Source organism: Pseudopodoces humilis, chromosome 6, assembly GCF_049639895.1.
Source record: "Pseudopodoces humilis isolate 2021_Gansu_Grassland_sample_001 chromosome 6, ASM4963989v1, whole genome shotgun sequence".
Classification (NCBI taxonomy): Eukaryota; Metazoa; Chordata; class Aves; order Passeriformes; family Paridae; genus Pseudopodoces; species Pseudopodoces humilis.
The window spans coordinates 27047836-27119924 of NC_142205.1; the positions used below are offsets into that span (position 1 = coordinate 27047836).

The 72089-nt window shown below is 41.9% G+C and overlaps 1 protein-coding gene across 1 annotated transcript; it reads right to left on the reverse strand.

Annotated features, from left to right (window-relative positions):
* Positions 1-2445: 2445 nt before the first annotated feature.
* On the reverse strand, positions 2446-60030 carry KDR (kinase insert domain receptor). Its single transcript, XM_088056978.1, has 32 exons — positions 60016-60030; positions 58657-58809; positions 32532-32979; positions 31263-31353; positions 30574-30770; positions 29297-29421; positions 28827-28995; positions 27593-27732; positions 27228-27396; positions 25714-25825; positions 25454-25617; positions 24491-24647; positions 23271-23391; positions 22580-22688; positions 21474-21818; positions 20431-20577; positions 20159-20290; positions 18384-18490; positions 17825-17960; positions 17458-17562; positions 16709-16822; positions 15404-15492; positions 13515-13671; positions 11991-12091; positions 10518-10640; positions 10268-10379; positions 9780-9879; positions 9557-9662; positions 8338-8489; positions 5000-5096; positions 4829-4917; positions 2446-3974 (listed from the first exon to the last, which is right to left on the reverse strand). Exons 1-32 carry the CDS (start codon positions 60028-60030, stop codon positions 3770-3772), a joined length of 4587 nt encoding a protein of 1528 aa, XP_087913104.1. The 3' UTR covers positions 2446-3769.
* Between the last annotated feature and the right edge of the window lie 12059 nt (positions 60031-72089).

The window sequence follows — 72089 nt, forward strand, 5'->3', positions numbered from 1 at the left end:
TCTGTACCTAAAGTCTCTAGTCATGGTCTTTCCGGATGACCACATCAGAAAACATGGAGTATCATCCTAACAATTTTATTTTCACTTGAAATGCACTTGTTTGCAATCAGAGATTAATAAGAAAAGCTGAGGCAAGGACTGGATTTGCCAAGACATTTCTGTGCAAATGATTTTACAGTATCTCTTGCAGGGAGTAGAACCTACCTACCATGCTTGAACACCTCTGCATTCTTCAGGTGGGCTGTGTTTACATTGATAAGAGCTGACATGAGCCATCTCCAAGCCCTGAAAGTGCCTGTTTCTGGCATGACTGTGCTTGATTCCCCACATCCTAACCCACCAGCAATTACGGCTCACTCTGGCAGTTCCTCTGAACGAGTCAATCCCATCACTGCTTCTCCTCTGCTCACAGTGCTCACCCAGCTGCTCACAGTGATATGTTTGGATACATAATTTTATAAGTGTCCCTTCTATTTATTGTAGCTCACTGGGCTCAGCTCCAGGCTGAATTTCATGGACAAGGATGCTGATCCGAATGTTGACACTTTGCTGCATGGCTGCAGGATAGAGATAAAGCTGGGACTGGTTTGCAAGGCATTTGCAAATCTGCATTATATGTCTGTTGTTTCATTGAAAATACCCTTTTTGGAATTTAAAGCATCTCAAAGACAGATGTGGCATGACTAGGGTTTAGCTGAATGCACTGTATTCAGAATACAACAAAAAGTCCAGGTGTTCTAAAGGATGTAATGGCCATGGTTTAAGAAAGTAATTGTGTAACTGGATGCCAAATACATAAACACATTTCTAGAACCCTTGCTTGCTTCTGACAGTGAATATATGGTTTGGGTTGATTTTTATTTTTCTTTTTAGAAACTAATTTCCTTTCCTAAAGCAGGTGTGTGTTAGTTGCCATATTTTCCAGGCATATTTAAAGCTATTTGGAGCCAGAAGAGCGTTTAACTGGCTGACAAGGATTGTAAGTGTGAACTTAGTAACTGACATGGCTATATCTTGAAATTTCATTAGTCTGCTTTGTGGTGGGAGGCTGTTTTAGAGGTTCTGTGAACACACAGGGAAGCATCTGACTGCATGTATGTGGCACATATCATGTGTTACACCAAGCTGGAGAGGGAAAAAACTGCAAAATGAGATGCCTAAATTGATCATCCCAAACCTTGAGGAATGCAGGTCTAGGGCAGATGGATATCAGTGGCACATCTCCATCTTCACCTCAGTGCTCAGTGTCAGGACTCTCCAACATATGGCCCATCAACTGACACTGTTGTGTCAGTGTCAGTATTTTATGTCCATTGTGTAATAAATATAACATAGAAGAGCCCTTTCATTAAAGATAATAAAAATGTTGCAGAGGGGGATGTTAAAGGATGTAGCATTGTTTGTTGAGCATTCTCTGCTGGCTAGACTCTTGACTGGGAAGCAAGGCAAATGTCAAATAGATACACGAAAATACAAGTCCTTCCTAGAAGCCCTTACACATGATCTAGGAAGCCTCTCTCTTTTTTCCTATCTGACCTCCCCGCTCCTGATTTTCCTGGCTGTAAAATGCTTTAGATTTAGGGGAAGCAATGGAGAAACATTTACAACCTGACATCCCATAGCCTTGTATTTGGGTAATGCATGTAGTGTGTAGAAGGCAGTAGTCCCATGTTCAACCTGAGAAGAATTTAGCAGTGACATCTCTCACTGCCCAGACAAATGTTCTCACTATGTTACTATACTAGCCTGTCTCATTTCAAACTGCAATAAAGAGAAGCTGAATTAAAGTTTGTAGTTTGCAGCTTAACTTCCCTTGCAGTGTATTTTAGCATAAGCTGTTATGCCCCTAGCAGTGGACAGCCTTTCCCTGAGAACAAAGGCCTACACAGTGCAGAAGAGAAAGTCAAAAATTGGACAACAGAGTGAAAAGGTAGGAGCTTTAAGCACAGATTTAAAATAAAGGAAGACTTCACTGCACAAGAGCAGGGAAAACATTTAGTCTGTGGGAAGTGAGCTAGGAGAAACAAAAGTGGGAGAAGAGAATAAGGCTTTAAGCAAAAATGCCACTCCCCAGGCAAAAGCCACAATACAATTAGATCAACCATCCCCCAATTAACATAATAAACTCTTTCAGAGGAGATTCAGCTTGTACAAGCAGTCTCTTCCTCTGGCCATTTCTCTAAAAGTATTTATTGCCAACTGCTAAAAATCACTGAAGTTTCTTCACTACACATGCTACAACACGTTTGTAGACTTGAAACAAGTAGTACTTTAAAATCTTCCCTGTCAATAGAAAAGTTATAACAAAAGAAAACAAACCTACTTGTAGCCCCCAGCTCCAAATTCCCAGTCCCTTTTAATAAAGTGAAAAATTCTAGCTATTAAAAAATTTTGTGACTCTTGCAATGTTGCAGAACACTGATACAAAATGTGAATAGTACAATATCTGTTATATAATATATATTTATATTTTAATATATTACATTTATTTCTACATAAAGAGGCTATAAATACTGTATATGCCTTATATTCATGGTTCCCAGCATTTGACATTATAGTAAGTACAAACAAAAAAAATACTTATAAAAATACAAAAAGAACTCAGTAGAAATAGCTTTACATTTTAAAATCTTGTAGTCCTCATTGTCTATCACTAGAGTTCCGGGACTACAAGAGCACAGGTAAGAAGTTGTCCAACAATTAGGCACAATTTCATCACTCAGAGAAGATCAGAGCTGCCACGAAACCAGTCACAGATTCCCAAGGCTACATAAACTGAGATCTCTGCCACTGCCAACAGACCTTGAGTTTTCAAAGAGTCAGATCTAAATCTGAGGGAGGGGGAATGAGATGAGAAGGTAGGGTGCCCTTAGGATGCCCCAGCAGAACCACAGTACTTCCTGCGCCTTGGGTAAATGACACTGCCTTTTCTACCTGTCGGAGGCTGCCCAAGTGGTGATCTGGGGGGAAAGGAGTATTTTCCGCAGCAGTTTCAGGCAGCTCAGAGGCAGGTAGGCATCTGGCATGAGTGAGGCATGACTGAGGATAAAAGGGGAGCAGAGCCATCCTCAGAGGTCAGGCATGGCCCTGCTATTTGAGTCCCATCACTTGGCTCAATGCTCTGCCTTCTCCCTACTAACCAACTTCACTGAGAAAATGCAGCTCACCGGCCTTGTACAGCAGCCTTTTTCCTCTTCCAAGGACAGAGACCATCACCCCCACCTATATTTAGCCCAGCCTATGTTTAGTCTTAGGCCATTAGAGTGCCAGAGCCTTGAGCTGAAGGTTCCTTTTTTTGTTTGTGAAGGTACAAGCAAGGAATAACTCTGAGAAACAAGAAGCCAGTGCTGTGCTGTTTCCTTCCTGGAGTCCAGCCACAAGGGGAAAAACAAACAAAAAAAAAACCAAACCACAAAAGCAGGGATGTGCCATTATTTCGTACAAGTAGAAACAGTTAAGTCGAATGCTATGATGCTGCCTGCATCAGGCAGATGCTCGACATCACCAGGCTCAGCCTCTGCCATGGGGTTGGCATAGCCCACACACCACAGCCAGGGCTTTGCACCCTCAGCCACCAGCGTCTCTTGAGGAAAGGAGCCCAGCCTGGCACGGCGCAGTTTTGCTGCCAGATGCTTCCGCATCATCTTCAGGAAAAATAATGTCTTTCCTTAGTCCCATGGATGCCATCTTTCAATACATCAGACCTGAATACCACCAGCCCAGGCAATGAAGGCACATCCCAGGGGGAGCTGGAGCTGCCGGCTCCACCCTAGAGCAGCACGGGGCTCTCGTAGGGGAGCCCATGAGCGCGGCAGAGCGGGGGCGAAGCCTCCTGGGCACACAAGAGTTCAGTTTCCTCGCTGGAGTAGACGGTGGTGTCCATGTCATCCGAGTGGTATCCCGACTGGTACCCACTCGTCTGGTTGGAGGCTTCGGACATGACGGATTCGTTACTCTTGCTGGGCACCAGTGTGCTGCAAAAAACATTCAGAAACAGGGCTGAGAGGGCTGTGAGGACTGTCTTCTGGAGGGCAGGTGGGTGACTCTTTCCATCACAGCAACAACCAAACCAAAAAGGTTACTTAAACCTGGCTTCAAGCCCTTTTAAACATACATTTGATTGTAAGGAGAGACCTTTTCATATGCCCTAACTTCACTAATGCATGAAAAAGATGTTTCATTTTATGATGACACAAGGAGTTAGATTGTGACCGCAGATGAAATGGAGAGAAAGCTTTTAGAGGCTTTACTTCAGCTGTGGTGCAATTGTAACTGCAGTATGCCTTCATCTGCACTGAAGCTGTCCTGGAAAAAGATAATTCCTGAGAAGCTCTCAGAGAGCGTATGTGAGGTTTCAGCTCCATGAATGCCGCTGTGTTTTCTGTGAACTGCACAATGAAACCCCTGTACAATGCTCTGAAAATACACCCAGGTACATCCTGAAAACTTGAGTGTCAGCTATAAAAAAAAAAGAAAACAAAAAGAAAAAGCAAGTGAAAAACCGAGAACTGCTCATCGGTCCAGACAGGTCCTCATGTGCTCAATTGTGTGCACCAGCTCAGTACCTTTGAGAGGTGGTTGATGCTATTGCAGCTGATAAATACAAGTCCTTTCTGGGCACTGACTGAGGCTTCCAAAAGCTGCATTGCCTCCTATCTTCTAACAACAAATGCATATGACCAGGCACACCAGGCATAATTTTGCTCTCTGTTTTTGAAAATGCTTTAAGAAAAGATTTTGTCTTCCAAACAATTTTACAAACCAATCAGTCTTCTGACATATTGCAATAAAAGGTCATATTCAATCCTATGTGGAGCCTGTGCCTTACCTAAAGGGTATTTTCACTTGTTTTTCACTTTCTTCCAATGCCTTCAGCTCTTCAGATGCAAGAACCATCCCACTATCTGTCTGGTTTTCCTGCAAAGGTGTTGGAAAAAGATTAAAAACACACAAAAAAAGTATCAACAGAAGGAAAGTATGTATAAACAGACAAACTCACCTCCTGAACAACTTTTACAGTGGTAACCAATGGGACATCTTCAAATGTTTTCACACTCGCAGGGCGGCTTTTTCTCTTGCTACCTTGTCGGTACTGACTGCAAAGAAAACAAAACAAAAAAATTTTGTGTCCACTATCCACAACTTGGCTGCAAACAGCACAATGATATCAGAATCCTTTTATCTCTCTTCAGAGAAGTTAAATAGTTTTTTTCAAAACATATTATGCAAACTCCAAAATATCTATTTATTGAAAGGGATGAGCAGCCTAGAAAGTGGCATATTTCTGACCTTTTGCTCCTGACAATATTGATCTCAGAGCAAATTCTAAGAAATGGCTTTGAGAAAACAGCTTCTTTCCTCAGTTACACTGGAGGGCTTCACTTCCTGCAAGCTTTGCTTAGAACTATAATAAACAGAGAAGCCTGGAGCACAGACGTGTGTTTCTTCCTTTGGACTGCACTTCTGAGACCCCTGGCTGGACCTAGGACAACAACAGCAGACTCAGCACACTGCTGCCCTTAAGCCATGGGGATCAGGACAGGGAGTGCTAAATCTCTCTTGAAGGCTCTTCTCCAAAAGAAGCCCTCTGGTTCAGGATGACATCCATAAAAAATATTTGAGAAAAAAATAAAATTGACTTTCATGGAGATACTAAAACAGCAAACAAAGCGGCATCCTCAGCTTTCTGCCTAAGTGAATACGGAATGAAATGGATGGTGTCCCCGTCAAACAGGGCAAATTTATGCTCTTAACAGCTAATGAAGGAAAAGCCATGGAGTTAGTAGAGTAACCTGCATCCACTTGAAGTGCAAAGCTGGAGACTATTAAGAGCATCACTCACCTCTTTTCCCAGCTTTGAGTCTAACTATGCTGAATCCTGCTTATCTCTAATAGACATTTATTTAAACTGGTGGGGATTTTACAAGTTCCTTAAGAAGCCTGCTCAGGTGCTCAATCACACTTTAGAAAGTTTTTCAAATATTAAACCCAAGTATTTGCTCAAATAAAATTTGTCTTAATGCTGGGGACACAGACTAATTATTTAACACCCTCTTTGGAGCAAATTTTCATATACTGAAAACTGTTACCATGTTCCCTCTCCATTTTCTCTTCCTAAACTTAACAAAACCAGTTCTTTCAAGCTTTATGCACTGGCCATGTCTTCTGCTCCTCTGCAGTGGTATCTAATTTATTTTCCATCCAACACTTCCAGGACCAAAACCATCAAATGGACAATCTAGTCCATGCACCCTCCTGGACAACCTGATCTTGTAAAACTCGAAGTTCATTTCACAACTTGCCTTCTAAGTTTGGGAGCTCCCTGTGTGCCTGTATTAAATGTCTACACAGGCATAGAACTGCATGGCCAGGACTACAGTTTTCCAGGGTGGTGAGGGCTGAGAAGCCCAGCTTCTTTACCTCAACGACCTCCCAAGTATGGGAGACCTGTCTCTGCTCAGCCCAGACAAGAGCCAGCCTACAAGGTTTGTTGCAGACGCATTAAAATGCAACTCCTCTGCTGTCATCCAGGTCAATTATTCTCCTTAAAAATGAAACTTAGATTATTTTGACTCAATTTGTTCTTGACAAATCCATGCTGGCCATTTGCAGTTAATTTGTCTTCCTGTAGGCATGTAACATTGTTTATCTGAATGTTTATTCCAGGACTGTTCCTAAAATGAAAATTAAACTGATTGCAGAATTACATTTTTTGTTCTTTCTAAGAGCAGGCTTTATCTTTACACTTCACACTAACTCTTTCATACCTCACCTGACTGTTTTTAATGACAGTCTTTCAAAGTTCAGAAATTGTGTATCTATTTCCTAAGGCAAATGTAGCAGATGTTAGGAGATCCTGCTGATTTTAATTTAATCAGCAATCTAACTAATCTTTATTATTCTCCATGTTTTCCCCGTTTGTTATCCTCCTCCAGCTTTGATTTAGTGATTATATTTCTTCATAGTCAGTACTTTTGTGAAGATTGAAAAAGACATTTCTAAACAGATTAATCTTTCCTATACTATCTGTATAGCAAGACCCACGCCTACAAAATAATTTTCTGCTACCAGAACTTTAGAATAAAGCCCCTAAGCATGACTTAACCTCCTCACTTTGCCTCTCTTAGCATCATTTCCACAAGTGCTTTCACAATCCTGTCACAAGGTAAGATGGGAGAAAAGAGATTCAAAGTCTCCTTAAATGTCAACAGAGGGCTTTTACTTCTGTTCATAACAGGAAATTGGAACCATGAAAAGCCATCTATGAAGTATTAAAAGTAGAAAATAAGTGTTAAATCATGCTATTTTGTCTTTTAAATGTGTATAGTTTGAACTACCCCGCTACTAAAACGTGGGGTTGAGAGCTGAGCTACACAATCTTAAGTTCAACTGAAGTGTGAAATTCACTGCGCCTATGTAGTCCTTTCTAGGACCACATAAAAATCCTGCTCTACCCCAGATCTCCATCTGTTGTGGTTGTGATACAAGCAGTGGTACAAGCAGTGAGCAGTGAGGCAGAGGGCTCTGTTTCATGGAAGCCACATGAAACCTGCCAATAGAGTCCGTGTCCACCCTGATGGTCACATCCATCTCTTTCTACCCTCCTTTGTCTGAGACTGCATTGAACAATCCAGGGGTCCCAGCATCTCAGTGGCTGCACTGGATGCCTTACATGCCTTTCTCCCTTACATCCCATGCCAGAGGTCCCCAAAGGGTCCAACATAAGCCCCTGAAGTGCATTAGTACAGACTCCTTACTGGAAGGTCACCTCTGCCACGATACCCAACAGCATCTACCATTGTGGATGCCCTAGGAGCCCACCAGAAGCAAGCAGTGGACAAAAAATGGTGACAACACTATTTACTTCACCTTCCTCTCGGCTATCAATTCATGAGCTATTTTCCAGTGTTTCACTTTAGGAGGAGAAATTCCAGAGAAGTTATTAAAAATAGATCTATCATCATTAATATTTTTGGCAGCTGCAACACAAGAACACGGCAAACACAACTGAACTGGACCAGTAAAACCTTCTATGCATTCTGGTCCTTAAAAACACATAACAGTCATTTTCATGGGTTTTGCTTTTTTTGTTTGTTTTTGAATGAGAATACCAAGTCTTGAAAGGGTAGCAACATTAAAAATTAATTTAAAAATCACTAGCTGGGAAGGTAAGAAACTAGCTTTTGCCTCCAAAAGATTTATAAATTTCTTCTTATCCCTATGGAGAAGGTTAAATATGGACCAGGCAGCTAAAGTCTCTTCCTTTCATTTTCCCTTCCCCCAGCATGAACAAAACCTTCCCAGAGGCCCCAGTAGGATGTCCACCATATAAAATACCTAATTCCTGCTGTGTTGTCATAATGGAATTTAGGATCACAGACTTCCTCTTCCTCCCTACAGGAAGCAGGTGAAGTTGGGAGAGAGAGACCCGAATCCTCTTCCATATTCAGCGATACTGACAAAGGAAGGACAACGTAGTCTTTACCATCCTGTAGAATGCAGTGAAAAAACACAGAAATTAAATAGGCTACAGAGACACACAGACATAAACAGATACATGCACATCCATGGAGAATGCATCAGCCCAACAGTGTGGGTGCTTTATTAAACTATGGAGAGTATACCACCTTTGCAGGAGCAGCTACATTAAAAGAAGGAAGATAAATAAAAACCACTTCCAAGTAGTTCTCAATTTTTTTAAAAATAGATTTTTATATGATATGCTGTAACATAATGTGCAAAAAGGACTTTTTATTGATGTCTTCGAAAAAATAGATTTTAATAACATTTGAATCCCAATGCCACAAAGAAAATGAACCTGAGAGTTCAGAAGGGCAGTGTAATTCCCATCATCACTGAGAAGTTAGAAAGGGAGAGTCTGTCTAATAGGGAGCACACAGCCAAATCCATCCTCCTTCATTCAGTGGGCTCACATCTATGGTCCTGGCCTTGTCCACTTCCGTAGTAACTGAAGAGAAAGCCACAAGATGGAAAGCTTGGAAGGGAGGCCCATGTCCCTACCTGGTCACTCTCCTACTGCAATGCCTGCACACAGGTCATGCCTTAATACATTAATTTGTGTGGAGCTGCTCACAGGCAATAAAGTTCTTGTATCCTTGTTTTCCAGGATAGCCACTAAAAGCATTGCAGCCCACACCCTCACATACACTAAGATAGCCATCTTTGGCACAGTAAGATCAACAGCAGCTACCTGCTGGAATGCATCTGCAGTGTGCAGAAAATCAGCAGGAGAGCAGGGAACTGAGCCCATGCCAACAGCTCTCCAGCAAAGACAGCAGGAGTGTCATGGGAAGCTTTGCTGGCAGGGCAGAGTGGCTTTTGGTTATCACAACACAGCCTCTGGGATCTTTACACCACAAGTCACTCTCTGCTGGTCAGAGACCCAACTGCTGGTCAGTAATGGGAGCAGTAGAAGAAGCCCAGGCTCCCTGACAGCTCCAGCAGACAGTACCCAACTATGGAATGCTGTGATAGCTGGCAGGACAGGACAGGTTCAGCCAGTGATTTTAGCAACCAGAGAATACAGTTCATGTACCTGACGGACGTTGGCTTGCAGTAAATTCCCCAGGTGCTCCACCAGCTCTGAAAAAGTTGGTCTCTGCTTAGGATCTCCATGCCAGCAATCCAACATTGTTTGGTACCTGGAATGACAGAACCGATTAAAATACCAGCATAAAGAAAACAGAAAAAAATAGCTTGTTTCTGCACCTTCTAGTAGTGTGGGGTAAATGTGGGCAATTGGAAGAACAGTTTCTCACATTTCTGGTGTTGTATAGTCTGGTGCTCTCATTCTCGTTCCTTCTTTCAGCCTCCTGCAAAATTCCTCATCAATTTTCACTCCAGGGTACGGTGATGCGCCTAAAATGAAAGCAGCAGTAATTTTAATGCATTAGACTCTTAAATTTTGGGATTAATTTTCAAGTAAATAACTTGCTATGGTTTGTGTTAATAAGACAATTTGGTATATTTGGATGTGTAAACAATTTATATTTATGATGGAAACAGCAACTGACTGAGTAAATGAGGCACATCATCACTTACTGAAATTGTATGAAGAAGCATTTCAAGCCTATGTTCCTACATTTGCATTTTAAAGAAAATTTGAGTATTTTACTTCTATGGAGAAAATATACAGGAACTGTTCAAGAAATAAAAAGAAAATGCTACAGAGGATCCAAGAGCACTATGGCTGTTTTCTTCACACTCTTTTGTTTAGAGATGGCTCAGTAAAATTAAAGTGACTCACCTAATGAAAATATTTCCCACAGCAGAACTCCAAAGGACCATACATCACTCTGAATGGTATATACTCTATCAAAAATGGTTTCTGGTGCCATCCATTTGAGGGGCAGTCTGGCCTAAAAGCATTTTCATAAACAAAATGGTATCACAGTTTAGCAAAACATAGAGCTTCCAAAAATCTCTTTAAGGAAAAAAGGAAAAACAAGTCCCTATTTCATATTAGTTCTCTATTAAACAAATAATCTAAAACTTACATCTCCTTTTCTGACGTAATCTGGGTCTTTGTAGATGTCTCGAGCCAAGCCAAAATCACAGATTTTGACCACGTTATTGTCTGACAAGAGGATATTACGAGCAGCCAGGTCTCTGTGGATGCACTGCAAAGAGAAGTAAACAACTTCATACACTGCCTGTCATCACAGCTCTGTCCACAGGGCTGATCTCTTTCACATATGTGCGCTCCTGCCCTCAAAGGCCAGATAATTCTTAAAACCTTTTAAGAAAAAGAAACCTCAGCATCAACAGTTGCTGATTTTGAGTGCTTTTTTGATGGTCACAACTGATTTGGCTCAGGGAGACTTGTGTTCCCAAGTCCAAACATACATCTGTTTATCCACTGTGCAGAGAGGGCCTTTGAAGTTAGCTAATTAATTATCCTAAGAAGCTGACACAAAACAGGTTCAGATCTGATTACCTTTAGATTTACTTCGGTTCACCCAAATCTGTGTACTCCACTACTTCTCTGAAAAACACCACACTAAAATGCTGACTTGATTCCAACACAAACTAATCTTTACTACAGAGAAAGAAGTCCATGTCTGTACCTATGCAGAGCATCAGCTTACTTAACAGCCCAAACACTTCAAAACCCAAGCCTCAATAGCCTGAAGTAAAAAATCAGCCTCTGAAAGTGGCTAGAGATTTGCTTCTACTATGGACTGAAATTGCAGATTCTGTAAACAGGTATTATTACATTTGCAAGTCAATCGGGATGTATATGAAAGGCAGACAAAAGTAGGTTTGCAGAGAAAGACTCTGAAGTCTGCTCTTGAACACCTAGCCTGCACTCTAAAGCAGTGTCTTATTTCCTGCTTCTACTTTCTTTTCCCATTTCTAAGTATTTTTTGTTTCTATACAGCTGCAGGCAATTCCTCACTCTTGCTGGAATTGTCATCTTTTGAAACATGTGCTCTACATATTTAGACTCAAACCACAGAAAAATATTTCTAGAAGGCCACAATGCAGGTGAGGTGCTGTTGACTACCAGGGTGTCCTCAGCAAGAGATTCCCCAAGGAGTCATCCATGAAATTTCATAGCTGAGTATTGTCTCTCCTCACACCATCCTTCCAATCCCTATGCACAAAGGTACAAGTAACCTCCTCAGAGCAAAATCCTTTACTCCCGTTTAGGCTCCTGTTACCAGGGATTTGTCCCTACTGCCTTTAATAGTCCTCATAAGTCAGCTCCCCTCCTCCAACCACTTAACCATTCTTGTATGAACTGGTGGCCCATAAAGCTTACACAGATCACTAACATTTGTGTCAATAAATGCATGGGCTGTTTCACTCTGTAGTATTAATGATTTGGGTATGTCTTAGAACAAAGAGAAAATGTTGCAGATGACTGCCAGTCCAAAGATGAACATGCTGTTTCCTTCTACAGACCTACAGCATTACTTCCTGCAGTCAAACAAATAACATGCCACTCTTCCTGAGAAGTTCCTTACTTTGCGTGAAGCCAAGAACTCCATTCCCCTCGCCACCTGGAAGCTATAACAGATGAGGTCCTCCATGGTCAAAGGGTTCTTGCAAAGGTCTTCATGACCAGCTGCAAAGAATCAGATGACAGTCAAACATGCCCTTTGTCACTGACTTCACCAATAACTGCTTTTTAGGCAAAAGTCCATCCGAACCTTATGCCGTACTGGACTGGAAGAGCAAATCAAGCACTTTTTTTAGCCATATAATTATCACTAAGAACCCACTTTACAGCAAACTAGTCTTTTGCAAAATAAACTTTGAGGAGATGGGTTATACCCTTGGCCTCCTTGCTTATTTCCAGAGGAAAGATTTGTGAAACAATCCCAAAAGAAAAACAACTGAAACTCAGCTCACAAGTTCCTAGGAGAGTAAAGCTTTCTAAATCAGATTAATTTAGAAACTAAGGACAGGGAGTCCCCACCTAGCCTTTCTGAGGAAAGGATATGCATTAGGGAGAAAGATTTTTTTTTTGCCAAAAAGCCCTGCTAGTTTAATGTAGAAGAACCCTAATATCATCATCTAGTGACCTACATATATATATATATATATCCGAAGATACCTAAGCATTTTGTTCCTGCTGAAATAAACAACTCTGTGACTTTGTTCACCTTTTGATTTTAAGTAGACATCCACCAAGAACTACAACACTGGTGGCTAAAACCTTCACCCCTAAGGGCTGCTTGAGGTCTACATAATTCTTGTAACATCCCAGTTCAGAGGGTCAATGTCTGCACCAGGGAGTACTGGAAATGGACAAAGTACATGCGTGACATTACCTATTAGATTGCATTGAAACTGCAAGATCATTCTCCCTGTTCACATACTGATGCTTTCTTTGCACTAAATTATTTTTGGTAGCAGTAGAGGTACAGGCCGTAGAGCTATGGCTTTCCTCCCAACTAGTCTGATCCCACCCCCAGGTGAAATCAGCAGCCTCTGAAATGGCAGCACTGAGCATTTTGTACCGCATGTTCCAAAGAAGAACATGGCAAATGCATCAGTGAAACCACTGCAGAGGATATGTGCATCCTGGGGAGGCTTTCAATGAGTGATAATTCAGGCTGCTCCTGACAGACCACCTGGGCAGAAGGAAGGCAAAGCAAGCTTTCTGCTAATAAGCAGTGAATCAAACAGCATTTCACAGTATTTAAGTTCTGGGTAAACATTAAGGAAATTCAGCTAGCATGCTGGTGCATCCCTCTCTGCACTGCCTTCGGAGTTTGCAGTTTTCCCTGAAAATATTGGGGCATTAAATAGACATACCTCTGAAAAGCTTCACACTAAAAACAGACCCTTTTCATACAGGACATTATCTGGGATCAGGCTGAGGAGTTTGGAATCTAAATAATTCATAGCTCAGGAACTTTGATCATCCAGAGAATATCCCGCACACAAGTTTGAGGAAGCTTTGGAAATCACACAGTCCCCAGAGTCCCTCATCAGCCCCACCAATGACACATGCCCCAACACCAGAAGAAGATGTATCCTACCATCCTCCTCTTCCACATCACTCAGGGACCGCTCCTCCACAAAGCCAGAGCTTGCTGAGCTCTGGCTGCTCGTGATGCTGTCCAACCGTCGCTTCAGGTCAGAAGAGACATCGCCAACATAGTTCTCCTTCCCCTGCCGAAATCTGGCACATTTGGTCTAGAAATATGAGGGGAAGGTGAGAAAAAAAGCTGAAAAGCTGAAAGCCTACCAGAAGCTTCTGCTGGAGAGGCAGTGATGCTCCCTATGGTCTATGCCAAGGTCACCAGGGAAGGCAGGGAGAGCAACCCAGAAAAGGTGTGATCAGCTGCTCTGCTCCAAGCCAGCTCTGGTTGGGGCACCGGGACGGTGCACGGACAGTACCAGCAAAACCCAACTCATGGCCATGCAGGTTCACCAGCTGGAGCACCCTCTGCCACTCTACAGCACAAGTTTCTCCTGCTTTCACAACCTCCCAGCCAAATGCCACCAGTATCTCCACATGCAGTTAGGGGACTAACTGCACACTGAGGAGCTGGTGTCTTCAGCCCCTGGTGTCCTCCACTTGTGAAACACACATGGGTGGATGCTGCCAAACCCTCTCATACACTCCAGCCTCTCTGTACTGCTATGCCTTTACCTCCTGCTGCTGCAAAGGCCCTTCTGCTAAACGTCTACCTTGGCCAAAACCCTAATAGCCATCAAAATCTGATTTACTTCCTTCTTCCCCTAAGCCACTCCATGCCTCTAGGAAGGAATCCAGCCCCAAAGGTGTCTTCCAAAACATTTCCATTTTCTCCTGCTTTGGTTTGGTGATTTTCTCCCTGGCAGGGCTGTTTCGTGACACTGCCAAATCCTATTCCCGCTGCTTGTGCAAGCAAGGGTCAGCACTCTCATGAAACCCTGTCTCCTTCTTCAAGGCCTCTCAGATATTTGTTTATCTTTTTACCTCACAAGAAGATGCAGAGAGTTCCCTTTGCCAATATAAAATAGTAAACAATGTCTCCAAGGATAAAGAAAAATAACCCCCTGGAGAACCAACAAGCACTGGTGAGAAGCTTTGATGTAAACACAGCAGCTGCAGGAAGACAAGTCTACCAACATGGGAGAGTACAGCCCAGGGGCCTCTTGGCTGTGGGTGGAAAAGGCTAGGGTCCCCAGGGTAACTCTGAGAGCTGGGTACACACAGCCAAGTTCTTCATACAGCAATCTGACCCTCAGAGGGCATGGATCCTCCAGATGGATGCTCTCCAGAAATAAGATTCCTGTCAGAGGTGCCCAGAAATGAGTTTGAAAATGCCAGTCTCCATCCTCCCACTTCTGTCAAATCAGGGTGCAGAAGGGGTGCTGTGATGGAGCTCCTTCTTGTGAAGAACTTGGGAGGTGAAATGCTGAATGTAAACTCATGAGCTACATCAATTATACAAAACTATTAACAGCAGAAGAAATGTATAACCTCGTTCAGCAATGAGCCAAAGGGACAGTAGAACAGATAATCATGTGACAGCAGATACCTAGGGATATCTGATAGATATATAAACTAAGCAAGGAATGCAGTTATTTAAGGTGGTCTGGAGCTTAACTAAGAAAGGAAAAAATTCAGGCTGATAATCAGAAAAAACTTCCTGAAAGATACAGCCAAGTGTAGAATAGTCTGCCAAAGGAAATAGTGGAAGCCCAGTTCCTTTGCACATTTTAAGCTAACAATAACAAAACAGCTACATTGCAGGGGCCAGGGGAAAGACTAAATGACCTCTGATGTCTTTGCCATCTCTCATTCCCATGAGAAGCACCAAGAAGCACCAAGACATGTCCCCAAGGATTGCTGCTTCAGTCTGCACTAGAAAAAGAAACACTGTGTGTGGAAAAAACCCACCAAATCAAAATTTTACTGTTAACCTTGACTCCTTACCTTGTACGGGACAAATTCACTCCTCTTGCTCCGTAGGTAAGCAGACAGATTTCCGAACTTGCAATATTCCACAATCACCATGAGTGGGCCTGTACAACACATAAAGCAATTCATTAGACCACTTATATCCCACCTTATCTCACAGCATAAATTCTGGCTAGAAATACCTACAGTTCTAAGAGCATTCCAATAGCTAAAGGTTTTTTTAAAAAATCAGTAATTAAAAAAAAAAATCTAATCAAAGTACTGAAATTATTCATTTTTCTGCTGTTTAAAGGGAAAAAACAAAGCATATCAAAATCACGGGCTTAATTTTGTATGTCAAAAAGCATAGTGGTGTGCTTGTATTTAACATGCCGCTAGCAGCCCAAGCTAATCGACATTGTGAGGATGCAACATAAATATTTGAATGAACTTCATTGCAATTAACCTCCACAATAAAATACGTATGTGATTATCCATGCATTTTTGTACAGGTGGTTAAACTACTGAAAATTTAAAACAGGAAACTTGGTTTCAGACATATATGCCTAAATGTACAATCTAAATATGGTATTTCATGTCCAAATTTACTTCATATAAGCATATGCTATGATGACAAATTTTCATCCTAGGTTCCACATACTGGCCATCTCTATTTTATTATGGAATAAACAAGGAAATAAATATTTATGGATTAAGTTTCCTTCAACTACTGACTTCTGTCATGGAACTTTACAAATTAAATTTTCTTCCCACAGTAAGCCAACAAGTCAGCTTCCCTGAAAAATTATTACTTAGTTACTTTACACTGAATTTCTTCCAAATTAGTTTGTAGTACTGGATTTGCTAAATGAAACATCTGTCCCTGATTATAAAGTGAAATAGGTTCATCCACCCAGAACTAGACTCCAAGATGCAATCTCCCCTCCTACACACACATACACACACAGGCACCAACAGCCCATCCAAAGACAGAGAAGTCACAACTTGCTGTCACCCTGTAGCTGGTGACAAGAGTAACTTGTTAAATCTGGTATTAGACTCATCTCTGAAGTCTGTTACACATGGGCTGTCCACTATAAAGGTGGATCTCAAGTACAGAAAAGCAGTGATAGAACAACTACGGGATAGAGCTGCATGGCCCTTTTTTATTCTGCCTTTATTCCACCTCTGGACCTGCTCACTCTTATCAGATTTTTTGTTGTTGTTAGAAAGCACTACTCTTTCAAATCCTTATTTTTTAATTTCAATTGTCTATGCAGCAAAAATTGAAGAAATAAGGTTGTCATTTAGCACCTTCTCCCCCAGTAAGAAGTTACTCACCTCCTGGCTTTGTGCAGGCTCCAAGTAAATTGACAACATTGAGATGATGGCCAATATGAATGAGTATCTTCAGCTCTGACATGAGTGCTCTGTGCTCACTGTGGGTTGCCCCTTCTGCAGAGGTAAAGCAACACAGGTCAGGAGCATCACAGACAAAAAGGTTTTGCCCTCCTCCCCATTCTCTTCTGGTATTTATCCAGCCCATCAGGTGTGGAGCTGTGTTGGCTGGTAGGCTGTGTCAGCTGTGCCTGTACAGCCTGCTGTGGAATACAGCCTCCAGCTGCTGGCAGCCCCATTTTGCTGTCCCATTATGTCTTCTTTAGGAACAATGTGTCTGGGAACCACACATTTCAACTTTCCTGTGGCAAATGTGAGGCAGTATAATATGATTTAAAGTGAGGAGAAAGCTATTCCAAACTACAACTCAGTTTGGAGCGTGCCTAAGCCATTGTCTTGAGACTTGCAGAAAGCTTCCAACGAGGATGCATAAGGCAAAAATGGACACGTGCAAATTGATTGCAGGAGCAACTTTACATTCTGAACATAAGCAGAATTATAAGCAGTGGCTAAGAAACCACAGTTGCATTGCTCCAGTTGTCAGTGAAGGAAAGGCATGTACTTTCTCTAATCATTGCTTCATGATAACAGCCGTTAAGCTAAACTTTCACAAGGATGGGTACAATGGTTATAGTGTTGACAAATATCCCTATACTGTATATTCAAGTTGAAGTTCTAGTCATTATTTTTACCTTTAAGCATTTTGACTGCCACTGTTTTGCAGGTAGCAGTTTTGTCAATCCCAAATGCATCTGCTTCTATGACCTGGCCAAAAGCTCCACGTCCAAGAGGTTTACCTTGAAGTGAGAACACAAACATACTCGTTTGGCGCAGCAGGCAAAAGTTGTAGAACAAAAACGATACTCCAAAATTAGTTCATAAAGCAGAAATTAAGAGAGGACTTAAAATGTAGATAGGATGCATCATATTCTATGGGAACACAGAGTGCACCCAGGGATCAAGCAGCAGAGAAGTACTGTGGTGAGCCAGGACCCAAAACACCCTCCAGCACAGTGCTGGCTGCACTATCACTAAATGGCTCATGCAATGGAAACTCACCTAGCTTTAGCCGGTCTCTGGGAAACTCCCACTTGCTGGCATCATATGGGAGCCGCTCACAGTGCTCGTCTATGGGGACTTCATCAGGATCCATGATGATTGACAAGTAGCCAGTCTTCATGTCCCCTCCGTTGGCCTGGAAAATGGTATTAGTTGCAGTTGCACAGTTTTTTGCTGGCAGTGTGCAGGCAAAATGCCATTTTCTCACTTTAGAGTATTTTATTAGTTCCCAGAAATGCCAGGCTACCATTTCACTAGACCATGTCATCATGAGTGTGACCATTGTTAATTAATCACACTTTTCTTTTCTGTCTCTCTTTTTTTTTTTTTTTTTAATAAACAGAACCAGATGAAACATTTTTCTCTTGCAAGGGCCTGTTCAATTAAAAACAAATTTCTGCACCCTTGGTTCCAGGCAAGAATGTTATGGCATGGAGAGAAAAAATGTGTCTGTTGATTTAAGAACAATGGAAAGAAGCAACACAAAAGGCCTCAAGTCAGCTCTCATTTGTCATGCAAGACCAGTGCTGATAGGACAGTATGAGAATTTTTTCATTACCCGCTTAACGGTCCGGAGGATGATTACAAGAAGCAACCAGAAGAACATGGCAATCACTGCAGTGCCAACGAGGATAATGAGCTCCAGATTTGTTTTCTCTTCAGCGCCTGGGAAGAAATAAATGAGTATTTGAATGATAGTTGGAAGCATATTTGTTTTGTTCATTCATTAAAGTAAAGAATGGAGGTCCTTGTTCTGAAGGTTCGTTTTAAAAGTGCAACATGGAGCAAGGAAACGAAAGCAAAACAAAACAAAAAGCTTGGGGGTTTATGTTGGAATATTACAGTTCCATGCTGTTTTACACACCATCCCATTTCTCAGCATCAACTTTGTTCCAAAGACAGTGTCTGGACCTTTGGCAAATATGAAAAAGTAAAATTCACATTTTGGAAAGAAATAATTGTTTTAGAATACCAAAAACTAATTACTCCTTCTTTAGAAACCAAAAAAACATCCCCATCATATAGAAAATAAAGAGCTGTGAGAATGACCTAGAGAACAATCTCTCTCTTGTCTCTTGACATCATTCAGCTGGGGCATAAAAAATGTGGTTCTACAGGAACATGATAATAAGGTCTATTTACAATGTTCCTTTTCCCATAAAATAGTGGCCAGAAGATACCATTTGAACACCTTTTAGTGCACAGATACAGCTCTCTTTTTCAGCCCCTGTGTGCCACATCATGTTCCTATATTTCATGCCTTGCACCACAGAGATTTTCCTACACAGCAGCACACTCCATTGCATGACCCCCATGAGCTGCACTATAAATTTACTGGAGTGAAACAGTATGTCCCACACAGATTTCAAACTTCTACAGATGTGCCCCAGTCATATTTACCACAACAGCTGAAATCTACATCAATGCCATCTGCAGATAATTTCCACCCCAGGTAAACATTTTGCCCGACATCTTAATATCCTAAAGAGACCTATAAGAATACCATGATATTTCTTTAATTACCTTGATGGTATGGATCAGACAACCACCCTGACTTTAAAGACAGAGGTTTGTGAAGGGCTCAGTGACTAAAGTATGAAAATATTAAGAACAAGAAGCTTTTAGTTTGAGGCTTCTTGTTGCAGGTCTTAGTGGAAAGTCCATCATGGTCCCAGCTACCCACACTGCCGACTAACCTCTTGCTACCATTTATTGTTTGTCATTGCAACTCGTATTTTGGTGGGCCACAAAAGGACTGGAACAAGTGAGAGATGGGTCTCACAAATGCTGCTTTCAGAGTGTGGTCTGTGGTGGACCAAGGCTGGAGTCCTCTAATTCAAAATCACCACAGGTTTCAGTGAAATGGAACAACAATCACAACAGTCTGCAAAAAAGCTTTCATTATGCTTTCCTTAGATGCTCTGAAAGCAATGACACAATTCAAAAAAAGGTACAACATACTATGCTAAAAAACACAGTATGACAATTATGTTACCTAGACAACAGGGATGCCCCAGGATATCTGCATTTTTACGTAGCTCTGTTGTATGGGTTTGCACATGATATAGATTGGCAGAGTTTTCTTTGCAACCACAAGATAGATCCAGGTTTTGTTGAGAAGCTCTAAGCAACATAGTGGAGAAGAAAGCATCAACCTCAACAGCTGGGGTATGACAGCTGTGACAGCATCCAATTTGAGCTTGATATGAATGGTCAGGACTTTTCACAAATTTCACAGTGTACTTTCAGATCTCCCATCAGGATAGCAAGTAGATTTTCCTTCTAGTTACTCTAAAGATTTTATGCACAATCTGGAAAGAAGCAAACACCAACCTTCCACTGAAAAAAAAGCCACTGCTTTACTGCATCCAAGGACATTGCATGCAAGGCAGGTGTATAGCCCTCCATCTTCTTTCCTCACTCGACGGATGGTAAGTGTTTTGTTCCCATCTTTCAAAACAATACCTGGAAAAATATTATGATTCTTAATTTTGCTATTTCTATGTCTCTTTCTGTTAAGAATTCAAAATGAAAATTTTCATGGTGAAAATCAGCAGTCAGTCCCATGATAGAAAGCTTTTTAATAATAAAGGAGCAATCCTCACCTGAATCTTCCACAAGGGTCTCATTATTTTTAAACCACATGATGCTTGGACGAGGAATGCCATTCACTGCACATGACACTTCTATAGTTTCACCAATGTTTGTTGTTTGATTTTCTAGGTTTCCAACAAGCGTGGGTGCCATGGGCTCTGTTGGTTTGAATTACAGAAATACAGTAAAATTACTGATTATTAAGAAAAAGATCATTTTTTTTCAGTAGTAGCAGTGCATGTCCCAGTAACAAAGTCTCAAATCCTTTAATTACACCAAGAGCCAAAGTGTTCATGTTAGTTAAGATCATAGTTCAACTTCCATGTGACATGAAAAATTTATAATAGCCAAGAAAATTTCAACGGTATTGATATAACTTGCTTTAGCTGATTTAATTTGTAACTGCTCAGGCTGCTGAGGGAAGAGGGAGTAGTTGAGAAATTGCTTCCCTCACATTTCTGTGTCCAGGGACCTTATGAGAGGTTTGACATTAAACATCCATTCAGGACAGGCTGTGAACATGCGGAAGTATTTTCCTGAATCTGCCTAATCAACCTAGACATCTAGATCCCAAAGCAAAGTCATCACTATTTGTGTGAAAAGCTGAGTGATTATCAGCTTGCATTACTTGTTCCTGAATACTAGTATCACTCATGGCAGTTTTAAATTACAGGCACTACTCCAAACTCAAGAGTCAGTCACACAAAACAACAGCATGAATACACACGTGCATATACAGCTACAGAGAAAAACATGTTCTGAAAAGTAAAGTTGAGAAGTTACTGAGCTAAATGCATTACTTCAGCAGAAGCCAAACACATCTCCTTGCACAGTACAGTGGCTCAGTCAGTGTTTCCTCACTGGTATAAATGAAACAGTCTCTGCTGCCTGAACAAGCCCCAGAAGCGTGTGTTACAACTGGTATAAATCCATTTAACAAACTGAGGGCACCATTAACCAAACACATGCAAAGCCTAACATATCAAAAGTTGCCACTACTGCAATTGTTTTCATACACAACCACTCATTTTGCTTCAGAGTAAGAGATCCATACCTTGAACAGTAAGGTGCTTCACCAGGCAGTGCTGTGTTTTAGCCTTTTTGTCCTGAGCAATACAAACATAGTCCCCTGCATCTAGGAGGGAGATGTTACGAAGGATGAGCTCTAAGGTGACATTTTCACCATTGGTATTTGAAACTGTCTCATTCAGTTTCTGGAGAGCATTGAGATTCTTGCAAACAGGCATGGGCAGTCCTCCAAAGGGAGTCTGCGAAACGTGAGCGCTGAGCTTGTACCATGACAGCTTCTCAAAGGTGAATTTGTCTGCTGTGCATCGCAAGGACATATTATCCTTCTCTGTCACTTGATTCTGAGGCTGGACATTAATTTCAAGTCCCCCTGTAAGTTAAAAAAGTAAAATAAATTCCTATTTGATTGTGCATTTTGTGGCTAACATTAACTCAAAAAAACTGTTTTGGAAATACAGATTTTGTCATCCTATCTGGTTGAAAATAATAAAAAGAAACAATGAAAATGATCAGTCAAATCAAACAATCAACTAATCAATTATCAAAGGAGCACAATCTCATTGAAAGCAATACATGGATCAAATGGATCAAATGAAGGACTGTGTAAGAAATACAGTTACTCTTCCTGTAGAAACTTACAGCAACCTAAAGATGATTCTCAGCACTATCTTATAGTTCATTTTTAGATATGGATTAAAATAAATTTTTTGGCATGTGAATATGGAGACTGATTGTTAAGGAGACAGAAGCTCTTTGACAGTGGTTTGGAAAATTTTAGCCTTAGCTCTCACAGTAAGTCTTTACTCATTTTGTGACACTACTATAATTTCTCTTTTGCTCTTTTAAGTGACTGCAAAAACTCAAGAAGAGTCACTCTTGGGACGACAGCTCCCATCTTGCATCACTTTCACTGGCCCACCATTCTGATGCTAGTAGAACTAATCGCTTGGCTGAAATTAGTGGCAACTTTAAAGGCTGCCAAAAGAAAATCTTAAGTAAACCTAAAATCCTAAAGAATTAAAGAATTGCACAAAGGACAGAAATCAGGTAACATCACTGAAGTGCCTTTCATTAGCAAACAGACAAAATAACATTAATTTAACATGTCTGTCCTTGGCAGGGTGCACTTACTTGTCACATGGAAGGAGATCACTCTCTCACTTGACCCAGCCCTGTTCATAGCCATACATCTGTACAAAGCAGACACATTTGCTGCTTGAATCACGAGGGTGCTCACAGTCTACAAAAAAACAATTTCATACCATATCAGTGCTAAAGAAATGCCCAGCTCCCTCAATAGCTCAGCAAAGGGCTCTGCAGATATCTGTACAACCACAAATCCCTCCAAAGCACAAATCCATGGCACAGCAGAAGCACAGTCCCCTTCTGAAATTTACATTTTTGTCCTTAAGTGTGTAAATATCAGGTAAAAGGAAACAGGAAGAAGCAGAAGACGGACTTTGGTATAGGTGTTAAAAAATGCTGCACTCACAATTTTTTCTTCTTTTCAGTCTCTCCAACTTCTATTACAATTAATTGGCAAGACTAACTCACCTAACTTTAAACCACTAAAAGTTAGTTATTGAAATCTAAGTCAGTTATACTCCACAACAGAGATTCACTTTGGATGAGTGCTCAAAGGACCTGAAAGTGTGTATCTCTACCTCTTGTTTTCAGCAGGAGCTTGCCCACCTAGCAGAGAGTACATTCCCAAGTTTAACAATATGAAAAAGAGTCTCATCTCTAGTGATATATTTCCAGACATGTGGACTGCTGAACAGAGTTAATTATCCCCAGCCAAGAGAAAAGAAAATGTGCTCACCTTTGTCTTCCCAGCAATAGTAACGACCCGGTGCTTAATTTCAACCTGATTCCCACCCTTTCTCTCTGAGATCACTTTCCATTTCTTGCACGCATATGGATTGGCTCCTGAGCGAACTTTCCTGAAGTGTAAGTAGAGACATATGCATTAGATAAGAGGAATATTTGCCCTTCAAGAGAGGTATTTTGAGTTTTCTTTATAATATGCAGATATTTATAAGTCAGATGCATCACTGGCCACAGCTTGCATCTGTGGGGAAAGCGTATGCTTCTGGAAATATTTCCATTAAATTTCACCCTATAACCTCCTGAGACCTTCATGCTCTTTAAAGTAAAGGACCCCCAAGCCTAAAGGTGAATTTCCTAATTAATCTGCCTGTGTCAGCTCATTTGGGATGGTTGGAGGAAAGCAGCTATTCTGGGAACAAACCTCCATTCATAAATGGATGATTCAAGTCGATTTAGTTCAAAGGAAGACAGAGAGACATAAAAATCACTGAACTCCCTACAAGAATTTCTTGAGGACAGTAGCCATTGTGTAGGAAGCAACCAGGCACCAAAGGAAGAAACTAGTGGAATCATTTTAAAAACAACAACAGGAAAGAAGAATGCTTTTTTTTTTTTTTTTACCCTGGTCTTTTTTTTTTTAAAGGAAATCTGGGCTTATGGCAGATCCAGATAAGGGAAGCTGCGTGAATCTCAGTCAGGCACTCTCTCTATCATTCCCCAACATCAATCAGTGCACTTCCTCTGAGATACACTTTCACACAGATAAAGAGCACCATCACACTCAGCACTTGAGCACAAGAAAAAAAACCACCACAAGGACACATAATTAGCATAAGCAGCAAATTTCCTCTGTTTGGGAAGGAGTTTTGGGCCTGCAGCCCACAGGGGGATCTGAGGGAAGGGCATGCAAACAGCTGCATTTGAGACCCCCTGCAAGTCAAGATGCCCTTCAAGAGAGCACGACAGCAACATGCCAGCACTGCTGGATCCTCTCCGCGGGTGGCCCTCGTCTCTGCCAACAACAATGACCTTGGCAGAGCCTGCCTGCAGCAATCTGTAAATTAAGTACAACAATCCTTTTCTTCATTGGCCATTGGGTTTGCACTCAGTAACGAGCCTGGATGAGGGAGACACCAAACAAACCCCAACCCAACACAAATATCACTCGAGACCTACATAAGCTGCAGAAGATAACAAGGGTTTGGCACTCACTGGGGGCTGAATGTGCACTCCTCCTCCAGCTGCCAGTGCCAGAGCACGGTGGTGGGTGGTGGGACCGCGTAGATGGTGCAGGTGAGCGCTTGTGTCGAGCCATACTTGTAGGAGTCCACAGGGGCCATCAGTGCGTTCTCACCAATCTGGGGGGGCACTGCAGGGAGAGCAGCAGGTCACAGCTCCCGCTGAAGGGTCCCCAGTGCGCATGCATTAGACCCACAGTGACCAAGTCACACCATGCCCCAGTGAGAGTGCAACACAGAGCATCTCCAAGGACAGGTGGGGAAGCAGTGAACCTGCCCAACACTTGGAGGATCAGGATACTTGGGATCTCCTACAAAACCCTCCTTCAATACTCCATGGTTTAAAATGCAGTTCCTGGACTCTCACCACCATTTCCAGCCATTAAATGCAAATTATTCCCCAGGCCTGATCCCTCTGCACGTAGCCTTGCTGCCCTTTCCAAGACCTGCTGTCTTCAAAGCATAGGCTGTTTCCTGGGGAGCAGAAAGGAGGAGGTAGGGGAGGAGGAGGAGGGTTGTAGAGGACAGGGCAGAAGAGGAGGGATAGCCTGTGTGGGGCAGGAAGGATGGGTGAGGCGGGACAGGGCCAGGATGGAGCGGGTGGAGGAGGACTCCAGCAGCACAGCCAGCAAGAAGGGCAGGAAAAGAGCAGGACACAGAGGCAAAGAATAATATACAGAAAAAAACCAAACCAAAATATAAAACCCCACCCGACACAAAGTATCATCACAACACTGACACCCAGAGTCTGCAGCCTCTTGACTGACACATCCTAGAGCCAGAAAAGAGGAGTCACCTCTGCCTTCCCAGGGCTGAGGTTCAAGAGCTGTTCTTCTTCAGTACTTAAATCTTCATAGGTATGGGATGAATTAAGCCTAAGGATGGTAATATGCCACATCCACACGTGAAAGAAAGGCACCTCTGTAATCCCACTTACCATTTACCAGCAGGGTATATGTATGTCTTTTCTGCATCTTGTTAATGGGGTTTGTAAGGACAACCGTGTAATTCCCTGCATCCTTTTCAGTTGCTTCAGTGATCACTAATGCATAGCCAAGTTTAACTGTATGATTTGCATTGATGGCTTTTCCATTTTTATACCTGAAAAAAAAAATACAGAGCGCTTTGAATATTTAAATTATTTGCTTTAATTAAGAATAGTTCATTTTTTCAAACACATTATATCCCAGTTCATACCATTTAGCCTCTGGTGGAGGATATCCTTTAAACTTGACAGGAATTTTGACTGTGTCACCTAGCCTTGTCTCAACGACATTCTCCATTTTCTCCAGGTGAATAAAAGGACTTTCTGGGGAAAAAAAAAAAGGAAGTAAACTAAATGGTCTTTTCTCAAGGACCAAAGCTTTTCATTTGGGTTAGCACCTAACAAAGTGACAAATAGAAGATAGTGACAGGACTATGGGTCATTGGTAAAGCACAGCTGGCTCCAAATTGGGCTCTGGAGAGATGCCACCATGAAAATCTAGTCCTTTCCTTCACACAGAGGAACAGACCAGTTCCCTCACCAAGGAGCTCTGGAAAGCAGAGACAAGACAGCTCTCAGGATAATGTGCCAACTGTCAGACCTGTATATACATATATATATACATATCATGAAACTCTCTCAATATACTCATTCCAGGAAATTAGACTATTCAAAACTACAGTGTGATAAAGTTAAATACCCTCAGACTATTCTCAAATATATATTTGAACCACTGCATTTACAGACTACTTTGAAATTATTTACGTTATTTGTTATAAGTTATAAACTTGCATTCAGACATAAGACAGTGATTAGCCTTTTGACTAAATTAGCCTTTTGACTAAGATTTAGGATAGTTTAGACTTAGTATCTGATATACTCAGTATAGCACATGATCTCATTTTGGCTCCTGAGGAGCAGAACAGAAAGAACCCAGGAGAAAATTCAGTATATCTTGAATCACTATGCCCACAATAAGTTTGAAAGTTTTGTCTTTCATTTTAAAAGTACCATTAATATTCTGGCCCCTGAAATCAAACCTCAGGAAAACCAGTCTCCTTTAAAATATAAACCTCTTTGTCTGACTCAGCGATTAAAAATGGGCCATTCTCATGCTGGTAATTTTTTTCTATAAGTTAGTGGAGCTGGGGCTGTGCCCAAGAGGGGCTTGAGAAAAGGCTGTAGGATGTGGCCTTGTACTTATCTATTCACTTAGCCAAAGCTGTTTCCCTTGCATCATTTCCTTATGACCAAAACTCCATTTGATTCATCTATTCATAATGCAAAAGCTGAAGGTTTTATTTTCTTAGCTTCATTCATGCTGACCCAGACTCTTGTGTCACAGAGGCACCAAGACCTAGCCTAAGTTCACCAAGAGTGAGAACAAGCAGCCCTTGTACACAGCCACCTACACAAACTGAGTTTTACAGGACCTTAAGGAGGTCAATGCAGAAGAGGGTCAGAGCCTTACATTAGTTTATTTTACTGCCCACTTTCCAGTGGGATTCTACAGCTTTCAGTAAAATGCAGCATCCTTCAAAATCTTATTAACTAAGGATGTGGTATAAAAATAATCCCATACTCCCATACTAGTTGCAAAAGAAATACTGTAGCTACAGTTTGGTTCATTTCTGACATTTGATTCATCATCAAGATGCCTTCTGCATCCCAGTAATTAACACCAAATCTGAAACAAGCAACAGAACTGAAGTGGAAAATGTCATACCGTGGATAACAAAGTAACTGCTGTTTTTCATGTTCATACGACCACTGGATGCTGCACAAGTATATCGACCTTTGTCACTTAAGGACACACTCTCAATGGTAAGGGTGCTCACAAACTTCTTTATTTCTCCTGCAGTGGTTTTTACATCCCTAATGGTGGCACGTTTTTCCTGTAACAGGCAAAAGACAGAAATGCTTGTAAGTGTCATTGTTATTCCTTCTGACACCTTTTGCATACTTGTGTATACCAGAAATTCCATTGTGTATTACCATCTTTCTCAATGTTTTAAAGGGGGAAGTGACATTATACCTCAATAAATCAAACTGCTTTGTGATGAAGTCACCTGTTAGTTAGAATGACTTTACCTTGATGGAAGGGTAGTCCCATTTAAAATCGATTCCCACATTCAGCTCTGTCCTTACAGTGCAATTGAGAACAAGTTTTTCTCCCACTGCCAGCTCTACTTCATCATGTGGGTTCATTGTCAGGTCATAAATTCGGTACCCTAGAGAAAGACAAAGGCACACGTGAAATATGGGGATAAGAAGAATTCTTTACAGTACTCAGCACCAAATTTCCCAGGTGAATACACCAAAACTACAGCTACAAAAAAGCCCCTTGATACCCCAGTGCAGCACGATAACGGGTGTACAAAGGAGCCTGAAGACAAGTGATGTGCTTGCCCTGAGCACTTCCCAGCTGAGACCTGTCAGACAGTGACACAGCAGGATTTGTGCACTTGATCAGAGCCCCTCCAGAGGTGGGAACAAGCAAGACACAGTGATTCACACACTTCCTCTGCCTTAGGCACCTTCATCTAAAATATTTCAAAACAGAATATTCTGAACGCAGAAATTCTACAGATATTCTGAAATTCCTCCAAATCAGAGTGAGGACTTGTGAATTTGGTGGAGAAGTAAAAGCCTTCTGTACAGAGTAAAGAGGGAGGAGCTGCTATGCCTTCCTGAAAAGCCAGAAGAGACTGTCTTGGTGCCATTTGGATACTTAAAATGGGCACTGTGTCCTCAGCTAAAAGAGAAATAGCTGCTGAGTTTCAGCTCAGGCTTAAGCCTCCACAGAATTAACACATTATTTCTGGGGTTTGATGAACATATGACAAAATATACCAGGAAAGCATAAAACCCTTTGAGAGCTGAGACACAGGTCTTTAGGGAGATAATACAACCCAGCTCTAAGTGAGACCTTCAGATCCACCCTTCCCTTGGTACCCCCTCAGAGCAATTTCTTTTCATCTGCTGCTGATGGATGCTTGCCTCTCATTTCCTTCAAATGTGACTGACATGGATAAGTGATTTTAGGAAAAAGGTTTGCATTGTCAGGAAAAAGAAAAAAAAAGAAATTAAAATCCCTGGCATCAATGTAAAACACTAAAAATAGAAGCACTTATCCCAGTGATCAACCAGAAAGAACACAATACATTGCATTTAAAAGAAAAGTGATATAAATCTCAACATCCATTTTGCATTAGCTGCATTGTCAGTATTGAATAACCTAGTGTCCAACCAAATGTAATTGGTTCAGTATGCTGTAGAAAGAAAAAGAACATTGGTTATAGAGAAATAAAAACCTTTGGCTTACCTACAACTGCAACTATGTATATCACAGACTGGTAGCTTTCATCATCTATTTTAGCTTCGCAGAAGACCATGCCTGCGTAGTTGATTAAATGACTGGGTATAGTGAAGCCTTTTTTATTATTCCATGAAATGGATTTACCATCAGGAACAAATATCTTTTCTGGATATTTCTGTTTGGAATATTGATAAAACACAAATTCAGATTTCAAAAATCAAACAACCTTGAATTGAAGTCACCCCCAGCACTTTCCACAACTGCAGTGCCCCATTTCAGCATCCCAGCCCAGGAATTAGTACATGCTCTGAGAGCTCAGTGCCATAGATGAGTACAGGTACATCTTGTAATCACAGGCTACAAAACTCACAACAACAGAAAGAAGTTTTTAAGAAATGTATTTATACTTCAAACAACATATTTATGCCACAGTGATTACAACTAACTCTTGAAAAATTAACAGGCTTCTTCCTTACCGCATGTAGAGATACATTGAGATTTGATACGGTTCCAAGGCACGGCACTACCACAGTTTTGTTCTTAGTGATGTATACAATGCCAAGCTGATCACTAACTGAAGTCACAAATGGTGATCTGTAATCTAGAATAATATTCAATTGATAAGTGGGTATTATTCATCATGTGATTTTCCAGTTTTGTTCTTTCCCTGTCTATTTTTTCACAAGTCAGTTTTATTATCTTCCATGTCATAAAGCAATGAAATAATGAGACTAAATAGGGGAGGTACATGTTTTTATAGACACCTCAGGTTTAGAATAACATTATTGTCAAAACAGTTATCAGCAGCATTGTGCACTTTGGAGAATGGCTTCCTGCTAAAGCAGTCCTTTTGCTGACAAAAAACTGATTTACCCTGGTGTGACTTTCCTTGCATAAGTGTTACAGGAAATATCAGTTAAAACTTGTGACATGTTACACTGACTCCCCTGATGGGAAGTATCCTTTTCAAAGTCAGATCAAAACACCAAAAAAATAGGTCCATGGTATTATAAAACAAGCTAAGTCATGTACTCAATTACATCTCATTTCTCAAAATGGTAACTATAAGTTAACAATAAAGAGGAAACAGGATGCATATGGAAATGAGGGTGAAGCCATCAGTGCAAAAAGGCAGATGCCTCAATGAATGCACTTACTGAAGCTGAGTGTACAACTGGAGGCTTTGCAGTGTTTGAGATGCTCAGCTGTGCTGCTGCCAACACAACTGACAGCCCAAGTTTGAAAACTGAGTTCTTACAGCCTGCATAGATTTCATCACCAGAGTCAGCAAATGTATGGAAGTTCATGTTTTGGGGTTTGGGTGTTTTTTGGGATTTTTTAATGATATCAGTACAAATTGTACAGTTTATCAGTTATGTAACTTTTAACAAATATAAAATCTCTGTAATCTTCTCTCATATGAAGCTCCTCCTGGGGTCAGTAATAGCTCTGCAGTCATGAGAACAAGCTGAGTTCATCAGAGATACGTATCAGTATGCTAAATTCTGGGTGGAGAACAGCAGACCACGTACTGCATATGGCAGGTCAGTTTAGAATTATAGGTACAAAGGCTTTTGTGTTGATGGCAACTAGCATACCTGAATTTAATTACTCAACATGAAAACAAGAAAAATGTTTCATAGGATCAAAAATTCTAGAATTAATAAATTTTAGCATCAAAACTGTTTTGAGACACTTGATATTCCTTCCTTCTCTTGATGCTAGGGAAAGAGACACCTGTGTAAGCACTTACCTTGAACATAAACATAAATGGTTGTAGCTGCCTGGTTGTCCCTGTAAAGGCACTTGTAGTCCCCTGTGTCATTGCCAATGACTTTGCTTAGAGTAAGTGTCTTGCAGTAGGGGCCATCACTGCAGTCTGTCACGGAGATACGCCTCTCAGCATTGCTCTGCTTGCTTGGCCACGACCACTCCAGTGGTCTCTGACCGCTGGGAAAGCAAATGTTAGAGGAGCAGACGCTTCTGATAGGAACCCCAGACCCACCAGTCTCTGTGGCTAAGGATGGGGATGGGCTTCACCCCCTCACACAGAGAGAGCGTCAAACCATGTAGGACAAATTCACACATAACCTACTTTTAACAGCTACAAGGAAGCTACTTGAGATTTACATTCTGTTGAATCTAAGTGGCAAAGCACCCAAAAGACAGCACTGAGAGTATGGCTCACCAGCAGGATCCACGAGGCCACATCCAACGCTTCCTCCTCCCAGCCACCCTACATTCCCCAGCCCTCTCCTGCTGCAACCCCTCCCACATAATTTCTAAAACTTGTCAGGGAAAAGTAAGGCAGAAGGCACAGAGGGAGCAGGGAGTAAACAGGAGTCATGACAGGAGAGAGATCGCATCACCTGCGATTCTGTACAAAAACTCACTACATAAATTACCAATCATCAAAATCATACTGAACAGACGTGTCCTTACCTGCAAGTAATATTTAGTGTGTTGTTTGCCATTATTGTGAGAACATCTTTTTGGATGCTAAGGGTTGGCTGATCCAGAGAAATAAATAAACCTGCAAAAACATGTATGAAATCCCTCAAATAAACCAAATAAACAAAGAAAATTCTACTCTGTCAGAAAAGTATTATTACAGGAATATGCAGCAGGTTTTAAGTGGACACTTTCACATCACCTATTTAGCAGCGAAGGGTAAATCATGATTTTTCACACATCCCAAAAAGTTAAAAAATTCTGTCATAACAGGAAGCAAAGGCAGATGGTCAGGAGCTAGCTGCAGAGAACTACAATTCAGCCAGCCAGGGTGGAGTTCCTGTTTTCTTGCATTGCCAACTTCAAGGTCTAACAAGAGGATGTGGGACATTGAAACGAAGTGAACCTTCATCTGATGATCTCACTCCCTTGGGGATTACCAACTTTTCTTATAATAAATTGAATATACTTCTTTGAGACTACTGATCAATGTAAAGAAACTATTTTATACTTTGTCACCAATTTGAGATCCCATGAACTTATTTTGCGCCATGATTTTCTAAGTTTATCTCTTTCCTCCTACGCAGTTAGGCAAAACTGTATTACTACCGGACTATCGGCACAGCAGCTTGCATCGCACCCACCCGCAGCCACTGGCGCTTGTCAGAGCTGTGATCTGGGTGCCGGTGCTTGCTCTGAGGCACCAGCCCAGCTTGTGCAACATTTGGGAATACCACAGGGAGAGATCTTCAGTCCGCCCTAGCTGCTGCCATCACCTCCAGGAATCCCGCCTCACCGGGCTGAGCCGCAGCCCCAGCCGTGACAGCTCGGCCGGCTTTAGCGGGCAACAAGAGAGCGTGGCCAGACCGGGACATTCCCTATTTCGCTAGCATTTCCCCGTGCTTTAATCACTTGCATTCCGAGCAGGTTCTTCGCTGATGACAGGTTTCCCGCGTTTGGCTCCAGGGACATTCTGCTCTCGGAAACGACAGCTGATGCTGGAGCCAAGCGAGCGGGACACTATGCCAGGACAGGCAGCCCGCTCCGACGGGCCAGCCCCAGCCGGCCGGACAGGAGAGGCCAAGAGGACAGGACAGGAGGGGTCAGCAAGCCCGCAGCCACGGGCGTCCCGTCCCACACGGAGACTCGCACTCGAGCAGCCCCGACAAACCCACAGGAAAGCCGCACCCGCGGCACCCGGGCATCTCCGCGCCCCCTCTCCTCGGGGTCCCGGCCCCCGGCGGCTCCCCGAGGGCTTACCGGGAGCTAGGCACAGCAGGACCGCCAGCAGTCGCGCCGCGCGGACCCCCACCCCGCGGCCGCCGGGGCTGCGAGACGACGCCGGGACGCCGAGAGAACCCTCTGTCCGACGGCAGCCGCGTCTCGTCCAGCCGAGCCGAGCCGAGCCGAGCCGAGCCGAGCCGAGCCGAGCCGAGCCGAGCCGAGCCGAGCCGAGCCGAGCCGAGCCGCACGCCCCGAGCCGCCCGGCGGGGATGCGGGACCCCGGCGAGCGGCACCGCCCCTCATGTGCCCGGGGCGGGGCCCGGGGCCGAGCCCCCGCCCTCCCCAGCCCGATCCCGCCCCCGGCCCAGCGCCGGGCCTCCTGCGCATCCCACCAGGATGCTTCCCTTCGGGGGGACAGCGAGAGCTCTGCCTCTTCCCTGCTCGGCGGCAGGAGGGATTCAGCAGTAAAATTCAGTCTCTGGCGCTACATCGTGAATTTCTGGGGTTTCTTAAAAATCCTCCCAACAGAAAAGGTCCCAAAGGCCAGTTGTATGAGGTACTGTCCGTGAGACACACGTTCCTGCCGGCAGCGACTGTACTGTCTGAAGTGTCTGGCAGCACCGGGGCTGAGCTCACAAGGTGGAGTTCCCCCCTAAGCATGTAGCGTGTACCCCACCACCCTCACTGGCCGCAGCCCAGCTATCGGGATCCAACAAATGCTGCCACAGCTGCCCTTCCCACCCGCCACCATCCACATCCTGCTCCATGTGGGATGCCCACCATGGCAGTAGCCATTGCCCTCTCACACCGAGTGTTAGGTTTTTTTTAGAAAAAATGAACCCCCCCAAAGGAATTATACCTTTTAATCAGAATTATTAACTAGTGACTAGTCAAAGAGAAGTTTGTGAGGTAGTCCTTTGGGAAAACTAAACAGACAGTGGTCATTAATGAGTTACCCATACATACAATATAAAGCCTCTGGGGGAGATAGATCAATAAAGAGAGGTATGTAGATAAACAGGGAGATAATCAGGTAGATAGAAACACAGCTGTGTACGTAACTATGCATGCATATACATATGTGTACCTCAACATGCTACCTTTTCCTCTTTCCCTGCAAATCTGCATGGGAAATGTCCACAAATGACTAAGTTAATGAAGCAGTGATTTTATTTTGCATGCAATGCAATTTCAGCTGTTTTACTGTACTGAGGAAAGAGTGGAATTTCCTTTGAAATTACACCCCTGTTGCCCACAGAGAGATACAGGGAATAGGAGAAGCCAAAGCTTTCCTGGAGATCAAATAAAATCCATGAAAAGTCAAATAAGACCCACGTGATTCAAGGGGCAGCAAGTCAGCTCCATGCAAATAAAAACTGCACTTGCTATTCTTATTAGCTCTTAAACCAGAATATTTGCAACCCTCATTAATACCCCCACCTCCATCATACTGTGGGTCAGGTCACTGGTATTGCTGAGTGATTTGGGGAACTCTGGCAGTGAGTTCAACTACTGACCTTGCTGAAACTAGACTGCATGTAAGGTTTCTGTGCTAGTGACAGATATTTAGTGAAAACCAAAGGTACCTACTGCTAAAAAAGCCAATTATGGAAACTTTATTTGTGGTGATTCAGGTTTTGTTGCATTTGACTACAAAGAAAAAAAAATTATAAAGGTTGGATGACCTAGAAGAAGTATTTGCCTCAAAAGCAGTTTAGGTAGTCAACAAAAAAAAATTAAATTATAGGGGTAAGTTAAAAACTATTTACATGAAATTGCTACAGGATCCACAGAAAACACTAAAATCACTGCCAGCTCACTTTAATGCTTTCTGCTTTCCTATGTGAGCTTCCAAAATGCAGCTGTAGAAAATATGCCCCTATATTGATTTTACAAGTAACTTTTCTAAAATTTAGTCAGATGATATGCAGCTACAGCTTACTGCAATGCCACCTGGGCTCTGTTTTCATTCACAGTCATTGCCATTAAGTGAGTGGTTTGGAAGGGGGGGCTGCTTTCATTGTTGAAAATTTGTGCCTGAGCTTTATGGAAACAAATACCTACTGCTTGCCCTAAGCACATCTAAGCCAAGATAGATGAATGCTAGCCCTCTTCAGGCCTTTTGGCATTTGCCATGTCCCCTGCCTCCTTCTCCCCTGCAGCATCCTGAGGAAGGGAAGTAAAGAGAGGGGCTGATCCTTCAAACACTCCAACCTGGTGAGTACACATCAATCTGAGCAGCTGGCAGCAAGGAGCTTGCATGTTGTGACTGTAGTTCATCCACAGGGAACTCTGCATTTCAAAAGCACAAATTGTTTTTATCTTCCTGTGTGAACCCAGTGAGATCTCAGTTTTTACACTGTGCTTCCTAAATGGGACAGAATTCTTCAGCACTTTGCCTGACTGTCAGTATAATCTTGGTTACTAGTGTCATCCCTGTAGTACCAGGGACATTTGTGGTACCAATGAGAACAAGAAGGTGACTTCTTTGACTGAGGCCCTAACCCTGTAAACATTTAACCACAGAAGTAGCTTTATTCTGAAGAGTCATTCAACAGATGCAGAACTTTTCATCTGATTCAAATTACTTACATGGTATTGGTGAGACTAATCTCCTAGGAAGATCAAATGAAAACTAGAGCCAAGTATCATTGAAAATGGTAGATGTTTGAGAAGGTGAGAATTGGAAAAGATGTGAGATGGCTTTACCAATACATGATGTATAATATCATATGTACTTTGCTAAACTGATTTTTCTGTTTTGAGCTCCAGTGGGGCTTTTGCAAGTGGATCTTGACTGGAAGATGCCATGGGGAACCTCTGAGAGAAAAATCAACCAGAGCACAGAAGAAAGACAGTCACCTAAAATCCAAGTGAAAGATTCATATAAATAATGTGTAAATAAAGTTGCTGTGATGGCTATGGGACACAGATATCTGGTTACAAAATCAAAACTCCAGTGGTTTAAGGGATGGCAGCTTTCTCATCCACTCTTTTAGGCTTTGATCTCTGCCCAGCCTTTGTGTCATCCTTCAGACTTGTAGAGTATCAGTGCTGAACAACAGGGATCTAGTGAGAGAAGCCAAGTATGTTAATGTATTTCAGTGAATACAGGGTGGGATCTCCTCCGTCTCCAGCGACAGTGTGAATGTTGAGAACTTCCTGAGATCTAAATCCAGTTTGCAACGGCTTCTAAAGATACTCTCTGTCTCAGCATTGTCACCCACCTCGAATAGTAGGAAAACCATTAAGACTTTTTAAATCTGCCTTTCTTCAAAAATGTGCCTCTGCCTTGGCCAGACAACGACAGCAAAGAAACGTGGGGTTATAGAAGGAGCTCGATGAAAGTTCAGCTGTCCTGCCACACTGAGCAGATCTCAATGCAGCGTGAGACCAGGCCTGGGGAGTTGAGGAAGAACTGGTGGCTGACAGACAGAATGCATCACTCCGTGCTTCATCAGATTGACTCCCAGCTCACACAGCATCTCCCACAGCCCCTGGGAGAGCAGCTTCCCTTCTGAAATGAGTGTGTTCCCAGTCCCATGGCTCATCTTCCTCCTTCCCTGCAGCCCCTTTCTGCTGCAGCCCGCACGCAGGGGAAGCTCCGTGTCCATGAGCGGCCCCTGGGAACGGTCTGAGCAATGGGAGGGGGCACCGAGCCTTGCCCAAGCCAAACAGGGCCGGCGAGCCTTTGTTTGTGCCTCTGCTCCTCTGATCGCCAACAGCTCATTAAAAGCAAGACACAAAGAAGCAGCAGAGGAACCGGACAAGCCCCCTCCGGTCTCCTCCCCGACCTGTCACGACTCCCCCTGACTCTGTCAGGGCTTCCCGGACAGCCCTGCCGAGGAGTCCGACTGGAAGCCAGGGCAGCAGCAGCCCAGCGGCCCTTTGTTTGCTTAATTATTCAAATAACAACCTGGAGAGAGATAAGAGCTGGCCCTGGCAACACCGATTATGTGCTTTCCTGCTCCTGTGGCTCACCAAGTTTGCAAGGGGTCAGCATCCCAGGCAGAATCCATCTGGAATGCGGCAGCCAGCAGCCTCCCGGTCACACCTCTGTGCCGCAGCCACGGCTGCAAGCACCTCAGCATCTAATGCAAGAGTGGATGATCTGTCTTCATGGCAGACTGCACCACTGCAGCAGCCTGCAGCCCTGGCCCCAGTGTGGCTCTCATCAGACATGCATCCCCAGCACACTGATAAACTTTGAGGAGGCAGACGTGGAAGTATATGCAAGATGCCGCTACAAGAAAATGAGATGGCGTTCATGTAAATGGCATGCAAGATCAGAAACACATTTACCACAATATATACTTTGTGTGTAGACCCCACAAAACATGTTGGTTTGCAAGGGGCATTGCAAAGGACAAAATTTAACCTTCCAGCAAGAACTGAAATAATAATTGTCTCAGGTGAGAACAGATGTGGAAGTAGGAATGAGATGGCCTAAACCCACTAATTTTCAGAATTGCTTAAACGTAGAGGTTTGAATGTTTCTATTTTCAGAGTATGCCAAAAACATGGATACCTTAGCTGGAGTCTAGGGATATGTGCTTTGTATTTGGCTTTTTACCTCTATAAACAGGAGGTGTGAGTTTGGTGTGCATGGAGATCCCCAAAGCAGCTTTATTCTAGCTTGGCTGGATACTGATGGTAACAAAACTGGAGGAGCAAGTTAATTGCTGTCAAACCCCAGGCTAGTCTAAAGCGCCTTGGATATGTCTCTCCACTCCTAGGCATGTAATTATGGTTCGAGGCACGTGGAGTTTTAGGGACACACCTTTGAAAAACTCATTTTATTTCATTGTTTATTTACTTGCCCCTATTGTGTCCTAAAACACTGCGTAATTACTCCTGCCAGGACAACAGGGTCCTACACACCCTTCATTCAAGGAGTTATTCCTTTTTTTACCCTATCTAGTTGTTTTTTCCCACCAAACTCTTTTCAAGGCAAGGGCTTTCTGGAGAAGGGAAAAATGCCTTTGTTGTTTATGTGGCTGAAGTCTATGGATTCTCTGTTGCTTGCAGCAGGAAGCAGCTCTGAAGCATCGCTTTCTGAGCAGGAAGCAGAGGGTGTCTGGGGCCCCTGGTCAGTTTGGCTAATGGATGGGCAACTGGTGACAGGGAAAAGCTACAGATTCTTACACAGAAGTGGCATGCAATACTTTTTTCCTTGTTTTTTTTTTTTTTTTTTACATTCTTTTTCTTCCCCTTGACTTTTCTTTTTCCTTTTTGGGGCTCAAAGTTGAAAGTCTCTGAAAAAAGTCTCAAAGCCTAGGTTGAAAATAACTGCTGGAGAAGGACAAAATCCTTTTTTCTGTTAGTTGCCTGGTGCAGCATGTTTTCACTGCATCCCCTCCTGTGAAGAGATTTGCATTCACAAAAATATCCTCACCTCCATGCTGCAGGAATGGAAAGCAGCATCCTTAGGCACTTCGTAAAAATGGCTGTGTTTTTTATGTGAATTCTCTTAATATTCACTGAAGGAAAACAAGGGATCAAAACAAGTTTCACACTACTTACAGAGAAGGTCCTGGAGCAAAGACCTGGATTCTGGACCATGTGCCTGCAAATATGGAAGGAGCTTGTTTGATGTGGAACAGCACCATCAGAAAACCTGAAATGGCCACCTGTTATGGAATGGTGTCTGAGGCTTTCTAGTGACCCAAAGCCAGGCTTCCCACAGCTGAATTTCTGTGGTAGTAGAAGTCTAACTTTGGGAAAGAGTCTGCCACAGATAAATGTTATTGTTTTTCATGAAATAAAGAAAAATTATGAATGTATCTGACAGGGAGCCAGACAATCCAACCAACATATTCTTACAAGTCATCATTGCGTTAGGGGTAGAAGAAATGCACCCCAGCTCCTGGGGTGTTTATGTGTCCCATACAAAAGGAAAAATCTGAAGGGCTTTGTGTTGTTTGTAGCACTTTTCTGCTATGGAAGTGCCTCAGTGTCTGCTAGGAGTTTTGTCATGTTGCAGCCTTTCATTGGTGTCACTCTAATCAGATGTCTCTCCTATACCTTACCACTCCTTAAATGAAATAAATATGTACCTAATATCTTAGAGACATTTAACCACTGTCATGTTTGCTTGACACTTGGCAGAAGAGTTAAAAAAATTATGAATCAAGTAGATAGAAAAAGTAAACAGACAGACAAAAAATGTGATTAGTAAGTCCTATTTCCCCAAAGGGCCAGCCTAAAATTTACCGGTCACAACAACTGGAAAAAACTGCCAGCACTTCATAGGACAGCATTAAGAGTTTAAACTGGAGGAAACTCAAAGGAGAGCAAAGGGCTGTCAGGAGCTGCAAAAACTCAGCCACAAGGAAAGGCTGACAGATCTTTCAATCTTGAGACTGTTCAATCTTGAAGAAGAGGAGACCAGACAGAAAGGCATGATAACAACCTTCCAGTGGGGACAGGCTGGAGGTCCCTGATCAATTATCCTTATAGTCACCAAAGGTAAAAGAGGAAATAATCAGTCTAATTTTCTGGACAGGAGATTTATCTCAGGCAATGGGGTACACTTTCTGATTTTCAGGGCAGTTAAGCACTGAATAAGGTTGTCTGGAGAGTCTGGGACTGACATCAATTGAGGTATTTCAGATCAGATCTCTCAGATCTTTGTAAAGGATGAAATTTAATTCTAATTTACAATAGAAGTTGGTATTATAGAGTCTTCTCAGTTTTATTCAATTCACATGTATTCATAATTAATAGGTATACAATTTGTGATTTCCCATTCTTTAATAAAACAGCCCAAAATTATGTACTTCTTTATTGGGTCAGGTGAAATATTTAATCCAGCCTACAACAACATTTCAGCATTCCTTTTCAGATAGAAGAGCTAATCTGATCAGTTTGAGTTGATACCTCTTCTATACCTTTTTCTTGGAAGGTACCTTGAAGTGACTGGATTTCCTGTCATTTTTTGTGTGTTCAGCAACACAACTGAAAAAATCCAAAACTACCCAACCTCCGAACCCTTAATCACATTGCCCTTCTTCCAGGTAGGAGCTCCTGGGAGGTACCTGAGGGCAAAAATTGGTGAGGACTTCTGAAATGTGTCAACAATTGCCAAAGTTCAAGCAGAGTTTTATAGTGATGGCTCAAAATTACATCAAACGACTTTCCCAAATCAGAGCCAACAGCACAGAGCATCTCTTGTGCCATTGGCTTGGATGATGTGACATCCCTTTCCCAACTAATGCTTGCTAGTAGACTTAAACTGCATTTAGGAATGCCTCCAAATTGGTTCCCTCCAGGTAATTATCTTTCTTCCCAAATATTTTCACAGCCAGGATAAGTAAATGGTAACTGTATTATGGGACATAATGTAAGGACTTTGGAACACAAAGAACTTTGAGATCCACAAAAGTCACAGCAAGGGCTCCTACAGATATAGGAGGCATCTCCATCACTCTGCCATTCTTCTGAAGACTTTTTCTAGCACACCTGGCTCTAACAGTCCCTCTGAAGAACAATTTTTGTCTCAACAGTGAGAGTCAAAATTTACTTGCACAGCAGATATCTTAAATGTGGTTAAACCCGTTAAAGTTGTAATACAGGAGTTGATTTTTAACACCTGTGTCTCAAAAGCCATTTCTTACAAAGTGTAGAAGTTCATCACAGCTAATTGTGTCTTTTCATGTTAGTATTTTTCTTTGTTTTACTTCATTCCCATTTTCATGGGATAATGGCCATCATTTGTTCCAAAGAAAAGAACTGTTCCACTAAGGGCAAGTTCACCTTCAGGTTTCCCTTCCAGGACACAAATCAGTCAGGTTTGAAAAGGTACAGGGAGAACAGCAGTTTCTTTGCTGATCGGAGTACTCTCTTTACAGGGGTACAAATCACGTTTCAACAGTCTGGGGAAGCAGACTACCTCAATTCTCACAATCACATTCTTTACCCCAAAGCCAGAAACCCTAACCCAATGCTCTTTTTTCTATGTATTTTACCTTTGTGAACAAGTTGATTGATTACACTATTTTTAATCATCTGACTATCTTTTCACATCTCTCATCCAAGATGAAAAATCATAGCAAATATTGTACCACTTCCTCATTGTTTTCTGCTGTGGCTGTAGCAAAATGAATCCTCTGAACATTTAGTAGCTGATGTGTGGCAGTGTGGGACCAGAAGAAAAGCATCAACAGGAAAGGAAAGGAAGTGACCGGGCACTGACTGTATTCTTCACTGGGTTTCTGTCACCAAAGGTTGTCACCAACCAAAGGTTAAAAAATACATTCCACATTGTTTTCTGGAGGGGGACGCCCAAACAAGCCATGCACAAAATTCATAGAATAATCATTAAGGACAAAAGGAAGTATTAGGACATGTAGTGTGACCTTTGAAAACCACAGGCTGCAAAAGGAGCCCACTGGGACGCAATGCTTCATTATTGAAGTACAAATTCTACTAGAAGAGAAGAGGAATATTTACTAGAAGCTTGAGCCTGGCTGAAGTTAGAGCCAGACAATTAATAGCAGGTGAATGGCTCAGAGCCTGCACATTATTCAGGAGGATTTTAGGATCACATATAATAGCAACTTTAGCACTGTGTTGAGATTATTCTAAAAAGACAAACTGTATAATCATATATTTGAGGGCTATAACATACACATTTATATTTATACACATGTATATCTGTACTCTGTGAGAGGTCAGGAATATTTCTGGAATTCTACTAGCATAACATTTATTAACTACACAGTAAATATAGCTGATAAGCATTTTGAAATTATTTCATTTCACTGAATTGCTGATTCAGTGCTTGTAATACATTACCATTCCGACCCTTTCAGTTGTGGGAGTCACCAAGGTGACCCTTCCTTGTAACACTCGTAGTAAGCAATGTGGACACCTTTTTCCTCCTGGCCAGACTCAGAAGGAGCTGATTAAGGCTAACAATGCCAAGGAAACAATAAGGAAAGCACAGAACCTTGGGAGGGGCTGGAGGGTTCCCTCGAGAACCATCCTGCAGCTGAGGGAGCAGTCAGGGAAAGAGCCCAGCTGTGTTCCTTTCCACAGCCAGCATCACATTTTCCAGGCAAGCCCTGGATACAGAACACCACAGACTGGGAAAACTGATCTACTGAGACTGCATGGTGGAGACTTCCAGGCCGTCCTCTGGGCATTGCTTTCTCTGCAGAGGTTATAATTCAGTGTTAGCATTTTCAGCTGAGACCAGCAGTGAAATGCTGGGCAATGAAGAGGTGAGATGGGAATTGTGAGTCCAAGAACGACATGGTGCAAACTAACAGATGAAGATGTAGATAGGGATGCCAAGTCTCCAGGCTTAAATTGGTAGGAAGGACTTTCTATCGGCATTAGAAATGAGTGGTGAAAGCAGCCGTTTGGGTGAAAAGGGTGAGAACCTTATGAAAGTGACATGGACCTCAGATTATCTGGTTTTGGACCTTTGTCCATAAAATGCCACATGATGCGAGTCAGCAGGAATTCCCCATAAGCCTGAAATTAGCCCTAAATTGCAGGAAATGCTATGCCAACACTGAGGTGTTGGCACCACACATGACACACCTCCTTATTCTTTGACATCTGCAAACTGTCATGTGCCAAGAAAAAGGTAACTGAGCAGTTCAAGGAAGGAAGACATTGAGATCAGTGTCACTGAGACTGCCAAGAAGACTTCTTTTATTTCAGAATTAGAAATACAGGAATATTTAATTTATAAAAGGTGAGAATCTAAACATAAAATCATCATTTCTAAAGTTTTAAAAATGATAGATTTTTTAACCCCAAAAATATAGCAACAGGTGTCAGCGAAGAACAAATCTGTCAAATGTCCACAGATGCATGAACAGTCACTATATAGAATAAGCCTCTGTCTCTTCATTCCTTTCCCTCTGCCTGATTTATAATGTTATTTACTCTGTTCACACAGGTTAACTGTGAATTTTCTATCCTCTTGTTATCATTTCAGTCACTAGATTTCTGTGTGTCTGTGTGTGTGAACCTGTGAAAATATTTTGATTGAACTGGTGCAAAAATATTTCAGGCAAATCCAAGGTATGGATGTCAAAACATGCCAGGAGAATAACACAACTACTGGTATCTAATAACATTATCCAGTTATTAAAGGAACCAAGTGGGAAAACATAGGTATATGTTTTCTAGTTATCTGGAAAAAAGAAAAATAAAAGGATCCTGATTAAAAGTTATTAAATGACTTTAAATACTGCCTCCCTTCCTTAATCCATGTGGCCTACAAAGCATGGCCCCAGCTGGGCAGGAGAGCACACATAAGTAGGCAGCTTTGCCATGCTCAACTGGTGCAGCCAGCGAAAGTCACTTTCCGTAGCCTCCAGCCTTCCTCTTGGATATGTGTGTCATCAGGAAAACTAAGTCCAGGCTCCCTACTTTCTCTTCCGCCCCTTTAGCTCCACATGTTTCCTGACCCTTGGCTCCTCTGCTACAAGGGCTTGCCACCTGCATGCCGGCTCTGCTAGCACAACCACATCCTGTACCTTCCCCTGGCCAGGGGTCATTACTTTCATCGGCCCATAGGATAGCTGTGTGCTGGGAATGTATTTGGGTTTAAACTACCCTTGTGAATGAAAACAAGCCAGTGTTTCCATTGCAGGGTGCAGCAGGGAGAGCTGAGTGGTAAAAAAGGAACCAAAGACTGTGTAGCATCAGGCTGGTTGCCTCTTTGGGTATGATGATGAATGCCACATGGGGATGGGGACCTGGGCCTTTGCAAATTGGCTTACAGAGGTTACAGAGTGTGTGAAAAAGCTGAGTGCTGTTTCTCCAAATATGTCTGTCCTCCTCTCCCAAGGAAGGCACTGCAATGAGTGACAGGGAAAAAAAGTAATTTGCACTTTCTCCTATATTTCCCATCCCATTTCTGTTGCCATAATGTGTCCCGCCCATTTTTTTCCTCTGGTGATTTTCCCAGAATAAGAATCTCTTCACATGAGATGCTGTTTCTGAGGAAACAAGAGAATAGCCACATCTGGAGGGTGAGCCGGAGACATCATCAAGGACATAATTTAACAGAGAAAAAAAACAATCCTAAAATGTCAGTGGCAGGAGGAGAAACATGTCTGTCTCCATATGCTCAGGCATGGAAGAAAAAAAGTCTCATTCCAGTTAAGTTCAGCATGGAGTTTTTCTTACCTCTATTGATCCAGCTCCCCAGATGGCTGCTATTCTGGTGCTACAGCAATGAAATTACTGCCCACTTGCAGTTATCGGGTTGTATCATTGAAGGACAGTGACTAAACAGTGGAAACAGGTCCTCCCACATCAGTCCCCAGTGCGATGTTCTCCAAGAGGACAAGGCAGGCTGAGGAGTAGCACAACACTCTCTGGCTGTGGGGTGGCTTTGGAAAGCCATGGAACCCCTGAACAAGCTAATGAGGGCTGCAACAAAATCCAGAGTGTTAATGTGTTACTATGTCCAAACGTACTTCAGGTGCCAAATGCCAAAGTGCCTTGGATTTATTCATTGCAAATCATAGGAAAATGAAAGACCAGTGCCTTTCAAAAAGAAACCACAGTGTTTCCAAAGGAAGTCCAGTTCTGACCTCCTGTGCACTGATGCAGACTAGAAAACTCTGCATGAACATCCTTCACTGGTCAATGTAAGGTATCTGAAATGCCACTTAAAATTAACTCGCCCTGAGAAAGCCAAAAGACTGAGAAAAAATTCAGCCACATTTCTGATAGGATTATTCAACTTAATAATCCTTTTGACAGAAACCCAAATTCAGTAACCCTTAATTTCTCTGAAGTTGGTAATGACTTCTGCTCAGTGTGATGAAAGAAGAAACGCCAAGTAGTCCTTCATCTGAAATATGACCTTCTGATTGCAGTGCAGAGAGTCCTCACACAGGTCCATAACTACCATCAATGAGTAAAAAATAATTTTACCCATGAGCTGATATCAGATCTATGTTCTTAAAAACAATGGTTAGTGTTCCATGTGAGAAAGAACCTACACAAAGAATAACACCAACTTTCATTCATCAGGAAGTGTTTGCACAACCTATAGTAATCAGTTGATTTTATAAAAAACACACAACTGCAAAAGTTATATGCTCTTTGGAATTCAATTGGTTTGAATAAATGGTAAGGCTGTTGCCACCAGTAAAGTTAATCTAGATTTCTTCAGTATGAACAGGTTAGACTTAATTCTTAATGGTTGGATATTACCAATTATCTACCTGAAGTCATTACTTTTAAAACTGTAATAGAAAGAAAGATATAATCCTCTACTGTGAGTGTGGTGGGGCTTTTTATGGAGTGGGAACAGAGACATCATTTTCTTCAAAGTGAACATCAACACACAGTGATACACAATGAAGTTCCAATACAGGGAAAAACTTGTGTCAAATTTTGGAGGTGATATTTGGGGACAGCCTTAACCTGGAAGAGATTTACTTTGGGAGATGACACAACAGCAAAGCAGGCTCTCCACACTTTATCCATCACACTGAAGGGTCTGTACATTGTCCTATTCCAGAGGTGAAAGAAACTGCCTCTTATCTTTGGATCAGCTTTAGTAATAGCTGTATAGCACTTTGGAATTGCAGCCTTTATACCCTGGAGGACTTGTAATGGTCTGGATAAGGAGGAACTTCCATTTGATGTCAAGCACCAGGAAAGGCTCTGCAAAATGACTTCTTATGAAGGCTGGAAGTGTCTGGGTTTGGTATGTTTAGTGGTAGAAAATGCTCTAGTTGTGAGAGAGGACGTTATAGTGGGAAAAAAACACAGTATCTGAAGAGACAATCTGCTGAACATGTAAGTGAGAAAAGTATCTCCAGAGCTCTCACCTAATTGATAAAGGTCTTATAGGCACAGAAATTTTTCCTTCTATGAAATACTCCTCAAAATGACCATTATCAATCCAGAGGCCACAGTAAATATTTAGATTTTTCTTAGGTTTTGTTTGAGCCTGACAGTCTTAATCCAGTGTTAGCAACTACAGTTTTGAGTTACCATTAACAAGAAAGGGCGTAAAACCCAAGCCACCCTTTCTTGGCTGTGCAAGTTGACTACTGTGCTGTATAACAAATGGGCTACCATGGTGGGGTTTCCTAAAATAAAGGCCCTGTAGTCATATTATAGCCCAGAGAAGCCAGCACAGGAACAGAGGCCACTTTGCCCAGTTTCTGAATCGCAGTGGAGGAGAGGGAGCTGCTGCAGCCAGCATCGCTCTGGCTACGGAGGCAGCGCAGCAAACAGATACAAGTACTGGGCCCAGCAGGGACATCCAGACCAGCTCAGATGCTAGCCTGGAATGGCTGATCAGTGAAAGTACTTTAAAATCTTTGGATGGAGAGTCCATGTAAATCCTGTTTGAGGTGAGTAAGTCCTTTTTGTGCTCCTGTTCCTTTGATGAGCAAAGGATTTGAAGACCAGCAGTGTATTTATTTTACAACGCATTCAGCGTGTATACTTCTGAATGATAAGATGGTTTATCTGTTGTTTGCTTAATCTTTTCCTGTCATTCATGGAGATTAAGCACCATTTTCATTGTAAACATTCTCTCTGCTCCCCTTATAATTCCCTAAGGATGCACTACTTCAGATATGCCTTCAAATAATGAACAGGCAAGGACTAATAAATATTTCACACATAAAAGGAATCTTGTAGAAAAAGGCTCTAATAGCCCCCTTCATTATGGGGGATATTTCCATCTGATTTTTACTCCTTGAAACTTTTCTTATAACTCAGAGAAAAATATGGACTTCCAGTGAAAGTGGCAAGCACACCCAGACCTAGATAAAATAAAACTATGGAAAATTAACTGTCAGGAAGCAGAGCACTTATTTTGTGTGCCCATCCCACTTCCTATAATGCATTTTAAAGCAGGGGCTGTTCTATATCACAGCTCAGTGAAGTTTACTATACATTTTTCCATCGTCATCTAAAGCACACTGTGCTTTTAAGACTAAAGATTAAGTAAGGAGAAATTGAAAACATAATACATGCTGAAATTTCTGTACTTGTAAAATCCAAGTTAAAAAAAATGTCAAAAAAGGAAAAATACCAGAAGGCTCATATAGGTTTCCCTCAGCTGGTTTTTAAGTAAAAGTTGCCAGTCTATCCCGATTCTAGTCATCAGAGAATAATTAATTAGTAAGGCATAAGGCATTTCATTTCAATGGCTCTGATAAATTCCCAATGCCCAGTATGGTCAGAAATCATGCCACCTTTGGTGTTTTTTCACATATCTTGAAGGTATTGCTTCCTTCATTTTGTTTACTGCCCAAGTACTCACTGTCTGAGAAAAAACCCCCGAACTACAAAACAGTGGATGAAGCTGTGTGCATCTAAACATCTAATTCCTTTTAACAAGAATCCTGGGGAAATTAAGTCCACAGATCCCAAATTTTATGCACAGTTCCTCATTTTAAAAGAAATGTTAAGAAAACAGAAACTGTGGGTTTTCTTTGAAAAAGGTCTGATTTATGAGATGGAAAAACTCATGGTGATTTCTGTCACCCATTTCTCAGAAGCTGTTACTTTTGCTGTAGGATGTCTCATTGGCCTCTGCGAATCCATGGGGTTTACGATTCAGCAAAATCTCAGAATAAGTGCCTATTTTGTGAAAAGATAATAAGCTGCAGTGGTTCAGTAAGGGCAATATACTTTAGGAAAGAAGACTGAAGAGATAGGGACCTGGACACCTAAATCCATCACATCTGCATAGGCATGTATCCTGCTTCTGAGGTCTTCCACAACATGGACATAGCTGATCATGCAATACTTAGCCAGTCCCATGATACTTGCATCCAGACACCTCTAAATGAAGTAGACGATGGAGCATCACTGGACACAGAAGTGGCTTTGGAGCTTCCCCTTCCACTTTCTTAACAAGTCATGCCTACCGTTTGCTGACAAAAAATAGTCAGCAATTCGTCACTGCCAGCATGGGCACCAGAGCGCTGCGTTCACTCAGAGCTGTGCTGTTGATGCCACGGCTTGATCCCTCATCTTCCTTTCATGTGGTGAGTCCCACTGTGGTCCCTGCCACGGTAAATGAAACTGCATGAGTAGGAAGTTAACTATTCTGGCAGCTAAACAGATTTTTGACCACAGAGTTACAGCAATAACCAAAGCTGCTGGATGGTCAGCTTTCAAAATCTTGAGCTTGGATCATTCACCATGACACACATGTACTGATAGTAGTGAAAAACTTTGGTTCGGGACTTGTGTTTTACTGGTGGTATTAATCTCAACCAGAGACGTAAAATTTAACTTGCATTACCCATAAACACAGTAGGTTCAGGTCCTGATGTCATGCTTCACATGTGGGCTGAGGTGAGCCTTCTGAGAAAGATGTTCCCAGCCTCTTCCCCAGACATCCTTGTGGCTTTCTTAGGGCCAGCACAAGTGCTACAGTCCTAGAGGAAACACAGATCCTTCCCACCCTAAACAGAGTATTGGTTTTAGGGCTAATCTGAATATTGCTGGCCAGCTGATGCCTCAGGCATGGCATCTGAAAATGAAGCTGAATATTTCAACTTTTCCAGCCTGATCCAGGAGCACTGGAAGGAATTCCATGCTACGCCTCCAGGCATAAGCTGTCACTTCTCTGTATTGATTTACAGTGAGTTGGTCAATTGAGTTCATCTGGCAGTAGACAGACCAAATTCCAAGAAACATCCTTCCATCAGTTCAGGTCAACAAAACAACACAACCCATAATCATGCAATTATTAGAGAGTAGAGAATTTATGATAAAAGCTGAAAAGGATTGATCAACTCCTTGCTGGCAGTGAGCACTCAGGTCTGATTTGGTAAATCATGAAATTGCACCAGAATGCTGCTGCCTCAACTGGATCAAGTGGATCATGTTCTCTGCAAAGCTTCCTGTTTTCCAAAAAATCATCTTCTGAACTGGCATAAGCAGCAATGTCACTTGCCTTTGCAGACTGAATCACATTTTCAATTCCCTCTTTGTGTTCTCCTGTTCTTTCCTGAGAGCACAGAGTCTGGATGATTGTTCTGGAGTTTTCACCAACCTTAACTTCATACAAATTTTTCTTTTCTTTCTCCCTTTTGGAAGCTGTTGATTTTAAAAGCTCACACCTACTGTAAAGGAAAGTCTTGATCTGACACAATCACATTTCAAGACTGTGTTGAGTTTTGACCTCTTGTGAGCACCTTGCTGCAGTGACCTCGTTCAGAATGACAGCAGGCTTTCAGAGAGGGAACCTTTCCAGCAAGCTCTCAGCGAGGTGTGCAGCGAAGGCAAGCGCAGATGGGGAAAGAAACAGCTCTGGGGCTCTGGCCTGTTTGATGGAAATGAAAAAACATCAGCAAATTTGTAAGAGCTGACTGAGGCCTTTTTCAAAGAAGCACAACAGCTGCAGGGCTGACTTTGAGGCTGTCATCCTGTGCTGTGCGGTGCACTTTGACCACATTCTCACAAACACCGTCTTCCAGTTACAGGCAGGCTTGGTCACTTTGCTGCAGAAAATGTGGGGTGAAATGATACACCAGCACTGCAAGACATATAGCAGTGAGCAACAAGCAGATCCACAGTTAGAGTAACAACAATGAAGATGTTCATCATTAATAAAAACAACAGCATCACAGCTCAGGCGAAGAGGTGGGAGGAGTCATAAAACTAAAAAAAGGTTAATTGACAAAACTTTATTTTTCAATGTGCAAATTTCTTAACTAAAGAAGGTAATTTGATTTGGACATCACCTCTAACAACACTTGTAATTTGACCTCACATAGGTCCTGCTGCTTATGATTTGTTTTAGTTCAGTCTTGCAAGTCCTGCCCTTGTTATTCCTGAAGAGGTTTCAGCTTGTGTCCTCAGCTTTAAGCATATATATACATATATCTCCCATGGCTTTCACAAACAGGAAGAGTGTTTCGAGGCTGACATGCACTATGTTGACATGCACTATGGGACTGCAGCTTGGGCACTCATCTGCAGCACGTCGTGAGATCAAGCCTTGCATGATTTAAAGCTGTCATTCAACATGTTGTCCTGTAATAAGGTTTTTCTGGACTCGAGGAGCTGAGTCTAGGCTGTGTGTCATTTGGAGAAAAGTGACTTTTGCAGTGAGAGCAGGAATATGTCTTGAGGAGTGAATAATTTTGCTGCATGCTGCAGTTTCCACCACAGTGCTTTACTTCAAGTGCTGCTTCTTGCCTCAGGGAATATTTTCCCACTCTCTGGTGTTTATAATAATGAAAAGGCTGGTCTTGATTTGGAAAGAGCAATGTGTGCAGATAAGATAAAATTGCTGCTGAGGAACTAAGAGCAGTCCTTTCTTTGCATTGCCATTTGCCGAAGGCTAGCGTCTCATACCCAGCCTCCCTCTATCTCAGGAGCAAGCAGCAGAGCCCAGTGCTGTATATACTGTTCAGCCAGTTTCCCAGACATCAGGAAATGAACGTTTTGACAACTTAGCCAAAATAACAAAATAGCTAAAGTTAACAGGATAGCAGCTGTGAGGACTTATTTCTCACATGGGGCTTACCGATAAATGTTATTGCATGCTGAGGTGGAAGGATGGGACACCAAACTCCCCCTTAATTTCACATATTTATTAATAGAAATAGCTTTTGTAGCAGGGGATATGCTCACCCTATTAAAGTTTGAAGTCTAAAGCCCTCTGATTGCTTACAGAGAGAAGACACAGGCAGTCTTTCTCCATTGCAACACTAGCATTTTCTGTCATTGTCCAGGTGAACACATTTGGAAAGGGAAGATTAAGTTTTACTACAGCTTTAAGTCAGTCCTAAGTCTAAAGGTTTTAGCAATAGGTTTTTTATTTGCTGTTGGATTAGGTTTCTTTAGAAAAGGGGACAAACAGGAAACGGGGATCTCTCCTGCACGAGGCTGTGCTCCTGCTGAGCTGTTCCACCCCACTGCACCAGGCAGGAGCAGGGCAGTCCCCGTTCCCCACCTCCCTGTGGCAGCATGATGAATGATGAGGTACCAAGGCTGTGGCTCAAAAGGCAGAGACCAGGAAAATCCTGCATCCCTGTGAATCATGAAGACAAGATAGGAGTGCAAAGCCTTTTGTTGAAGGGCTGGGAAAATTCCTGTACATCCAACACAGGACTTCTGCTCTCCAGACTTATACAAAATAGGCCAGCCAGTAATCATAGCAGGATTTGGGGCCATCCATGCTGCTGCAAGGAAAAGCAGATCCATGAGCACATGGCATCACCATGAATGAATGTTATTCCCACACAGCAAGGCTGGAGAATGAACCACTGGAGCAATGATTTTGCTCAGCAGTAGAAATTTAAATTGCTGGAAAATTGTGCAAATGTTTAGCCTAGAGCTCTGGAATTCGGAGCCACGGTGGCAGTTAGGGAGGACTCAGCATCCCGAGGCTGTGTGATGGAAGTAGGATGCAAAATGCTCCATATTACTTCCAGGTGAGCAGGTCTGCATGCACTGCCCCTGGAGAGGGCTTCTAGCAGGACTCAAGGCATTCTCATTCCCAGGTTGGTCACACCTAGCCTGGGTATTTTTGTACTGGGCTCCAGAGCACAGCATGTCCTATAAGATTTTATGTCTATCATAAAAAAAACAAGACAGGTGCCTTCCTGAGGTAATCAGTTTTACAAAGGGACAAGTTTTCACTTATAATGGAGGAAGAGAAATGTCGTGGGATAAAGCTGGATCTGGTATAAGCCGGTGTTATTTATTCAGTCACTGAAACCACCTCCATTTATACCAACTGATTCAGCTTTTGCGGTATGAGAGAATTCAGCCAGTGGGAAGCTCAGTTGGAAGAAATGACAAGTGGAAGGCAGAATATGAAGCTGTTTATGGGATGGCCTTTATGAAATTCTCCCAACAATTCTCAGACATTCATGAGAAACATATAATGAGGTGACAGTGTTGACAAGTGTTATCTTTGGTCCTAGTTATGCCATAATGCAGAGGGCAGAAGCAAAGGCAGTGTTTGTGATGCTACAGGACTTCTGTAAAGCAAGAAGCATTTATGAAAGGTTCATTCTAGACTTGCAGAAGCTCTCACTGAGGTTTTGTAAATATTTGGTATTAATAAACCTGGTCCTTCACATGCTTTATACCTTAGGCTTTTCATAATGCCATTGTCCTTAAGACAAACCACAGCCCCATTCAGAACAGGCTGTTGCTCTGGTAATTTTTTTCTACCAGCGCCAGAAAAGAAGGTTGTATTTCATTCTGTGAAGAAATAGCTGCTGTGTGGCATGATCCTGGACCAAGAGAAGAAAAATCCCTGGAAAAGGTTTTTACAAATAGAGGGCTTTTATCACCATGGTGTGCCCTTTTCTTTGACTTGATATAAAGATGAAATTGTATCTCAAACATCTCAGAACTGGTCTGCTTGGACCCAGCCAGGAGGGTGCTTGTCCCATACCGCCTGGGGGTGGAGATGGGGTACAGTGTTTTAGGAGTGATGGAGAAGGTGAAGATACCTCAGGGCTTGGGGAGCACAGCCCCCCCAGAGCCACGGGGGTGTTGCTGCTGAGCAGGGAAGTGGGGCAGGGGCTGGCTGAGCAGGGGTAGAGGTGCCACAAGCATGGGGCCGGGTCAGGAGCAAGACCAGCACTGTGGCGTCATTTTAAGGGCCAAGAAGGGACACCCATTTTTTCTTGATCATATAATCTTAAAACAACTTTTATTGCTTTTTCTCTTACCAATGCTCAAATTAACTTTACTTGGCCTCTGGGGAGCTAATCTTGCCCTTAAAGTTAAGCACAGGTACAAGTGCTTTTCTGGAGCAGACACAGTGTACAATGCCCCTGGCAGGATCAACCATACACTACAAAGAATCTGCAGAATCCTTTTATACACTCAAGAATCTGCAGAAAGTAAATATACCATTTATGCACGCAAGAATTTCTACAAGAAACCTGATTCTATGAGTTATATTAATTTAGCTAAGAGTGCAGGAATTTCTCATGTAGCCCAAAGCAAATAATCTCAAATGTCCAATATTAATTGCAAACTATTTGTAAATGGTCTGCAGCCAAAACTCATGTGCAGAAATTACACAGCTAAAAATTTATAACAAATAAATCTGTTTACCAGTCATTTCTCTGGGAAATAATGAGCCAGGTTCAACAAGTCTTTCAAACTATTTCATAAAACTTTGTTTCTAAACAAAAGTGTTTGCTGTCATGCTGAGAATGTCAGAGCAATGCCCAAACCAGGTGTGCAAACAGGACTACAAGCAGAAGCATGGACTGGGCCCAAAGGAGATCCTCAAAACCTGATGAAAGTTTTCTTTATAATTAAAATCATCAAGAACTGAGAAAAGTCATAATGAGAAGGCAAGACTTGGATTGCTGAAGTAAATTTGGGTTTTCTTTTTTTAACTACCCATCCTTTGTGGTACCAAAATGTATTTTATTTAATTGATCTTGACTGATGTAACTGTATTTATTCTAATTAGGCTCTTACTCTAATGCATATTCTAGTAATATCCTCTCCAGCAGTGCATAAACATAGGTTTGCCCAAATTCATCTCCAGATGACCTTGAGAAACAACAATCCCACCACAGCCCATAGGTCCTTTTCTTCTTGGATCCTCACTGAGAACCTCCTGTGGCCTTCAGACTTGTTTTATGCACTACAGACAGGATGCTGCTGTCTGTCCCACGGTAACAGCCCATATCTGCTCTGCCTGGAGAGGCCTTCAAAAGTCAGCTGGGGCCCATTAGGCATTTTACAGGATTATATTCTCTGCTTGTAGTCGTAGAGAAACTTGTACTCATTTTACTGGTGAAAGCAACCAGTGCATTTGCACTCATGGTGCAGCTCATCTCTAGAAGGGCGACCACCGCTGGGTCCCTGAAGCCTGGGATGAGGGTGTGGCTGGGAGGATGACATGAGGAGGAGAGCTGATGGCCAAGGAAGGGTCTGGGTGAGCCAGAAAAACCTTTTCTCCAGCGGTCCACACAGCCCATGCAGAAGGCAACAGTTGTTTTTCCTGAACATAATTTGAAAAGCAGGTGTGATCCAGCTGCAGGAGAGCTTGGACCATATGGAGGTACATTTTATTGCCAAATAACCTTGATGAGCCAACACTTTACCAGCATTTGCTGTCTCGTGTTGGCTCATTAGTCACTTTTCCCTTCTTGGAATATAGCAAGAAGTGATAAGGAAGAAGGTCTAACTTCACCATCTTTCTCAGCAGCCATCCTAACTCCAGTGCATGCCCACTGGAGATAGCCTTGCTTACTGTCTGCCCACTGAGTGCCTGTTTAGTCATCACTTTGCTGATACTTACAGGAAAGAGCCATTGTTCCTGTGCTTCCTCGTCAATAGCACGAGTTCCTGAATTTCTATTGGTAAGTGAAAGAAAAAATCTCTGAAGAAATCTTTGGTTCTGATTCATAACTGTCAACATTTTCTGACTATAATCTGCATTAATTGGTTTGATTTTTTTAATTCATAGCCTGTAAAGCAGCAAGGGGCATTTAAGCCAACTTCTTTGGGCAAGATTATGGTGCAATTCACAAGAATTGAAATGCCAAAACAATAGCAACCAGCAATCATAAGTGACTGCCTGGAGCATCACTGAGTTTTGAAAGCTGCTCAGCCCCGCATTGCTGTTTGGAAGAGGAAAGCGAGGTGCTTCTCAAGGGGAATTTTCAATGTAGCCAACATATTTATCAGGTTAGAACACAGGAAAGGAACATAGGCAAAAAGAAATAATTTTAATTGAGTTGATAAGCATAATAGCTTCCTGGTTCAACATAATAAGGGACACAAATTATTCAGTCATTTTCCAGTACCCATCTGATATTTGACTGGTTTATAATGTTAGTATTGCTGTTCAGCTAGGAAGGGAAAGAAATTACATCTTCTGGAAATTAGGAAGAAGAGAAACAAAGCATAGAAAATAGAAAGTTGGGGAGTAATCAATGTATCTAAGAAGATCACTAGGATAAATGGGAATCTGAAAAAGTTGGGTAAGAATGAGACTTTTTTAATAAAGCAGAGACCTATATGGATATATTGCTTTTTCTGTAGGCTGTGTCCTGAATATGCAGTAACTTTCTTTATCTAGCTAACATTGTAGGGAGATATGGAATTTGCCTAGTTAAATGTGCTTAGATAATAAAAGTTTTTCATCTAAGTGTTGTTCTGTAATAGACATGGCCTTCGCTGAGATAATGAGTGATTTAGATAAAGATGGGCATACTGTATTAACTTTGAAGATGTAATCTTCACTAGGAAATTCTGAAAACTGAAACTAAATTAGCATTCTAGTAATTGTACATGTCCAGGAACATTTCAGTAGATAAGTGCAACAACAGCAGCCGAAAGCTGTTAAACTCTTTGGCTGCTAAAAATGTGATCTACATGACATCTACATAAAATTAAAGACTCATGTCACTCATGCCAAGTGGAGAAAAAAAAAATCCAAGAACAAAAAAACAGCAATATTGTAAAACATTTTGACATTGCTTTGGGTGTTTGCATTAGTAGAGGTTAGGAGTTAAGGCTTTTATAGACTCAAGTCATGGTTCTGACTGTTTTCCTCTCAGACAGACACAGTTTCATTTGTGCAGCCCTGTGCACACCCAGATGAATAGCACAGCATGGGCACAGTAAGGCTGGTACAGGCAATGTGATTTATCTGTAGGTGTGCAATAAACATTTTTCCTGACAGCTGCCAGCTGGCACTCCTAAGCCTCTGGAACAGTGGGACTGCAAAAATACAGGAAAAGACATATCCCGTATGCTTGTCATGGGGCATGGGAACTGGCTAGGCAGTACAGGAAATCCTGTGCAGCAGGAGCAGTGCAGCAACCCTGGCACTACCTAACATGCCTTGGGAGCTTCTATGTAGGGAAGGGGGTTCCTGAACCTGGGTTGCAAACCCGTGAGCTCATTCTCTGGGGTGGCACTGTCTCAGCCTCCTCGGGGTCCAGCCGCACCAGTGCCTAAGCATCCTTCTCATGGGGCCAGCAGCTCACTTTGCTGCTCTCACTGACTTCAAGGAAGCTACTCATATGCTTAAAATTAGCCCTGGAGCAGGGCCAGACTTCTCAGCACATTATGGGACAGAGCTGTTGACAGACGATTTTAACTCTCTCGCTTGTGAGAAGTTTGTACACACGCTCGGCAGAGCTGCCGGACCAAGGTCTTGGCCTCACATTGCTGCTGAAAAGCCCACGGTGCTTTTCATGAAAATTAAGATATCAGGATCATCAGTCTGACCAGATCAGGTGCTGATGCCAGTAAAACCCTCCTGCCCTGTTCTCCCTGGGTGTCTATAAACATCTCTGGTGAACCAGTCTGCTGCACCCCAGCCCCAAGCAGTGAGACTTTGAAACAGTTTGGTATTAATTTGGCTTTAATACTGAAAAGCATTAACCAAGAAAGGAAGTACTCAGAGACTGATATTCCTAACTGCTATTTGTGTTCACATGTTCTGTGTTTGTACAGAGACAAATTAGGGAGTACAGCTGAGGCAGTCACAAAAAGTAAGGTGTTTCTGTGGTGGGATTTTGCCAGTAAGCAAGCAGGTGAGTAGAAAAGTTAAACTGGAGAAATATTTCATTGGGTTACTAGGCAGATTTTGCTTCTGCTGCTAGTTGGACATAATAATCTGGTGAGGATGCTCTGGTTAAGAAGGAAGACCAAAGGAAGGAAGACAAAATGCTTGGTTCCAGCAGGACAGCAGACTTTTGTCTTGCTAACCTTTATAATACTGATGTTACAATGAGGTGGCAAGGAAGAAGTGCCATGAGAGGCAGGCCCTGACCACAACAAAAAAAAAAATAAGACTGAATTAGCAGTTTGGAGCATGTTACATTTCCTGGGCATCTTCTTTATCTTACTCTTGTTTTTGATCTATGGATGAGTGAGTCAGGAAGTGTCCTGAAAGCACCCCTTTAGCCTCATGCATGGAAATTTTGTAATTACAGGGCTACATCAACAGGCTCCCACTCCTGTCAAGACACTTGGTATGGTTTATGTGGTTTAAACAAGAGAGGGAAAGAACTCACCTCCCCAAACCAGTGAAATAATGAGCAACAAAATGCACTCTTTTATCTTTTTGTCAAGTGAGGCAAGTCCATTATCTGCCCAAGCCTGTCTGCCCCAGAGCAGCATTTTACAGGCTGATTAGTGTATAGCTTCCTGCAGTAAACTGCCTGCAGGGACCAGAACACAGGAGGGGAAAGAGAAATTCAGGGGTGAGATTTAAGCTCCAGCCTTAGTTTTTGTTGCCTATTCTGTATGTCAATACATATTTAACTGTTAATTCATGGATATTATATGACCTGAATGTACAAACAAGTTTTGCAAACACAAAATAGCCTGCATCAACCCCAGGAGTCACTGCTGACCCTGAACCCAGAACAGTGCTAAATCAGGAAGGAGTGAACCATCCGGCTTTGGAAAAAGGTACCCCCGGAGCAGGCTGGTAGTAATGCCAGACAAGTTTGTAGGACAATGATGGAGTTCTGTAGAGCCATTGCCTTCAGATTTGAAAAGACTCAGAGTTAATGCAGTTGAAAAGAGTTTCTGCTACACTAAAAACTATTAGCTCTTAATACTTTATATTATTTGAAAGTAACTATAATTATTGTATAATATAATATCATACATATATTTATATGTTTATATATATTATACCTATATTTATATATTTATACTATAATTATATACTATACCATACTATAATTGTAAAGGGTTTCCTTGCATAATCTTGTTCTTATTCAGTTAGAGATGCCTGTTAAAAATGGCTACTTTTATAGATACAACAGAAAAATGTATCTGTGACAGCAGGAAGAACCAACCAATTATTAAGTGTCTGATTTGTGTAGCAAAGTTATGATGTGACAGTAAATTTCTTACACCTCCAAACTGCTAATGCTTTATTGCCTTGTGTAAAGCAAGACAAAGCTGGAAAGACATCAGGATATTTTGGGTTTAGTGACTAAGAACCTTTGAAAACCTGGAAGTATTATTTGCTGTCAGAGTATATGACTGTAAGGAGTCCATAAGCATGCTAACAGAAGAACTGACAGAAACAATAAGCAAGAAAGTGGCATTATTCCTAAAAAAGCTTTCTGAAGGTATCTCAGCAATGGAAAGAGGTGACTTGAAAGCTAACTGGGACCTTGTAGCACATCCCTTTGTATGAGCCAATGCACAGCCCACTCAAATCAGCTCTGGTTCTGCGGAGGCAGCTGCAGTGCAGGGCTAGCAGGAGGAGTTTCTCTTGGCTGAAACCAGAGGATAATCAGCTTTTAGATGCTGGATGTGATTTTGTTAGGTGCATCGATCTTGATTTGGAGATACACTTCAAATGAGCCTTTGTAATATAACTTAGAGAGCCCAGAACCCTGCTGCCTTTTATTTATTTATTATTAGCAACATTATGTACTTTATTTGCTTAGATGTAAATATTTATTTCAGGTAAATGGGATAACCTTGAAAACCACGGTGATGATACTGTGTGCATTAACTCTGCACTGTTCAAACCTGATTTACTTGAAATATTTCTTCATCTTTGCTGAGATTGTAAAAAAAATTAACTGCTTTGGTTTCCCAGATGAAGGTGAATTAAAATAATTCCCACTATCCAGCTAAATCCAGTGGGCTACCAGGATGATAGAGGAGACAGCTTGGGTGCAGACCCTGATCTCTCAGCTCACTGGGAGGTGTTGAGAGGTGCTGCCTCACAAAACAGAGATAAACAAAAAAAGAGCAGAAAGATAATGAGAAAGATAAAACTGCACAAAACTTCCTCTCAAGGAGCCTTAGTATCCATTGAACTTTAGCTCGTCAGGCATGCAAACCTTTCACACATCCAGGAAAGAATTATAGACCATACAATCAGCTGTTGTGAGGAAGAGAAGTTGTCCTAGATCAACTATTCCAGGTGTTTTCACAAGGAAGAACTGTTGCAGATATTGCAGCTCTGGCAGGTAGCTGGAGTGGACATTCCCTTCATGTTCAGTCATTTGGCACCAGTCTTAAATTGCCATTAGTATTTTTCATAAAGAACAAGTATTTTTTTAAAACATATCATTTTCACCAGTAGATTTTCCCAATCCAGAAAATTCTCAAGACATCAGAATATTGTCAGAACCATACTGAGGGGATTTGCACACTCCCAAGCAAGGTGTGATACAAAGAAAGAAAATTAAACATTAACAGTCTGCCAAGGCAGGGTATTTACCAGAGGATTTTGTTCTCTCTCCGTGTCAACTCCACACATGAAGTGAAACTCCTGTCCACTGCAGAGGCATAGAATAAGCATCAGCAGCTCCTGAAGAGCAGCCAGCATGCTGCTGTCATTGAGATAACCTGTCCATGGCTGGCCCTCACTCATCTGAAACCAGAGAGGGCAGGTACAAGGAGAACAGTACGTCCATTTTTTTTTTCCTTTTCATTTCCCTGAAGCAGGGCAAGCTAGTTTATAGCAGGGTGGGACAACATGAACAGGGCACAGGACTGCAGCCCAGGGATCTCACCTCCTTCCATGCTTGGACACACAATCACTGCCTCACATTCCCTGGCCACAAAACAGGAGTGGTGGTGCATACCCAGCTCTGTGAAAAAGGGCCTTCAGATCTACACACCTGAATGGCAGCAGAAGTGCTGTGAGCTATATAATAATTTTAATTTTCCTTACTTCAATATGAGATGAAATTTTTTCTTAAAAAACAACTGCTGAGCAAATACGGAGGCTGAAGAGGGAAATCACAAAGATCCCTTCAACACATCTGAAATGAGAGCTGAATGATACACTTGGCACAGGAAAGGCTGGTGGCAGTACAAAAAGCACTCCAAAGAATACTTAAAAGGTGCCAGCTCAAAAGAGGATAAAAGCCCAATTTTATCAGGGTAGAGGTGAAAGAAAGAATTGTAGAGAAGGGAACATGCATGAGGATCACAAGGTGAAGAGAAAATCCAGCCTAATGAAAGAGTCATGGATCCCAATGAATAGAAAAGGGAAAACATTACCTTTTTTATCCTCTCTATGAAGAGGTGTTTGCCTGCCAGCATTTTACAGCTTGCAATATATAGTTTGATGTCAAATCTATACTCAGAAATGCCTTTTGTTTTCTACTCAGGTGCATACATTGGCAACCAGGAAGGTTGCTCTTAAGTGATGTTGGCTGCTTAATCTGTGAGGTACTCAGTTTTAATTAGAAACTGACAATGTTATCCCAAAAAAACACTTCAATGGCCTTTGGGGTTTCTGCTCTTTTGCATTTCATATAAACTGCACTTATACTTGGATCTGGTGATGGGAAGTGTACAGGATCCTTCTCTTTTTAAAACAAAATTAATTTAAGTCCAGCAGGAAGAGCTTAACTATGGAAGAGTCTATATTTAGATTGTTTTCCTTTTGTGTACAGCTGAGTGTGTTTCCAGATCCCTTGAGTGTCCGTCATGCTGTGGACAGCTACAAAACTTATTCCACCCTTGAAAGCCATTCCAAAGGCAGAAGGAAGACAAGACAAGAATAACTAGCTGCAATGATCACAAAACTTAGGAAGAAGTCCTTTCTGTCCTCAGAACAAAAATTTACCTTGTTTGACAGCATCGTTGAATTACTTCCAATAATTTGTCATAAGTGTTAAAACTCACCCAATATAAGCACAAAACCATTGAATAATTTAAGTTAGAAAGGATCTCTGGAGATCATATTGTTCCCCAATCACAGCAGCTCCTGGATTAGACCTAACTAAAAATTAGATCAAGTTCTCAGGGCATTGTCTAGTCCAGTTTTTAATATCTTTGAGAACAGAAATTACATGGCCTTTCTGAACAACTTATTCAAATGCCTGGTTAGTCACATAGTGAAAAACTGAAAAATTGCTTGAACAAAGTCTAACAAAGAAGGACTGATTTAAGTATAAATAAACCATTTAGTGCTGTGTGAATACTGAGAGGCTTTAACTCCTCAAGAATGTATCAATTCCAAAGGTCTCAAATGGGAAATTTAGCATTGTCAGCAACATAGAGCCATAACTTTTAAAAATAAAAGAAGTTAATTCAGCACATACTTGTGTTTCTGTTCCTACTTACTGGTCTTTCTTTTGATCCAGTCAAATACTCCCAGAGAACAAAATTTACAGTTTCCAGTAGTACCATTTTAGTAATTTTAGTAATATTTTAGTAATAATTTAATGGCCAAAAGCACACACATTAACTTCCACAACATCTCCCTCTCTTAAAGAGAGCTTTAGGATGTGATATTCCAGAATTATTTTTTTTTGCTAAACTGAAATTGGTTTGACTTTAATTTCTGATATTCATTCTAGTTTTTGTGGTTATAATTTTTAGATGGATTTTCCTTGTATTTTTTATACAATATTTAATCAGTGTTGTGTTGAATAATACAAACTATATTTGCTTTTGCAACAAAAGACACAGCAGAATAAATGGGATCTTTAGACATACTTCTTTCAGGCTTTCAAAACCTTTCAAAATCTGTCAAGCACAGAGAAAGATAGTTTAAAAAGGTGTGAAAATGTGAAATTTGGAGGTAAAAACATAATCACACACTGTATTTAGAAAGCCAGTCTTACAGTGGAGATGACATAAAACATGAGGTCATATCCACTTCAAAGTGACCTTGTTGAGAGGTTGAACATCATCTTTCACACAATTTTATAATTGAGCCAGTGCTCTGTCACTATTTTGGAGTTATTTTTATTTGCACTCACATAACACTCTGGTTTTCATATATCACAACACAGGTTTGACCCTCAAGCTGCTTTACAATTTTTGAGACTTGTACAAAAGAACTAGCTGTTTCCTTTCCAAGAAGATGAGGATCATGGTACAGCTGAGCAGGATCACCAAATCTTATCTCCATTGTTATGACAAAATAAACAGTCATTACTAGCTGCAAAGAAAATAAGCTCTTCTGTAAGCAGAGCAGATCCCTAGTCTACCAGTTCACAAATATAAAAACAATGCTTTATGAAGGAAAAGTGTCACGAAAACCAGTTGATCATTAATTGCCAAGGGAAAAAATCTTCACATAATATAGACACATTGAAGGCTCTTGGTGGGCCACTAGCACTTTTCACACAAAGGTGATTTTGACTTGTTTTTAAAGCTCAGGATTTCAACCCTGCTGGGCACACAGCTGTATGCGGTGTAGGGGACACTGGCAACCACAGGTGATGTGCCTACAGTTGTCAGTGGTGAACACCCAGCTTTGTGCCTAGAAGTGTATGCTGCTAGATGGAAAAATAGTTGACTTTGGCATTGCCACAGTTCTGTCAGAAAGTCCACATGATAATTAAATACACACTTAATAGCTGTAGTTAATAGCACCCAACAATGTCTGACAATTTACCCGAGTAAGAGCAAACTCAGTAAGCAATTGAACCACTGCTTCTAGTATGTGATAGTGCATAAAGGGCCCAAACAGGGATTAAATCCTCCTTCAGCTAGGTTCTGTACAAACAAATAGCAGAAAGAGAATCCCCCAGCCGAGTTCACCACCTCAAGCAGTGCACTGCCAATAGAAGTATCACTTACAGCTGAGACTTGGCCACGTTTTCTGAGTTAATGGGCAGGGAAGCAGTATTTGGTATTAGATGGATTTTGTGAGAAATCTGGAAGCTGGCACTTAAGAGAGAGGTCCTAGAAAGCAAAATGTAAAAAAACCAATAATTTAGAATGCAGCCATCACTTAAAAAGGAGCAAAAAAATAATATATTTTATCATATGACCAACTTACAGTAAAGGGAGAGCAAGTAATGCAAAAATAATCACGGAATGACACACAGTGTGGCATTTACATAATTCAGAAAAAGGCTGGAGATGGTGTTTATTTCAGACAGTATAATTAGCTTTTTCTTCCATTAAACCCTTAGATATTACTGCAGAAAGGTGTGACAAGAGGAGGAAAAAAGGAAGAGTCTTTTCAGGAGACACCTGCCTGTGCAAAGAGAGAGGAAAGAAAGAAGGAGTCCAGTAGCACCCAGCCCTCCCAGCATGGCAGGGGCTTTCTCCTTGCTCATCCCTACTCACTTCTCACCCTGCTGACTCCCCAGTCACCACAGGTCTCCCCCTTCTCCTCAGGACATGGCCCCAGCCTGAACTAGAACTGCTGGGACATCCTCCAGAGAAAAGTCACTGTAACTATGGCCAGTACTGCTCCACCTGTGTCATAGGTGATACCATGCTTTGAGTGAAAAGCTGCAGAGGGGCTAGAATAAAGCTAGAGAATTAAACTTCAAGTAAACAGCAGTGCATTTGCTTTGTTTTCCTGACATGCTCTTACACCTGTACAGACCTTGTGCTCCATCTACTCTTCTCTTCCTCATTTTAAAGAGGCACCTAAACACATCCCAAAGTCAGTACAGCCACCCCCTAAAGTAGCTTTTCTTTTGGACCCATGTGACTCGTGTTGCTTGGATCCCCAGCAGTCCCACCACAGAGAGCTGTCCTGGCCATTGAACACCCAGCTCCATGCTCCATGTTCAGCGTGGTATTTGCTGCCAGATGTCTTAGCATTACTGCAATTAAGTCATAAAGCAGATTCCAGTAAAGGTGAGCTGGGGTACTGGCACTTAAGTTCAATCAGAAAAAGGATGTGGGGATCTCTCTCTTAATCCTGGTAAATGATATAAGTAAAGTCACATGAAATCAAGGCATTTGAGATGCAGCTTTATCCTAAACTGCAGATTTACTCATTCCTGTAATCCTACATCACATTCACTCTTATTATATAACATTTTACAAAATGTCTCCTGGTATGCAACCACACAAATACTGGTAAAGCATGACTATCTAGCACCACAAACCCCTTCAGCTAAACCCTTCAGAGACACTGAGGTCCATGGAGCAGACGCTCACACACACAGGTCGTGTCTGCAGGGAGGTGATGTGGGCATGATTAAGTTACAAAAGTACTGTGTGAAAACCATTAAGTGTCACAAGTTGTCTGGAGAGCGATTTTTACACTTATCAGCTTAATGGCAGGCAAAGGCCATTAGATGCACTCTAAAAATTCCTCCCTGCTATTTGCGGGTCCCCACAGCATGGCGTGGACACGCGCCGAGGACTCGCGTCGTGAAATCCTGCCATCCTGGGAAGGTGGAATCAATTAGCATGTAAGAAGTGTGCTTAGGGGAATGAGCCTTGCTGCAAACACCCGACAAGAGGTATCAGCTGGGCTGTTTGCTCACATGGAGCCTGTTAGTTACACAAACACAAGGAAAGAAGATAGTATTACAGGTGAAATCCTGCAGTTCTCCTAATGAAAGTGAATTTGTTTCTCTTCCTGTTTTTCTGACTTATCCTTACTATTTGACCATTATTAGAGTGTGGCTTGTATGCTGGTTGAATGACAGTTTTCTTCCTCCCATTCAATGTTTTCTATCTTTGTCACTGATTTTAACTCAAAGAAATTGCAAAAGAAGCACCTAGACTTTTCTTGGGAGCAACACCAAGGAAGTTTTGAAACAGAAGGCTGTTTCAAAATACAGCTGAGAAAAATAAACTGACAAACAGATCAAAAGTGGCAATTTCAGAAATAAAAGCATGCTTTTTCAATTTTCATGTTCCAACAATCTCTGACCTTCCCATTTACATTTATCTTCTTCAGTTCAAGAAGTAAGCAGTGCTACCAGTATGAAAAAGTAAAGCCCCAAGAACGGTTACCTCTGGGGAGAGAAGACTTGCTTTATCAGAAATAGCATAACGTGTACATTGATCACTCATCTTAATGCAAAGCCAAGGAATGAAATTCTCTTTTCTACCAGAGGATCTAGGGATGAACAAATGTTAATTCCTGCTGTCTGATCTGGAGACACCCCTAAGCACTACTCCATCAGTGTGAGTAGTGAGATATCAAGTCAGTGTTAAATTCCAGTTCTTATTCTGAAAGATGGAGTCCATGGACCATTGGAAATAATGCTGGCCTTAATGAGGAATTTTTCCTCTTCTGGCTGCTGTCTTACTCCCTAAAACTTGGGGACTGACAGTCAAAATACTAGGTGCGATCTGCCCTGGCTGGCTCCTGCCAGGCAACATGTGGAGGGGAGGTGGTCTATGGCAAGAGCTGAAGCAGAGGTAGTTCAGCAAGATAAGACTCTTCTGAGATCTTGGCAATAACACCTAGATCAAATATTCAGATCATGGCTATTTTCAAAATATTTGTAACTTGGAAAAAAAAAAAAAAAGTTTGGGTTTTTTTTTTTCCAGGACCAATGCACACCTTAAATTTAATTCTTTATGTTGAAAGTGATAGTTTTCCAAACAAACCCCACAATTTTAAGACTGGAAAGCAGATGATGATGATTATGATGATTATTATTACTATTATTAAAGCAGACCACCAGCATGGACAGTATCAATTCAAAGGGCTGACATCTGCAACAAGTAATAACATGTAACATTAATAATAGCCACTACTACTAAGCAAATAAAACTGTATTCTTCTTACTTTTAGAAGTCTGGGAGCAAGTAAGGTGACTGAATGCTTCTCTCACCATAGAAATACAAAAACTATTAGTTTTCTTGCATCTTTTTATTCTGCAAAACTATGCAAAGTCTGCCATTAATTTGAAAAATCCTGAGGATTTTTCTCTTTGAGTTATCAGCATAAGTGACATTGACCGCAATATCAATTCACATAAGCTTCAATTTTCAGGCAGCAAGAGGGAAGAGTGGGAGTATCTTGAACAGAAAGCAAAAATTGAAAAATTCAGTGCAAAATATGAATACAATGAAGAACACATTAAACTGGGAATTTATAACAGAAGCACTTTTTGTTCCTTCAGCTCTGTAACACACAGATACGCTGAGACTTGGGCGAAACCAAACTGAAGATGGGCAGCATAAGATGCTCTCTCCTTTGTACAGAGTAAATGTGTAAAATATTTAGGCTCTTGAAGAAACAGGATGGGTTAAAATTAGAAATCAGCTCTTAAAACAGGAGTTACCCGTAAGGATTGGACTTGAGCTGTATGGTTACAGGGTCAGACCAGGAGCTGAAAAGGGAGCAGAAAATGCTGAAGTGTTTTTATTCTATTTTGTTTGGAACTGTAGTGATGAGCTACTTGTGGTTAAATGGTAATTTTAAAAAAGTGATGGGAAGGAGGGACAGTCTGAAAACACAACACAGAGTCAGGAGAGATATCAATAATTATATGTCATGTTTTTCCCTGAAATGATTGAATATCCTCTGCCAATCTGAAAGCTCCTGTTGCTCTGCAGGATATGGACCTAAAAGAAATAATTAACAAAGTCCATGTCTCTGCAGTAAATAAAATTTCAACTAATTACTCTATTATAAACATATTTGCTTTTACTGACAGATCACACATTTTGAAAAGTTGGAAAAAAGACTTCCCTTTCCTCCCAGAGCTTTGAATTTGTATTGTCCATTTGATGAAAATATGAAGTCATGTTCTTCATATGACAATATGACAATGCAGGAGGAGGAAAAAGGGAAATGAAAAATATAATATCAACTCAGCACCATCATTTCAGAGCACTTGGAATATTTTATTGTTTCCTCTTTACCACCCCCTCCTTATCTCATGTATGGGCCCATCTACAGTAATGTTTTAAATGAAAAGCCTTTTAGTGAGCCAACTGCACCTTTCTCTAGGGAGTTCCCACTGAAAATCCTGATAACACCAAACAATGGAACTTTTTTCAAAGAGTTACAAAGCGCAATGAAAATGACATAAATTACAATTTAGAAATTTCAACCCTTTGAATACATTTTTCCATTATTCAGAGCATTTTTTCTAGAAAAACAAGCCATGATAAATCTTGCCACAAAGCAACTTAATTAAGCCAGAATATTAGCAGAAGGAGTGGGCTCTCTCAGTCATTGCCATTCTGTATTTCTATTTTAGAATGCTTTTTATAAAACAAGCAGTTAGAGAGCTGGGGAACTCAGGAGCCAAATCTTTCCAAATATTTACAGCAACCAATTAAACCATAGCAGAGGGGACACACCTTAATATGTTGCAGTCTTGACTCAGCTGTGCATATCTATTCCATTTAGATAGATTTGGATTATGGAAATGTATGTCAATAACAAATTTATCTCCTAAAAAAGAAATCTTGAGCCTCATTCATGCAGCTAAATCAATGTGTTGAACAAACTTGTGCTACCTTTCTTCATATTGGTATGTAGGAGTTGGAGAAGTGTAGTTGTTGAGCCTGTTTCTAGTGTTCCCTCAAAGCCATGCTGTCAGGGATGAGAATGGAAGTACAGGAGAAAGGGGTCACCTACAGAGATCAAGGGACTCTGTGTGGAACATCTTCAGCTGGTAGAAAAGACAGAATAATTTTATGTTTTAGCTTATCGATTGCCCAGTTCAGGTGCCTAATTTACCTACATGCTGGTAGAGTTAAGTTCAGTTGCACATAAAAAGAAGAAGGGGATGAGTTAGTCCTCTGAAAGTAAGCTCTTAAATACTGCAAAGGCCCTGGCAGGAGGAAGCTGTCTCTGACAAGCTGCAGAAGCAGATCCCATCCAGCAAACTGGGCTTCTCACCCGCACAGGGAGAGCATGCCTGTCCAAAGGGTGATCTGCTCAGGCCAGATTTGGTGTTCATGCCTCTCCTGGGTGCCCCCAAGAGGGAAGAATGACACAGGGGATAGCCCTGCCCAGAGGAAGGACATCCAGCCTTGAAGGGCTGCTGAAAGCTGCTCAGCAAGTGGGTGGATGGATGCTCATCCCAGTTGAGTGCATGTAGAGGGGCTCCGTCAGACTGGGGCAGATAGGGACTCTGTTTTGGGGGGATCTCTAGCAATTTGATTATTACCTGAAAGTCTGGGTGTGGGTTGCTAACACTATGCTTATAATTTCTGGCACCAGTAGAGAGATTAGCCAGTCCAAGAAAATAGGATCAGTGTGGGGTTTAGGCAGACTATTTCCTATCCCGGGTTTTTTGCTATTTCAATTCCTTTAGTCTTCTGCCAGGCCAATACACAGATCTGCAGGAATTGCTCTTCTTCCAGCTTCACACAGGCTTACAAATGCCAAAATTAACAAATCAAGATTGCATTTAATTCCACATGAGCACATCTGAATTTCTCCATCTTATGACAATATTTTGCATTTTACTCAGAAGAAATGTTTACATACTTAAACAACTAAGCAAAACATTTCAAAAATCAACTTTTAGCTCACATCTCTGTTCCTGAGTCCAAGACTATGTATCAGTCGTCTCACTCTCCCCAGTCAGTGTTGTCTGGTGCAAGAGAGAATTAAGGAATTGGGCTCCAGCTGTATCAGGAAGTGACTGCAGACCCCTCGTGGGTGAGACGCAGGCACCAGGGCACTGCCAGGACTGGGATCCATCCAGGCACTTCCAGCTCTGGAAGCCAGTTTCCAGCTGTGGGAACTGGTGGAAGTGCAGTGTGAAAGCTGGGGTGCTGAGCACCACACTCCTGAGTGCTGGGGCTGGTGATCCCATCAAGTCATAGCATTTACAATGCTATAATTTACAAACTGCCAAAAAGACTGCCAAAAGTCCCAGGGGCTTGGCCACAGCTGCACAGGAGGACTGCAGCAGGGAAGTTTATTGCACATGCAGAGCCTGTGCTCAAGGATAATTTCCTGACCATTGTACCCTCCTTTATTATTTCCAGTGCTTCTTCACCATGCAGATGTTCTATTTGCAAAGGCAGGTGCAGTATGGCTAGGGGTAACATAGGACAACTCTTGATGAAGTTCACACCTGACCTGCATCAGGTGTGGTGAATCTAAATATTTCAGGTGAATCTGAGAAGAGGAGTTGGCAACAATTCAAGAGGCCTGAGTTCTGGATTGTGTACCCTATAAAAGCACCCCTGAACATTTTGTTTAAACATCTGTTACCCACGCCAGCCTTCTCTTTCCAACCATTATAAAGGAATAGCAAAGCCTAAACTGCAGAATTTCTTAAAAATACTTCCCTTGTGTAGGGGACTGTGATGAATACTAGGCAAATTACCAAGAGATGAAGACCTAAATCCTTAAGTTCTTATACATATGTATTAAAAAGAATGGTTTGAATGTCAAAATAAATAAATATAAAGCTGGTTTTATACTACAGGATTATGCTTGGGAGGGAAGGTTTTCCTCCTGTTTTACACAACCAAACTTCAAAAGAAACCTCCCTATTAAATACTATTGGGTTTCTGCAGTCATGTGGATGACTTGGTTGGGCAGGACAATGCTTTTTTATGTTTTTTGGTTTGGTTTGGTTTTTGGTGGGTTTTTTTGGGTTTTTTTAAGGGAAAAACTCAATTTGGAAGATTTGGAAGCAATTTCTGCTCTCAGTTTGCAAAGTGCAAATCAGGACAGTTTGTAACAACACAGAGCTATTGAGATGCAGGGAACTATTTACATAAGTAAGGTAAGCAGGATTTGACCTAGCTCCATGAGCTCTGCAGATAGCATTGTCCTGTCAATTTTCACTCCCTACAGCAATGAAGCCAGATAAATGGCTTCCTGCCATATGGCATCACCTTTTTACAAGAGATCATGAGGGCATTGCCACTGGCCGATGGATGCTTTGGAGGGAAAATCCTACTTTGCTTCACACAACAATTTCCAGAATGCTTTCCAAATCTGACATTGTACTATGAGTTCTCTGCTGAAATATATAAAGATGTCCTGGGTAATGGTACCAGGAAAAATGAGACTTGTGTGTGCTATGGGGTTTGATATCTTCAGCCATCACCACCTGGCAGGTCAGAAATCTGCCTGTGAATTAGGTGATCCCTCAGGGCCACTATTGCCTATTTCTGTTAGGCATGATTCTGTATGATCCCCCCATGGGCCATTCACTTAAGAGTTGGACTCTACAACCCTTGTGGTCCCTTCCAACTCAGAATACTCTCTGATTCTATATTTTGATCCATTTCTGATGCCTTCAGGGAGAGCAGAGACCTGAGTTTTGAACACAACCTTTCAATGGATAGCTTAGACTGTCGCATGAATGAAGTTTAATAGGAAAGTTTAGCCTGTTAGAGATCTTCCTCAGTATTTCCAGGCTGTGTTTTATCCATAGGTGCTGCCTCTGATCCTCTACTACCTGTCAACTATAGATTAGCTAGTTGTGATGTGTCTCGTGATAGTGCTACACCACAAAAAATCAGAAAAAAAAAATTATGTTATTCAACTCTGACTTCAGAAAAGTGCAAATCTCTCAGGAAAGCGCTCCTCCCCTCTAATTTATGATATAAAACTCCAGAGTATCACACCTCAGGAAGGGATTGCTTTATACTCTCACTCTATCTAAAATTTAGCCTGCCAAGAAGCAGCTGATAAACTCAAATCTCTTCTCACAGCATGAGTTTCTTAATGCCTCTGCCTCATTTGTTCATCAGCACTTTATGAGAAAATAAACAAAAACACTGTCTGTTTGCCCATTGTCATCAAGGGCATCTGAACACTTCCTGCCGGGAGAGGTGGTTGTACCACCCTTGGAGCAGAGGGGATCACATCTTTCTTCTGCCTCTGCATTTACAATGGCCCATCTACAAAGCTGGAATCCCAGGGAGCTTAATCAAAAGCCTGAAGACACCCCAGGGTACATGTTATTGTCTAATAAGAGCAAGCAGTGCACACTGTTAGCACTAGGCTAGTGTCAGCATCTCTGCATACTTGGGCATCCCTTGGAGGAATCCTACTGCTCTTATGGAGCAGAAATTGTTACAGATGTAAAAAGCAGACCATGGCATTTATACAGCCATTTTTATAAGGCAAAAAAAAATTTAAAAAAAAAATAGTTGCTTGGTCTTCCCCTCTGGAAACAGTTTTCTTTCCCACATCAGTTTGGAAAGGACATTTCTGCTTTTTTCCAGTTCATTCTAACAGCTACCATAGTAAAGCAGTGCAAGAGTGCCCCAAAATATCCCAGGATCACAGGTTTGTGTTAATACCCACAGATTTCATCGCAAGTCCACTGGCCAACATTTCAATGTTTTTTAAAGGGCAGTTCTGTGAGAAGCTCAATGCAGTTCTTACCATCCATCCCTCAAACTAGGCAGTGGTGAATATGCAATTTCCAAATGATTTTTCTCCAAGAGAATTGTTTTCTTCTTGTCAGCTTTTTGCAACCATTCCCCCTCAAAATCCCTTTTTGTTTTCCCTCCGTAGTCCCTTCTAACAGTATTTTTCTTCCTTGTTTTTAGCTTAACTGGATTATTTGATTCTTTGATTATTATTTGATTAATTTGGTTGTTATTTGACCCCACTTCTGCACCCCCTTGTGCTCCTGTCAGAGAAGTGAGGGGCAGCAGATGTGTAGTTGGGAGGGATGTTGTTCATGTGGGCTTTGCTCGTCCAGCCTGCTCCAGTGGGGAACTGGGACTCCTTGACAGATTTCAAATGTCCCTCTTCTAAAGTGTTTATAATCTGCTACCAAGTGTTTTTCACATGGGATTTTTGCACTTTAACATCCCAATATATGGCATATATACCCAGAGACATACATACATACATACATACACATAAAGAAACAGATGCATAAAAAAGTAAAATAAAATAGAGCACTAAGAAAAGTACCCAAAGCCGGGAATATCTCAGCAATTCTCTGATTTGTTTTCTTCTACTGCCAGAGATCATTTTAAAAGTCAAATTCTCATCAGATATTGGGGAGGGAGGGAGGAAAGGGAAGGAAATTCATGACAGATTGTGCTGTGAATTCCTAAGCCTGGAGTTTTGTTTGTGATTTATCATTGCTAAGCCTTATCAACCCCTGATTGAGTCTTTCCTCTCTCAGCCCTTGAGGGTGCAGTCTGTGGTCTCCTGTGGTTCCCTCCCAGATGACCAGCTTCTCTAAATGCTAATCAGATGATACGGACCCTTCTGTGATCTTGTGAAGGGCTCTATCAGCAGTTTGGTAGAAACACCGTCATGTAAAAATGATACTCCCTTGTCATCTCTGAGAGGTGTCTGCCAGGAAGCAGGGTAGAAACACAGCATCAAATGGTTTGTATATTGTCAGCTCCTGCAGTTCACCCTCTGATGTGTTGAACTGTGGACAAATACTTACCTGATATGTCTTGTTACAGAACTTGGGCTTTTGTGAAGAAAATAGATGTTTTATAACTCATTAGTTTCTTTATTTGCTAAACTGAATTAAATTCAAGCAAAAAAATGATACTATTCCAGATAGAATAAACCTGGGGCCAGGGTCCTAGCAACTTTCATTTTCTCATGGAATATGTCATGAACATCTACAGGCAGCAATCTCCTAACACATAAGCAAGTAATGAAGTAGTGTCTCCCAACACATAAGTAAGAAGACAGCCATGCCACCAAACCACTATTCCTTGGTGCTGCCATGCTATGGGCAGAGGAGGAATTCTGTTTTTCCTCTTTGAGGGATCTGGCTGCTTCCATTGCCAGCTGCTGGCTGAGTGGTCCTTGGATCAGGGGGGGAACAAGAGGCTGCCTCAAGAACTCTGTCTGCCCAGCCCCTCACTGTGTTACATCCACCAAGGGCCACCGCTGTGGTGTGTTATGGACAGACTTGTCCAGGCACTAGCTGGGATGCAGGCTCTCCAAGAACTTCCTGTACAGAGCTTGTGGGGGACTTCTCAGGTGCTCCTTCATGCTCACAGGGTTGCAGCTCCCAGTCATGGGCAAAGTGACCACCTGACTATATTAATGTAAGCCCA

What these genes read in the sequence shown, in the direction of transcription:
- KDR (XM_088056978.1), bottom strand. An exon ending in CATTTATGTTTATGTTCAAG is followed by an intron (nt 29,422 to 30,573) that starts GTAAGTGCTTAC and finishes ATATTATTCTAG; the next exon opens with ATTACAGATCACCATTTGTG. An exon ending in GGGACTACCCTTCCATCAAG is followed by an intron (nt 27,397 to 27,592) that starts GTAAAGTCATTC and finishes TGCCTGTTACAG; the next exon opens with GAAAAACGTGCCACCATTAG.